The sequence below is a fragment of the Ranitomeya variabilis genome, chromosome 4 (genome assembly GCF_051348905.1).
Source record: "Ranitomeya variabilis isolate aRanVar5 chromosome 4, aRanVar5.hap1, whole genome shotgun sequence".
Lineage (NCBI taxonomy): Eukaryota > Metazoa > Chordata > Amphibia > Anura > Dendrobatidae > Ranitomeya > Ranitomeya variabilis.
Window position 1 is genome coordinate 74,273,970 of NC_135235.1, and position 72,089 is coordinate 74,346,058.

General features: G+C 44.4%; 2 protein-coding genes across 2 annotated transcripts; both read right to left on the reverse strand.

Moving 5' to 3' along the window:
• Positions 1 to 3,336: 3,336 nt before the first annotated feature.
• On the reverse strand, positions 3,337 to 22,745 carry LOC143769829 (glutathione S-transferase kappa 1-like). The gene is made up of 8 exons (XM_077258760.1): positions 22,589 to 22,745; positions 21,022 to 21,103; positions 16,104 to 16,232; positions 15,173 to 15,273; positions 13,836 to 13,871; positions 12,314 to 12,430; positions 7,290 to 7,383; positions 3,337 to 3,555 (listed from the first exon to the last, which is right to left on the reverse strand). Exons 1-8 carry the CDS (start codon positions 22,655 to 22,657, stop codon positions 3,512 to 3,514), a joined length of 672 nt encoding a protein of 223 aa, XP_077114875.1. The 5' UTR covers positions 22,658 to 22,745; the 3' UTR covers positions 3,337 to 3,511.
• Positions 22,746 to 25,392: 2,647 nt separating this feature from the next.
• Positions 25,393 to 55,347, reverse strand: LOC143769830 (glutathione S-transferase kappa 1-like). The gene is made up of 9 exons (XM_077258761.1): positions 55,192 to 55,347; positions 53,719 to 53,800; positions 44,278 to 44,406; positions 35,595 to 35,695; positions 33,603 to 33,638; positions 33,097 to 33,213; positions 32,744 to 32,837; positions 28,074 to 28,162; positions 25,393 to 25,555 (listed from the first exon to the last, which is right to left on the reverse strand). The coding sequence occupies exons 1-8, from the start codon at positions 55,258 to 55,260 to the stop codon at positions 28,119 to 28,121; spliced, it is 672 nt and encodes a 223-aa protein (XP_077114876.1). The 5' UTR covers positions 55,261 to 55,347; the 3' UTR covers positions 25,393 to 25,555; positions 28,074 to 28,118.
• Between the last annotated feature and the right edge of the window lie 16,742 nt (positions 55,348 to 72,089).

Here is a 72,089-nt window from a genome sequence, read left to right on the forward strand (position 1 = left end):
CCACCAACGGAAAACTACGCCAAATCTGGGGGAAGACAACGCCCATGCGACCTGACCAGCCTGATTGACAGGCGAAAACGGAGACTTTGCAAAGTTATTTCGGCAACTTAGGTGGGTAATAAACGCATAACACACACACTAATGTAACGCCCACCTCTGCCCCTATTTAACGCTATTTTTATCCCATCTTCCAAAAACGTGGTGACAGGTTCCCTTTAAACATTTCTTGTTTTTTTAATTGGTTTTACTTTCTTGTGTGTGTTGCTTTTCAATAAAATGCATTCTTATTGGTGATCCCTATTTGTCAGTGAGTAAGTAGCATCTTACTCATGTTATTTGCAAACATGCTTTAGGCCAGTTTCATACGTCAGTTCCTCCGGTACATGTAGTGACAGCTTTCTCACGTACCGGAGACACTGACACACGTTCAAATCAGCGGGTTTTCACCGACCGTGTGTCCGTGTGCAAAACCCGGAGACATGTCCGTTTTTTATGGGCAGCACGTACCTTAATACGTCCCGCATACGGAGAACAGTGTACTCTCCTCCGTGCGCTGTTCCCCTGCTTGTGGTGCTGAAGCCGGCTGTCATCCATTCTCCCCTGCTCGGCCGAAAGCAGCGCAAGCAGGGAAAAAGGGATCAAAGAAAACCCAACGTGCGGTCCCCCCCTATATTTTCCAACCAACCCAGCAAAACACACTGGTGTGGGCCGCTATTCTCAGGCTGGTAAGGGGCCATGGCTATGGGGCCCCCCCCCTCCAGCTTTAAAACAGCAGCCCGCAGCTGCACAGAAAAGGCGCATTTATTAGATGCGCCAATTCTGGAGCTTTGCCCGATTCTTCTCACTGCCCTGTGCCATTGGCATATGGGGTAATAAGGGGTTAATGTCACCTTGCTATTGTAAGGTGACATTAAGCCTGCTTAGTAATGGACAGGTATCAATAAGACACCTATCCATTACTAATCCCACAGTTGTGAAAGAGTTAATAAAACACATACACACTTAGAAAAAAGTACTTTATTGAAATAAAGAAACACAAGTTTTATTACCTTTATTGTACCCTCAGTCCAACCGAACCCCTCGTTCTCCTGTAATAATAATATTAAAAAAAAGTAACAATATCCCATACTTGTCTGCTGTAAAGTCATGTCCCATGCTGTAAATCCATCTCAAGGGGTTAAATCCATTTACAACCAGGAGCGCTGCTAATGCGAGCGCTCACGGCTGTAAAAGACTGGGGAATGAATGAAATGCAGGGGGCGGAGCTTCGGTGACTGTGTAGCGTGGGAAAGTTTCTGAATACTTTCCCACGCTACAGAGTTCATATGAGTACATGCCGCCAGGGGGCGCAGCTTCGATGACAGCACTGCAAGTCCCCGAAGCTACGTTACCTGCATTTCAGTCATTCCCCAGTCTTTTACAGCCGGGAGCGCTCGCATTACCAGCGCTCCTGGTTGTAAATGGATTAAAGCCTTTGAGATGGATTTACAGCGTGGGAGTTGACTGTACGGTGGACAGGTATGGGATATTGTTGTTTTTTGGGGGGGAATTTATTACAGGAGAACGAGGGCTTCGGTTGGATTGAGCTTACAATAAAGGTAATAAAACATGTGTTTCTTGTGTTTTATTAACTCTTTCATAACTGTGGAATTAGTAATGGATTATTAAGACGGCTTAATGTCACCTTACAATAGCAATGTGACATTAACCCCTTATTACCCCATATGCCAATGCCACAGGGCAGTGGAAAGAACGGGGCAAAGCTCCCGAATTGGCGCATCTAATAGATGCGCCTTTTCTGGGGAGCTGCGGGCTGCTGTTTTAAGACTGGGGGGCCCATAGCCATGGCCCCTTACCAGCCTGAGAATGGCAGCCCGCACTTGTGAGTTTTGCCTGGTTGGTTGGAAAATATAGGGGGAAACTGCACGTCGGGTTTTCTTTGATCCCCTCCCCTGCTCGCGCTGCTTTCGGCAGAGCAGGGGAGAATAGATGACAGCCGGCTTCAGCACCACAAGCAGGGGAACAGCGCTTACTGTAGCGCTGTTTCTCCCGCAGCTGTCCGTGTCGTCCTGATGCTTCCCAGCGGCGGTACATGTGGTCCTGATGCGGCACACGGCTGCCGCACGTGTGCCACACGGATGTACTACGTGAGCACACGGACTCGGATATCTCCGGTACCGATTTTTACGGTACAGGAAATATCTGTATGTGTGAAACCGCCCTTAGATGATTCCACTTTCTTATTATTGGGTGGTGCCCTCTTTTCTAAATATGTCCTTTCAGTCAAATAACAGCATGAGCCTGCAGCTGTGATCGTAGGTAAGAATTTTACCTCCGGTCACTGGCTTTGAGCTGTTGGAGCTACAGCTCCCATCATCCTACGCCTGCTACCGATAATAACAGCGAGAGCAGGCGGCTGCTGATGGGAGTATAGGATTAGTAATGGATAGGTGTCTTATAGACGCCCCTCCACCAGACAATAAAAAGGTGACATCAACCCCACAAATATAAACCCCACTTGCCACCGCTACAGGGCAAGTGGGAAGAGCTGGGTAAAACACCAGAATTGGTGCATCTAATAGATGCGCCTCTTGTGGGCGGCTGGGGGGGCAATATTCATGGCCCCTTCCTAGCCTGAGAATACCAGCCTCCAGCTGTCTGCTTTAGCTTGGCTGGTTGTCAAAAAATGGGGGAGACCCTACACCATTTTTTTTACATTATTTATTTAAATAACTTAAAAAAAATTGCATGGGGCCCCTCTATTCTTGGCAACCAATCCTGCTAATTCTGACAGCTGAGCGTTGTAGCTCCCAGCTTTGAGTTTTGCCTGGCTGGTTATCAAACATACAGGGGAACCCACGCCATTTTTTTAAATTACTTATTTAGAGCACAGGCGCTGGCTAATGAATACTCCCATCAGCCACCACCTACTCTCGCTGTTATTAGCGGCAGCAGGCATAGACTGATGGAGCAGTAGTCCCATCAGCTGACGCCAGTGACCGCAGGCAAACTTTTTACCTCCGATCACAGCTGTGGGCTCACGCTGTCTGACCGGCGGTAATGATTTTACTGCCGATAAGGAGCAGTGTTTGCCGTGCTGTCATGCAATAAACACTCGGTGTTCGTGGGGCCGAACCCGAACAGTTACACGGACTTCCTGGTGAAGTCCATGTTCGGTGTCTGTGCCAGAACAGTAGGTGTTCGGTACGAATGTTTAACTTTAATGTTCGTGCTCACCCATCTCTAATTAGAATCACTTGTTTTATGAAAAAAAAAAACTAAAACGATGGCAGCAAAACCTCAGCACAATGCAAAGTGTGACCTTAGAGTGTTAACTACAATTATTTAGACAGAATTTATTAAATAAGGCAGAAACGGTGAAAATTATCAGTTCTTCGCCCAAAATGGCCCAGAACTGTCATCACATCTAAGAGACTCCAACTTAAATATAGTTTAAATAAGAGATTGCTTAGTGGCTCCTGCTACAGTATTCTGTTTCTGACAAAGGTTGTCAAAGCCTTGATTTTTGTGGCACAGGTCCCAGCCATTTTTCACCTGAAAGACAGGACAGAAGACAAGAAAAGTGTTTTCAGTATTGGGGAGTGTTCACACTGCATCTTTTCCCACCATTTTCTTGCGGAAAGTAAGAGCCACAAAAAAGGCTAAACTTTAAAAGAAGAAATGTACATTCTTCAGGGGTCTTCTGTCAAGAAGACACTTAAATTTTTACAGCTGAAGTCAATAGAACAGCTAAAAAATGGCCGGAAAGTTTTTTCTTTTACAGTTTTTTTTTTTTTTGCCGCAAAGAAGCTAGCACTTTCTTTCTTGTTTAATTGAACGCCAAAAAAGAGCATCCAGTAAAATTCTGAAAGAAAAAAGCTGAAAAAAAGCTAGAGTAAAAAATGCTGGAAAAAAACAACACTTAGGAAACATCCAAATAAACGGTAGCAAAAGACACTTCAAGATTACAAAACCATCAGAAAAAAAGATTTTCCTGAAGCGTCCTCTGCTAGGAAAAGGGACATTTTTGACCACTGGAAAAAGTAGTTGGAACAGACACTTCTAATCTGCCATCATAATAAATCATACATTAATGCTTAAAGGGAACCCCCAAAATCAATGAGGAGGTAAGCTCACCGTCATCGTCCCGCAAAAAATAAGCCCTCACATGGCCAAATTGACGGAAAAATAAAAAAGTTATGGCTCTGGGAAGGAGGGGAGCGAAAAACGAACACGGAAAAACAGAAAATCCCAAGGTCATGAAGGGATTAAGAAGATAGAAACTTTGATGGTAGGAGAGCTTCTTTAAAGGGAACCTGTCACCCCCAAAATCGATGATGAGGTAAGCTCACCGTCATCAGGGGCTTATCTACAGCATTCTGGAATGCTGTAGATAAGCCCCCGATGTTACCTGAAAGAGGAGAAAAAGATGTTAGATTATACTCACCCAGGGGCGGTCCCGCTGCAGTCTGGGTGCGATGGGTGTCTCAGGTTCGGTACAGCGCCTCCCATCTTCATTCCATGACGTCCTCTTCTGATCTTCACGCCGCGGCTGCGGTGCAGGTGTACTTTATCTGCCCTGTTGAGGTCAGAGCAAAGTACTTCAGTGCGCAGGCGCCGGGACAGGTCAGAGAGGTCCGGCGCCTGCGCACTGCAGTACTCTGCTCTGCCCTCAACAGGGCAAAGTACGCCTGCACCGCAGCCGCGGCGTAAAGACCAGAAGAGGACGTCATGGAATGAAGATGGGAGGCGCTGTACCGGACCTGAGACACCCATCGGACCCAGACTGCAGCGGGACCACCCCTGGGTGAGTATAATCTAACGTCTTTTTCTCCTTTCAGGAAACATCGGGGGCTTATCTACAGCATTACAGAATGCTGTAGATAAGCCCCTGATGACGGTGAGCTTACCTCATCATCGATTTTGGGGGTGACAGGTTCCCTATAAAGAAGCTCTCCTACCATCAAAGTTTCTATCTTCTTAACCCCTTCATGACCTTGGGATTTTCTGTTTTTCCGTGTTCGTTTTTCGCTCCCCTCCTTCCCAGAGCCATAACTTTATTTTTCCGTCAATTTGGCCATGTGAGGGCTTATTTTTTGCGGGACGAGTTCTACTTTTGAACTTGTGAAAACGGGAAAAAAATTCCAAGTGCGGTGAAATTGCAAAAAAAAGTGCAGTCCCACACTTGTTTTTTGTTTGGCTTTTTTGCTAGGTTCACTAAATGCTAAAACTGACCTGCCATTATGATTCTCCAGGTCAGTCCGAGTTCATAGACACCTAACATGACTAGGTTATTTTTTATCTAAGTGGTGAAAAAAAATTCCAAACTTTGCTAAAGAAAAAAAAAATTGCGCCATTTTCCGATACTCGTAGCGTCACCATTTTTCATGATCTGGGGTCGGTTGAGGGCTTATTTTTTGCGTGCCGAGCTGGCATTTTTAATGCATTTCGGTGCACATACGTTCTTTTGATCACCCATTATTGCATTTTAATGCAATGTCGCGGCGACCAAAAAAACTTAATTCTGGCGTTTCAAATTTTTTTCTCGCTACGCCGTTTAGCGATGAGGTTAATGCTTTTTTTCTTATTGATAGATCGGGCGATTCTGAACGTGGCGATACCAAATATGTGTAGGTTTGATTTTTTTTTTATTGAATTATTTTCATTGGGGCGAAAGGGGGGCGATTTAAACTTTTATATTTTTTTTAACATTTTTTTTCCCCCTTTTTTTTTTTTTTTTTTTTACTTTTGCCATGCTTCTATAGCCTCCATGGGAGGCTAGAAGCAGGCACAACGCGATCGCCTCTGCTACATAGCGATCTGATGTTTGCTGCTATGTAGCAGAAATGCAGGTGTGCTGTGAGCGCCGACCACAGGGTGGCGCTCACAGCTATCCGGGATCAGTAACCATAGAGATCTCAAGGACCTCTATGGTTACAGTGTAGAAGCATCGCTGACCCCCGATCATGTGACGGGGTCGGCGATGCGCTCATTTCCGGCTGCCCGGCCGGAAGCGCCGGTTAAATGCCGCTGTCTGTGTTTGACAGCGGCATTTAACTAGTTAATAGGCGCGGACAGATCGCTGTTCAAAACAGCTGACATGTCCCGGCTTTGATGCGGGCAAACCGCCGGAGCCCTGTATCAAAGTGGGGCTTCTGACCTCGGACGTACTATCCCGTCCGAGGTCAGAAAGGGGTTAATATATTGCAGCCATCATATTATGTAGCACTGTGTACTTACAACGGTTTTCCTTTCTACACAGCTTATTCTTCTATTTTCCATTAGGTCTATGACATCAAGTGATTAAAAACTGACCAGCTGAATCCTCCTAAGCTCTATGTAGAAACAGGAAACCTCTTTTCCCTGCATGAGTTGTCATTAGAACTACAAAGCTACATCACTGCAAAGTCTCTGGCAGCTCAGTTTCCTCCCTTCTTCAAATCCTGACCCAGCTGTTCTGCTCCCTCCCTGCCAAGGACTTTGCAGTAACGTAGGATTGTAGTTCTAATGATTACTCGTACAGGGAAATGATGCTTCCTGTTTCATTATACAGCCAGTTTTTAATCATGTGATGTCATTGACCTAATGGAAAAGAGAACAATTAACAGGGTAGAAGGTGCAAAATCAGCAATTGTGAGTAGATAGTGCTATATAATATCACGCGGCCGGCCAGTGGGCTTGGTCTCACTCCATACAAGTGTATGGAGCGAGGCCGCACCCACCGACTGGGGGTAATTATTAAGTATACATACCCTCCAGTCCCAGCTTACAAACCGAAGAATCCTTGCAGTGCACAGTGTGTGCTCTGGGGGAATTCATAAGTATGCAGTCACACCGAATAAAATTTTGATGGGAGTGCTTCTTTAAGGCCGGGGTGACACTTGCGAGTGCATGCGAGAATCTCGCATCAATACCCGGCACTGCCGCTGGCACTCGGGACCGGAGTGTGCGGCTGCATGTATTTCTATGCAGCTTTGAAGCGAGAGACTCACGCGAGTTTCTCATATTGCACTCGCAAGTGTCACCCCGGCCTAAGAGAGGTGCTGGATAACCCTTTTAAGCTCTTATGCAAACTGTGAATCAAGAGCGTTTTTGAATATTATTTACAATGAAAGAACTTGTGCATACTTTGTATTTTTATATGTGTAATCATTAAAAACTAAGTAAAAGTGCAATAATCAGACATGCAAGAGACCAGTCAGCTATTGCCCCACATAACTGTACAGTATATTATATTTAATTAAATTACACATTCACTACAAAATGTTATCTGTACTGATTATACTGACCCAGCAGATGAGCTAAAAGTTCAAACCGATCAGATCCAAAAAACAGCTCCGGCTTTCCATCTATATGAGCCACTATGGAGGGCATTCCGAAAACCTGCACAGCAACGGAAAAAAGAATTAAGTAAATCAACAAGGATAGAGAGTGATGGAATGTCTTCCCTTCATTACCACCAAGGCAAGAAAAGCTCAAAATCCCCATGGAAGGGGAGTTGCTTTTTTTTTCTGAGATGTTCTTGCAAGTTTTTTAGAGATTACCGGTAACCCTTTCACCCTCCAAGGCTGTTTTAGGGTATGTGCACACATTGCGGATTTGCCTGCGGATCCGCAGCGGATTGGCCGCTGTGGATTCGCAGCAGTTTTCCATCAGTACAATGTAAACCTATGGAAAACCAAATCCGCAGTGCCCATGCTGCGGAAAATTCCACGCGGAAACGCTGCGGTTCATTTTCCGCAGCATGTCAAATCTTTGTGCGGATTCCACAGCGTTTTACACCTGCTCCTCAATAGGAATCCGCAGGTGTAAAATCGCAGGTGAAATCCGCACAAAAAATGCTGCTAATCCACGGGTAATCCGCAGGTAAAACGCACTGCAGATTTTTCAAAAACTGAGCAGAAAAATCCGCACAGAAATCCGCAACGTGGGCACATAGCCTAAATCTTCCTGACCAGGCCAAATTATACAGTTCTGACCACTGTCACTTTATGTGGTAATAACTCTGGAACGCTTCAATGGATCCCACCGATTCCGAGACAGCTTGTTTTTTTTCATGACACATTGTACTTCATGATAGTGGTAAAATCTGTTCAACATGACTTGCGTTTATTTCTGAAAATTTTTATGCCGTAAACCAGAGAGTTATGTAACACAAAATAGTTAATAAATAACATTCACCACATGACTACTTTCCATCAGCACAATTTTCCAACTTTTTTTTTTAGTACGTCAGAAGGGTTAAAAGTTCATCAGCAATTTCTCATTTTTCCAACAAAAATTACTAAATCATTTTTTTTGTGAACACATCGCATTTTAAGTGACTTTGAGAATCTGATATGACAGAAAATTCCAGAAGTGACAATTCTAAAAACTGCACCCATCAAAGGTACTCAAAAGCACATAAAAAAAAATAAATAAAAATGTATTAACCCTTCAAAGGCTGGAACTCAAGCAACGTGGTGGAAGGAAAAAAATTAACATTTTACTTTTTTTCCACAAATATTTTACTTTTGCTGAAAATTTAGCATTTTCACAAGGATAAAAGGAGATACCCCATATGTGTTGGAAAACTACAATCTGGGTGCACGGCAGGGCTCAAAAGGGAAGAAGAGTCATTTGAATTTTGGAGTGCAAAATTGTCTGGCGTCATTGGTGGACACCAGTTCGCGTTTGGAGAGCCTTTGATGTGCATAAACATTGGAAGCCCCCCAGAAGTCACCCCATTTTGGAAAATAGACCCCTCAAGGAATTTGTCTGGATGTCTGGTGAACACTTTGAATCCTCAGGTGCTTAACATGGAGCAGTGAAAATAAAATAAAATAAAAATTCCCACAAAAATGTTCATTTAGATTCAATTTTTTTTTATTTTCACAAGGGTTCCAGGAGAAAATGGCCCATACAAATTGTTGTGCAATTTCTCCTGAGTATGCGGATTCCCCATATGTGGACAAAACCTACTGTTTGGGCGCACAGCTGGGCTTGAACACGAAGGAGTGTAATTTGACTTTTGAAGCTCAAAATTGTCTGGAATCATTAGCGGATGCCATGTCGTGTTTATAGCGCACCTAATGTGCCTAAATAATGGAAACTCCCAAGAAAGTGACCCTATTTTAGAAACTAGAGCCCTCAAGAAATTTATCTAGACTTGTGGTGAGCACCTTGAACCCCCAGGTGCTTCTTAGAATTTTATGTTGAACTGTGAAAATAAAAAAAAAAATATTGGTTTTTTTTTTCATTTTCACAAAGATTTGGACCCCAAATCTGTTGTGCAATTTCTCCTAAGTACACAGATACCCCAAATATGGTCAAAAACTACTTTTCAAGCGCAGTGCAAAGGGAAGGAGCGCCATATTATAGTGCAGATTTTACTGTTATGGTTGGTGGGTACCATGACCCATTGGGAGAACCCCTGAGGTGCCAGAACAGCAGAACCCTCCATAAGTGACCCCATTTTACAAACTACACTTCTCAATTAATTCATCTAGGGGTGCAGTAATCATATTGACAGCACATGTGTGTCACAGACTGTTATGCCATTTGACATTGCAGAAACGATAAATACATTTTTACAACAAAAATGCCCCAGATTTTACATTTTCACATGGTGGAAAAGGGTAAAAATGGTACCAAAATTTGTCACACAATTTCTGCTGAATGTGGAAATACTTCATATGTGGCTGTAGAGTATTGCTTAGCCGTATGGCGAGACTCGGGAGGGACCGAGTGTTATTTGACTCTTGGAGAACAGATTTTCCTACACTAGTTTGTGGACTCCATATAGAGAACCCCTACATGCTAGAAGAGCAGAATCCCACCCTCAAGTGACCCAATTTTGGAAATTATACCACTTTGGGAATTTATCTACGGTACGTGAGTAGTGACGATTTTGACTCCATGGGTGTTTTCCAGAAACAAGCAGCAGTGGATGTTTTTGAGTGAAAATTTAAAATTTGCCATTGTAGTGACCAATACGCTGTAGTGACCATTACGCTGTAGTGACCAGTACGTTATGCTCAGCTCGTGCTTCTGGAGACATGGACCCATAAATTAGGCAAGCTCTGGAAGCTAATGAAATGTCAAGCATGTGGGTGCTAAATGTGGTTTAGGCACACTGGGGCTCAGAAGGGAGGGGGGCATTTGGATTTGTGAGCGCAGAATTTCTTTTTGGAAGCGAGGAGCCATTTTACTTGCCCAGATCCTTTGCGCTACATAACATGGATGCCCCCTATATTTCCATTAAAAGATGATGGACCTTTGTGGGCTTTCCTTTTTTATAGATTGAATTGGAGCTTTTGGTGGGAACATTTTACATTTGGGATCACATTTATCCGGCGCTGTATGCTAAGCACTTACTTTAGGATTTCCTATGTAAATCTCTGAGTGACTTGTTTCAGATGAAACCCCGAGGGATCCATTTACTGTAATGAGGCAGCAGAGTTATTCTGGACTCCATCTGGCCTTTGTTCAGCAGTGTCCTTCTTTTCAGAGATGTACAAAACTGTGGTCAACCGTGTTTTTATGCACGCCTAAAAAGATGAACACTGGCGGATCATAAGCCAGATGGCGTCTACAGTGCCTCCAGCTGCCTCATTTTAGGGAATCTTCCTTCGGGGATTCTGTCTGAATTACGTATTTTACACTTTTACACGAAAACCCCGGTGTAAGCGCTCAGTGTAGAGCGCAGGATAAATCTGTGCCGAGCTTTACTGCGATCTTTGGGAGGCAGAATGAACAAATCAAAACAGGTGAAGAATTGGTTTATTCTTTACGACTTTCTTTGTGAGGTATTAGTGATCGGTCGACTTTATTCTTCGGGTCGGTGCGATAACAGCTATAGCAGATTTATATAGGTTTTTTTCTTTTTAGCTGCACTAAAAGACACTTTTTATTGCAAAAACAAGTTTTTGCATCACCATATTTTGAGAGGATTCTATATTTCTGCCGACAGTCATATGAGGGCTTGCTTTTTGCTCGACTATTTGACGTTTTTATTGGTACCACTTTTTCGGTCACATACAAAAAAAACAGCAATTCAGGATTTTTTTCATGCTGTTCCATGTGTTGTAAAATTGATAAGGATAAGGTAGCTTTATTTCTTGGGACAGTACGATTATAGCGATGCCATAGTTCATAAAAAAATTTTATGTTTTGGCGCTTTTACACAAGAAAAATAATTATTTTTACATCGCATTATTCTGAGAGCTATAACTTTTTTATTTTTCTACTGATGGAGCTGTATGGCGGCTTGTTTTTTGTGGAACAAGAAGACGTTTTCAGAGATACCATTGCTATTTATATTTGTCTTTTTGATCGTCTTTGATTCCAACTTTTTGTTCGGTGGTATGATGAAAAATCTTTTTTTGTCCCCCCCCCCCCCCCCTTTTTTTTTTTTCCAGTGTTCATTGAGGAGGTTAACTAGTTTGACAGTTTTATAGGGAGGTTTGTTCCGAAATACCAAATGTATATTATATATATATATATATATATATATATATATATATATATATATATATATATATATATATATATATATATATATATATATAAAAGTTCTATTACATAAAAATACCTATTTGTGGGCACAATTTATGTATGTATGTGTATAAAAAAATTATATTATATTTATAGTGATTTAAAAAAAAAAAGTGTTCATTTTTTTACTTTATAACTCAGTCCCTCTATGGGACTTTCACTTTTAGCAGTCTGATTACTGGTATACAGCATTGCTATCCACTAGCATTGCAATGCTTTCTAATCTGTCAGTCTGCTCTCACACAATCTTCTTACACCATGCTTTGATGATGATCTAACAAGCTTGCTAGAGCCTGGTTACCCCGATGTTGTCATGAGAACTTTGGTTCACCATGGCAATTATTTGGCCCTCGCGATATATTTGCCGCAGCGCCGATCGTAGAGGGAGCTCCCTTCCTCTCCATGTCTTCTAAATACTGCGTTTGTTAACCATCGCAGCATTTAGGGGGTTAAATTGTCGGGAGTGGTGTGGGCACCGCTCCTGGCAGTCAGAGCCGGGTGTCAGCTACGATGTTAGCTGAATACTCGGCGGCAATTGCGCATGCACAGCTTCTGTGCGCGCAAAATCACCATGACGTATCCATACGTCATAGGTCTGGAAGTCCTTCCCTTCCATGACAAATGGATACGTCTAAGGTCATGAATGTGTTAAAGGGCTTGTCATATCTGGGAATTTATGGTATATCAATTTATCTGAGAATGCAGCGAGAGACACGAATGTGGTTCCCAGAGGGAAAAGGGAGAGAACACCACTGATGACTCTTATTATTCTACTTACCCCATATGCCAAAGCTTTTTCAGTTGTTTCCTTGAGCTTGTTCTTGACTTCCGGTGAAGTGATTGTGGCCAGTAATTTTTTAGCTAGGTCTTCGGGCATCCCAGCTTTCTTAGCAGCCTACACAAGGTTAGAAACAAAAATTATGAATATTCTTATTATGAAAGAGTCTATACTGTAGTTTGGGTAGTCAAAGGGTCCGATATGACTGACCAAAAACCAGACTAGATGGTCACTTAAAGGTATGAATATGAAATACATCAGCCATGTAGATGTGAAAAGGGGTTATTAAGTTAAAGATGACCTTTCACAGCTTTGCTCTACCATGTGTCATCACTCTGCAGAGAGGAGAGCAGACAGATTGTCACTGCTTTTGTGGAAGTATACTCTTCTCTCCACTGCTTATGATTGGTCAGCATCAAAAAGAGGAAAAAGTACACGCCCCCAGTGAAATCTCTCTGGTAACGCCCACTTAAAAAAGTAACAGTTTTGGTGCCAAATACTTTGATCACTAATATCTCCGCAATGCAGATGCCAAATGAAAACAAACCAAAAATGTTCTATTCTGCTCTGCAGCGTTTATTACAATGTGCATCCAGTTCAACAAGAAATATTCGGTGCAAGGTCTTCTATACTATTGATGGCCAATTAAGCGTTCGTGTACATGACCATATGAATCAGAAGAGTGCTATCCATAGTTTTGACAGATAGTACTCGTCCCCATGTTATTCTATGGGGCTGTGAACATGTCCGATTGGAATCGCAGTGTGCACAATTTGCCTGAGAATCACCAAAAAAAAAAAAAAAAAAAAAAAGGAGCATGAACCGCACCTCCAAAAATCATACATTGATCTAATGCCGCGAGGCAAAAATATATACAGTATGTAACTGAACATATGAGGTTCTTGGTTTAACATTCTAATCAGACGGTATGAAGCCCACTGCCACTTCGAGGTGAACCTCTTAGTGGGTCCCTATCACCCTAATGGAGTGGAGCTGTGTGCCGACCATTGCCACAGCGACAATGCACAGCCTGATGCATCACAGCGCCCATGCTGCAAGATACTAAGAAAGATATTCAATTAAACAACTAGATTTCAACTTCAGTCCTAACATGTATGCCACTGTATGCCATAAAAATCTTCAAACATATTTGCGGGCGCTCAGTGCACCTCTACATGTCAGAAAGCCTTCAGGATACGTTTTTTTTTAAAGCAATTATCCCATAAACATTTATCACCTGTCCACGGGAAAGGAGATGCAACAAATGTAAAACTACGACTGATCCCAATAACAAAGGACAGGAACACTCCTATTTGAATGGAGAAATAGGGCGCACTGTGGGACCCACTGCTCCTTTCACTTCCCACCAGAGATGGTGGATGAGCATGCTCACTAATGTTTTATTCACAGAGGACTTTGGGACCCCCACTCTCATGACTGCTGGGTTTCTCAGTGGTGAGACTCTCAGCAATATTGCAAGTATGGCTGATTTTTCTCTTTCAGTGAGGTTTCTTTTTTTTACCTGAAGTATGCTCTCTGGTTCTGTAATGTCTTTGTCCTGGAAGATGAAATCACAGATGAAAAAGAGAGATCAAACAATTCATAAGAGACCAGAATATTAAAATGGTCGTCCGACCTTAATCTTCAATTTCTGCAGACTTGTGAATCCTCACATCGTGTGTACTGCGCCCTATTAGGATTCTCCAGTGTCAGCGCCAGGAACAGTAGTCATGTGACTCCAAGTATGCGCTATGCCATCTTCCGGCCACATTCTGACTAAATGTGGAAGCTTCGCTCAGTACACTTGCATTGAACAAGGCGGAAACAGTCTAGTCACAATATGTGCATATCGCTTATCTTGGGGGGGGAACATGACCGCTGTTCCTGGAGATGACACCGGAGAATTCCCAGTGTGCAGTGCACGCGATGTGAGGATTCGTGAGCCTGCTGTCAAAGAGTGGCTGCAATCTTGTAGTTTTAGAATGGACAACCCCTTTAAGAAAACTGAATGCATGCAAATGGATTACAGACAGATGCTTTCTTTTCAGACAATTCAAAGATTTAAAAATTCTAAAAAAAAAAAAATGTTTTTAACAAGGCAGAAAATCATAATGCATTGCAAAATTTGACTCATTAAAAGCTTGTTTCCAGTTTCAATAGACTCTTCAACAATGAAACTGCACTCTAAGAAGGTAAAGGAGTTGGATTCTGGAAATCACAGGATTGATATGCAAATGATGAAAAAAAATGAAAACAAATTTTTCAAAACATCTCGATTAATGCAATATGGAGTATCAGTGCCATGTGCAGAAATCCCAGCCCTTACAAGCCTTGGCTGCCATCAATTAGGTTATTATTGGTTGTCTAAGGATTGTTCTGTCACTTGGGCAAATCATCAAGATCCGCTGCTGGCAGGTCCCTGTGTAATTGTTGACCAATGACATTCCAGATGTGCTCAATGGGACACAAGTCCAGAGACACTGCCAGACATGGTAGCATGTTTAGATCAACAATTACAATTTTTCATAATTTGCATATCAGGGACATGTCTATCGATCCTGTGATTTCATTAGTTCCTTCTTGGTGTTGCAATTTTAATATTGAGGCGTGTAGTTGATACAGATGAATCACTATCTAACCTAAATCAACTACACTACAATGTAGAAAAATATCCTGATGCAGAAACTGTAAATGTACTTTACCCCACAGTAGAAGAATAAATAACTCGATTTGTGTTCTTATCCTTTAATAAGTAATATAATGGAACAAAAAGTAAAGTAATCAGCAACTAATTTTATATATATTATTAATATTTTTATATATTATTAATATTATAGCACAAAAAGTAATAACACCAACCTCAGACCAGATGCGCAGCCACAAATTCCTGGAGACCTCCTCGAGGAACTCTGGACGTGACATCTGAACAGTAGTCACAAACCGCATGGCTGAAAGGCTCCCTGTAAAGTCCAAAGAATTCAAAGACCTGAGCTGTGCAAAAACGGATTAATATTTATTCTTTTGCTCTTTGCCAGGTTCCCCAAAGCATTCATGAGCAGAGTGGTAAAGGCAATAAACACACACAAGAAAACAATAACCCTTAGCAGGCCCAAAAACAAAAAAAAGACCCACCTACTATACACTTAAGCTTTATTGAACCAATAATTAAAAAAGGCTTTTATAATGACCCAAAAACAGGGGGGAGCTAACAATGTGAGTAATTACTGGCCTTTATTGCGGCCTAGTGGTTGCCCTACCTTGCCACGGAGGTTGGCACCCAAAAAGGTGAAGTGGCGCCCAAGCTCAAACACTGCTTACTCTCATTGCCCCTAATAAACCCTGTAAAGAAAAGAAGTGGTGGCGTTTTCTTCTTCTAGGATAATCACTAGGCCATAATTAGGGCCAGAACCCCTACTTCTAACATCGTTAACTGCTTCTAAAAGCCCCTCCTTTGTAATTATTGGTTCAATAAAGCTTACGTATATAGTAGGTGGGTCTTTGTTTTGTGTTTTACTGGTAAAAGCATTATCCTGCTGAAAGAGGCCACTGCTATTAGGGACGATCGCTGCCAAGAAGGGGGCCTTGATCTGCAAAAATGCTTAGGTGTGTATAGGGTTCACATGCTCCTGCCCACCAAACTTATAACATTCCTCACCCAGGAAAGGTGAGGGTTACATGATACATAGGGTATAAGTACGGTATATGTATAAATGGTGGATTTGAAGTCCATATTTTGCACCACACGGCCATCGAACCTTCCTATTACTTCTCTGGCAGAGCAAATACTAACCTTTATTAAACATAACGTCAAAGACATCACTTGGTCTTCGTAAAGGAACCTGATAAAACTCATTCAGCCTTCTCAGGTCCCTTCCCATGTAGGCGCCTCTCTTTGGAACCATGGCAGGGGGCGAGTTACCTATGGATAATAAATCAGGGTCATTTCTGATACTGTAACATTATTGGATCTGTTATATTGTGAAATTGACACATTTTGGAGTGTATTTCAATTCCAAGATAAATCTGAACTATGCAGCAACTCGGCACCAGTATGCGCATGTAATCACCTTACAGAAATTATCGTAATTTTCTGACTGTAAGACAACCGGACCAGAAGACGCAGCTAGGTTTTAGAGGAGAAAATAAGAAAAAAAATTGAAGCAAAAAATGTGTTCAGTTCTGTACTAATATTATCCCCTATTCTGGTATATATGGTCCGTCCCCTCATCCCGATTCTGGTTTGCACAGCCTCCTCATCCCTACCCTGGTATGCATAGCCTCCCCATCCCAATTTTTGTATGCATGAGCCCCTCATCCCTATATTGGTATGCATGTCTCCCTTATCCTTAGCATGGTGGGCATACTCTTCATCCCTATCCTTGTAGGCATAGCCTCCTTATCCCTATCCTGGTATGCATGGTCGCCTCATCCCTATCCTGGACTGCATAGTCTCCTCATCCCTATCCTGGTATGCATGTCTCCCTTAGCCTGGTAGGCATGATCCCCCTCATCCCTATCTTGGTAGGCATGGCCCCCTTATCCTTAGCCTGGTAGGCATGATCCCCCTCATCCCTATCCTGGTATGCATGGCCACCTCATCCCTATCCTGGTATGCATGGCCGCTTCATCCCTAGCCAGGTATGCATGGCCCCCATCTCCGTCCTGGTATGATTGGCTCCCATCCGAAAAACATAAAAAAACCCAAACCATTATACTTGCCGTCCTGAACTCCCTCGCAATGTCTTGTTCCGATGCCAGAAGTTGCTTTATGCTTGTAAGCAGCCCATGGCAGTGAAGTCATGTGCTGCTTACAAGCCGAGGACAGCTATCGGAATACTCACTGCTCTCCACGTCGGGACTGTGCGTGTGGAATATTCATTGCAGCTTCCTGTAGCTCCGGGTGTGAATGGATATTCACTGCATTCCACGCTTATCGGAGTGGAGAGCAGTAAATATTCATTGCGTTAAGTAGCAGGCACAAGCGAGCGACCGGCAACTACAGGAAGTCGGTGGCTGCAGCGAACAACGTGTCTGCTATTAAAAAGAAATGAATATTCACTGCTTTCCACTCCCATGGGCATGGAATGCGGTGATTAATTATTTCTCTTTAGCAGCGGGCACAGGAGTTAGCAGCAGCAGCCGCCATCTCCTGCCTCCTGTGACTCGCTGCTCTGCCGCTGCCACTCCGCCACCTCCAAATCCACAGCGACAGCAGGTATATCCAGACAATAAGATGCACCCCCCCATTTTCCTCCACATTTTTGGAGTAAAAAAGTGAGTCTTATAGTAATACGGTAATGATATGACTGTTACAAAGGAACTTATGGGTACATTTTGCTTAGAGGGAATCTGTCATAGGTTTTTTGACAGCAGCATAATATAGGGGCAGAGACCCGGATTCCAGCAATGTATCACTTACCGAGCTCCTTGCAATCATTTTGATAATAGCATTGTTTTTCTGAGCTCTGTATAACCCCACCCACACCACCAATTGTCAGCTGTGTACACTGTGCATAGGCAGAAATCTGCCAATCAAGTGTTGGTGCCGGGGTTATGCAGAGCTCATGAATATGGAGGACTACTTGGCAGCAGATTTACTAGCCCTCTAGTGGTAAAATCACTGCTTTATCAGCAGGAGATCTCAACACTACACTACGTAGCCCAGTAAGTGACACATCGCTGGAATCAGGGTCTCTGTCTTTATGTTATGCTGTTCTCCGATTAGGTAGAAAAAAAAAATCTGGTGACACATTCCCTTTAATGAGACCACTGAGCTGGCGTAGGGTGACTTATAAACCAGGCAATGCTCCCTGGGAAATAAAATATGCAAAGAGTCTCTTCATAGAGGAAGCACAAATGGCCTCTTACTCATGCAAGTAGCAATCCCATAAGTCAATACTGACCTAAGGTATAGTTACTGATTATAAATTGCACAGGCTCTATTATGGCTACAACATTATTGAGCAATTATGAACTAATATTTTAATGTTACACCGAGTTCAGGAGATAAGTAAAATGTAACTTGAGGAGTATTTTTACTTTTAGCATTTCTTTTGACCAGTTGTTGAGACTCCTACATCCCCTTCATATGTCTCATGAGAAGTCCTGCTGTAGGGTAACCTGTACTCTAAGTTGTGCTCGCATGTTCTTTTTTATTTTTTCCGTTTTGGAGAACATTAGGATTCGTTGCATGTCTTAAGTCATTTGTTAAGGCTCTTACAAGGGTTGACGGTGACTTATAGATTTGCGGCCTCCAATAGGAAGAACTACAGACCCTGTTCTCTTCCGCTGTTTGCACAAGACTATTAAGAGACACCTGTAATGTAATTTACCCATTTATTCCCTTCCATCTTGCCGACCTTGGGCTTACAGATGTGAACTGTCAGATCAGGTGGCAGATAATCATTCGCAGGACCCTCGCCCAGTGGATACGTCAGTGGTCCGAGGCCGCCGGACAGAAGCCGTGCGACTCGCCTCCTAAATGCTGACCCCCAGTGACTCCTCAGACTTGTAGGCACAGCACAACAATATCGCTATGGTGTGACATCTACTGATTAGAAGAGATGCCGTGGATTCCAGCAGTTAAGAGGCCGATCTCAGGGCTGCAGTCCGGCAGCCATAGAATACTGATGTGACTGCCGGACCCAGATCCTGCACATTTTTTTTGTTTTTTTTAGAGATGAGCAAATCAAACAAAACATGTCTGTTGTACTACAGATCTGCTGATCATGAAAAAGAAAAATTTACTAAACACGTCTATAGATAAAGCATACCTCCCAACCGTCCCGATTTCAGCGTGACAGTCCCGCTTTGGCACCGGGGTCCCGCTGTCCCGCTTCGGGCATTTAAAATCCCGAATTTGCGGCCGCCGGTGAAGCCCCGCCCACTTCCGGGACGTAGAGAGAGCCCGATTAGTACCCGCTGTTCGTTCCGTTCCCTGGGACTGCGTTGTAGCCACGCCCCCTTGAGTTGCCTCACCGCCCGCCTCCGGCTTCCTCCTCAACTATAGACGTGGGCGGACTCTGAGGACAGAGCGGCAGCACCCGGACTGGTTTCTGGCACGGGGGCAGAGTTGTGAGACACTCCGTGTCTGTGTGACCGCGGGAGCAGCGAGCGGATCTCCAGACTGTAAGTGAATGTATGTGTCTCTCCCCCTCTCCATGCAGCGCTGCCCTGCTGCGGTTACAGCAGAGACTCTGACAGCATAGGAGGACTGACAAACTAAACTTTGTCTCCCCATGGTGCGCGCACCCCGCTCCCACTCTCCCCCTGGTACCCATCCATCGGATTCTCCACCAACCTGGTGCAGCACCCCTTACATTCTATGGGGGCTGCCACCTGCCTGCGTTACATTCTATGGGGGCTGCCACCTGCCTGCGTTACATTCTATGGGGGCTGCCACCTGCCTGCGTTACATTCTATGGGGGCTGTGCAGCATTATATTCTATGGGGCTGTGCTGTATTACATTCTATGGGGACTGAGCTGTAATGCTGGATACAGCAGTCAGCGGCGCAGCTGGATGACACCATTCAGCGCCGTGGGAGTGGAAGCTGCCGGCTGCTGCGAGGGAGCGCGGTGAAAGGTGTTTGTGTGTACTGATGGAGAAGGCAATGATGGGGGTGGGGTAACCATGTGTGGCCATTATACTGCACCCAGCATTGTGTGGGGCCATTATACTGCACCCAGCATTGTGTGGCCATTATACTATACCCAGCATCGTGTGGGGCCATTATACTGTACAAAGCATCATGTGGCGCCATTATACTGTATGGACCATCACGTGGGGCAAGTATACTGTACGCAGCATCATGTGGGGCCATTATACAGTATGGAGCATAATGTGGCCAATGGCCATTGTACAGTATGGAGCGTCGTGTGTGGCCATATTTTTTTGTTCATAATTATTGTTAACGAAACATTGTGATCAGAAGTGCTAAATGGGTGTGGTTGGGGCGTGGCTAGTTGTGAAATGGGTGTGGCCTAAAATTTGCCGCGGCACGCGTAGCGCGCCGCTGACTTTGTCCCTCTTTCCCTTACCCTAAAGTTGGGAGGTATGGATAAAGGGATAGTCCTAAAACTACTACTTGGGTATCTGATTGCTGGTGACCACCACTGATCAAGTTGTCTGTTTGAATTAAAGAGGGATTCCAATAGCAAAGATCCTATACTAATATGTAGTAGATGTAATAATAATAATATTAGCAAACACCTCCAATTAGAAGTGTAGTACAGTTTTTCTGATTTGCTATTTCTCTTACCTCATGTGCAGGCATTGCAGGACCTTGGGTATCCATGGTTACGACCACTAGCAACTAGCTGTCACTATATGAGTGGTCGTAACCATGGATTCCTAAGGTCCTGCAATTCCCTGTACATGGGAAAAGAGACATAGCAAATCAGAAAAACTATTCTACATTTCTATTTGGAGGCATTTTTTAATATTATTATTATACAGACTACATACTGGGATAGGAAGATGGAGATGGAAATACCCATTTAAGCAGAAGTTGCGCATCAGCTGTGGCACGCCATCCAAAGTCTATGACACTTGTGGAGAAAGCCTGGAACATTGATGGCCAATCCTTAGGACCTTCGGGCCCACCATACATTGCAGGTACGGATCAGCTTGATACTTACAGGTCTTCCCAGTCATTTATGTTAGTAGGAACAAGCTGCCGTTCTTGCTGCACTTTCTAGTGTTACGTACCAGTTGTATTCATTACGCCTGCAAGGTACCCAGGGCATAAATGAATGTCTACGTTCCATATGTTCTTATATCGTAAAAGTATCTGAAACGTAAAAATAAAAAAACAGAATTTAGAACAGAAGTGTTAACTCCTAGTCCTGGAGCGGCCACGTCATGTATCATAGGCCAGATATGATGGTGAACGTCATATACCAATAATGAAAGGTAAAAACGGATCTTACCAGTGGGATCTGTGTATACAGTGGATATAAAACGTTTACACACCTGTCAAAATGCCAGATTTTTGCTATACAAAACAAATCATACCAAGAAGAATATTTACAGAACTTTTTCCACCTTTAATGTCTCCCATAATCTATACAAATCCATTGAAAAAAAAAAAAAAAGAAAAAACAATAAACCCCCCCCCCCCCCCAACAATCTTTTAAAGTGGAAAAAGACAAATAAAGTAGTAAAATAATGTGGTTGCATTCTTTTGTTGGTTTTGAGGTCACATAGGGTCTTGGTCGTTCTGAAAGGTCAAATTCCATTTCAGACGACGGGATTGCGCCAAAACATGTTGCGAGGCCTGGCACCACATCGGCAGGAGATAATGTTTAACTCATTCAGATTTCACTTTTTTTCTTAATTAAAAGGGGATGTCTGGGACTTTAGCATTGATCCTTAGAAAAGGTCGTCAATGTCTGACTGGTGGAGGTGCGAGATTCGGCGCCTCTGCTGATCAGATGTTCCCGCAGTCGTTGGCGTTCGGAACAGCCACAGCTGCGGAGCTGAACAGCAAACCTCTGACAACAGAAAAGTGGCCGTGGACGGGGACTGCACATCCGGCCCCTATTAATCTGAATCAGGGAGGATGTGCGGTACCTGGCCGCGACCATTATACAGTCGACTGAGCTAAGCAGCTCCGCAAATGTGGCTGCTCCGGCTGACGACACTGGGCACAGCTGATCAGCAGAGGTGCCGGATCTCGCACCTCCACCAATCAGATATTGACAACCTATCCTAAGGATCAGCCATCAATGTTAAAGTCCCCAACAACCCCTTTAAGTGTATTGGCTGTACTGAATTCCCTTGGGTTTTCTGGCAGTGTCATTACAGATTGGCACAATGTCTTAATGATTTAGAACTCGCATTTATTTTGATTTATCTTACATACCGTATTGTTCCAGATATAATGCTATGTCCACTCCGATACTCTGACACATATTTATTAACTTTATTGTTATCAGGTCATGTGAGTGTTGTATTTTCCTCCTGCCACTTTCTTGTCCTGTGGTGCCCCCTGCTGGTCTTCAGTTTTGTAATCGGCTTTTACAAAGTTTTTTTGCTATTTTCTATAGCTTTACCTTTTACTAATTTTGGGTTCTTTGCGCATATTTTTTTGTAGGCTCCTAGGGAAGTCGACGGGTACAATATGCACAAAATCAATAGTGCACATAAATATCACCGCACTATAAAGCGATATTATTAGAAAGGTTAATCGTCAGATTATAAGCGACAAAGCCTAACATAACACTGGGACGGTCACGCACCTGTGCAATGTACAGAATAGTACAAAACCTCTCACCTCGAAGCCCAGCCAGGAATAGGGGGAGACCACATCGTAGAACAGCTCCAGCACCTTCCTCTGAGACATGTCTGCTGCTTACACTGCAAGGAGCATTGTGGGAAGAAATCAGATTCCTCCCTCTTGTATTTGGCTGACCTTCTGAAACCTGCAAATAGTAAAGGCTCTTGCTGCCATCTGCTGGCAACTTTCATAATTGCATTTTTTATCATCAAAAAGCAAGAATACATTTATTATTATTATTTATTTTTAAAGTTGCAGTGATTCTGTGGTGCTATACCAAAAGAAGAAAAAGCATAAAATCACACACATTGTGCAATATTTTTTTTTCCTCGGGAAATCATGGCCATGTCGAAACGCATCGGAATAACGCTGCCACTCCATGAACAGAGGAGAATGATGAGCGTTATATTAAAGTCTGAACGATGACAGCAGGTGGTGGCTTTTGGGACTCTTACCCCCATAATCCGACACCTGCTGCCGCTAAGAACAGTGTCGATGATAACAAAATAAATAAATGAAAAACCCAATGTGGGTTCCCCTGTATTTTCTTGAACCAACCAGGCAAAACTCACAGCTGGGTGCTGCAACCTTCCGCTGTCAGCTTCTGCAAGGTTGGTTATCAAGAATAGAGGGGTCCCCACGCTGTTTTTTTAATTATTTAAATAATTTAAAAAAACGGTGTGGGGTCCCCCCCCATAATGACAACCAGCCTTTCTACAGCTCACATCTGGGTACTTCTATTCTCAGGCTGGTAAGGGGCCGTTGATATAGGCCCCCAGTCTAAAAACAGCAGCCCGCAGCAGCCCAGAAAAGGCGCATCTATTAGATGCACCTATTCTGGCGCTTTGCCCGACTCTTCCCACTTGCACTGTAGCTATGGCAAGTGAGGTTAATATTTGTGGGGTTGATGTCACCTTTGTATTGTCAGGTGACATCAAGCCTACATCTTAATAATGGAGGTGTCTATAAGACACCTATCCATTACTAATCGGTATGTACTGTGTATTTTCACAGCTGTGTCTCTTGGACAGATGGACTTTCAGGCACGGGATAAAACGTGGCTGACTAAATTGGACCAGGTTTTTTTGTGATGATGCATCTCCAACTTTTAATCCAGACTCCAAGGGCACTAATGATCTCATTGCTAGGCTTAGGGATCTTTTGAACAGACGCAAAAGGTGGTGGTGTAGGTTTAAATAATCCTATAGTTGTACGTTAAATAAACACACCGCCAGAATAAAATCCTTTAATTGAAAAAATTACACAGACTCTTTTATTAATCTCAATTAAACCATACTTACTATAACGCCTAATTCCACCGAAGCCCTCGATCTCCTGTAATAAAAGTAAAACAAAAAAACAACAATATACCATACCTGTCCGTCGTTCTGTCCCACGCTGTAATTCATGTCTGGGGGCTAAACAGTTTTCAACCTGGACGGTGCCAAGATGCGACTGTCCCAGCTGAAAACCACTGGTGAATGAGCTGCTGAGAGCGTAGCTTCATTCACCAGCGGTGACATCATCACTGGCTTATTCCCACAATCCTGAGGTCACCGCAATTAAGCCCGGGCTCAACTTTTTAAAATTTGGATGCGAAAAAATATTGAGGGTTTTTTCCGATAAAATGATGTTTTTTGCCCCAAAATTGTCATTTTCACAATGGATAATAGGAAAAAACAGCAAAGGCAAGGGAACAGCACTTACAAGTTTTTTCCAATAGAACTTGTAAAGCACAGCTGCTTCTTGCCACAGCATCAGGGTGTGCACAGTTTGGGCAAGCATGCAGTCTAGCTAAATTGTCAATCAAACAGGAGAGTAACGACCCCCCCCCCAACAGTAAATTGTGAGGGTGGAGAGCGATGAGATTTAAGGGTGTGTTCACGTAGATTTGCTGCCTATACCTGATGTATGTGCACACTTCCTAACAGGTATGTGTACAGTAGATATGACATCATTAGTGCTGCTTACCTCCAAGTTCATAATTACCAGAGTGGTGTGTGGAGTGTGACAAAGAAAATTTATGCCACGGGAATGTTGCACTTTATTTTTGGGATCAGTGAAAAGCTATATTGTATATGGGCTGGTGGAGTCTGAGACAGGGCTGTTTTTTAAGTCCCAGTCCAGCCTTGGATTAGACCCTTGTGAAGAATAAAGTCCATAATTAATTCTGCACAATTACAGTGTAGAAAACATTTTTCAGCTACACTGAGATACAATTTGTTGATATCATCAAGAGAATGCCAAGAGTGTGCAAAGCAGTCATCAAAGCAAAAGGTGGCTACTTGGAAGAACCTAGAATATAAGACGTATTTTCCGTTGTTTCACACTTTTTTTGTTAAGTATATAATTCCACTCGTGTTAATTCATAGTTTTGATGCCTTCAGTGTGAATGTACAATTTTCATAGTCATGAAAATACAGAAAAATATTTAAATGAGAAGGTGTGTCCAAACTTTTGGTCTGTACTGTGTGTCACCGGCACCACATTGTGCTGTGGATTTTTCTCATTCAAATCCCCAGTAAGAGTGTACAGCTAACAGAAGGTGTGAACGCACCACCAGAGTTATGGCGCAGGGAAAATAATTTGTATAAGCAACGATCATTTGAAGAAACATATCAAGGACATTGTAGTTCTGCTCTTATGGAAAGACGCCGTACAAAGCCCATGTTACATGCGGTATCACAAACACCGCTTTCTAGCAGTTATAAAAGCATTTCTTTTTCATGCGAGAACAACATTTTCAATCTGCAGCACAAAGGAAAGTACAATATTACAAAAGTCATTAAGAAGCCAATAAATTACAAATATATAGACTGAATTTATTAATTAAGGCAGAAATAGCGAACTATTGATTTTTAACCCATTATGGTCCAATATCATGATAACATCAGGGAGCTTTGGTAATCAATGACTTCATGTAACTTTAGGAGCACATTATATGTTTGGAAACCAGGAATACATTAAGGGTCCCTTTCCACTTGCGAGGAAAACGGACGCGTGCAATCCGATAAAAAATCGGATTGCACTCGGACCAATGTTAGTTAATAGGTGTCTTTTGATTTGCGATTTTTTTCTCAGCCGAAATCGGACTGAGAAAAATCTGGATCGGCTGAGAAAAAAATCGCAGCATGCTGCGTATTGCTGCGATTCTCGGACGAGACTCGCCAATGCAAGTCAATGGGTGCGAGAAAAAAATCGCACAGCACTCGCACCATGCGAGTTCTGTCCTATTTTTACGCACCGGTGTCCTTTGAAAAGCCGGTAATTCAGCGCGGTGTACAGTAAAATCACACTGACAGGTTAGAATAGAGTAGATATATACACATAGAATAGGTATATATACATATATATATGTCAGTGAGACACCTATATATGTATATTTATATTTAATGCAGCACTAGATAGCATTAAAGCCGCTAATTCAATTGCCGGCTTCTCATTTCTCCTGCACAAACCCGACAGGATATGAGACATGGTTTACATACAGTAAACCATCTCATATCCCCTTTTTTTTTGCATATTCCACATTACTAATGTTAGTAGTGTGTATGTGCAAAATTTCAGCGCTGTAGCTGCTGAAATAAAGGGTTAAATGGCGGAAAAAATTGGCGTGGGCTCCCGCGCAATTTTCTCCGCCAGAGCGGTAAAGCCAGTGACTGAGGGCAGATATTAATAGCCAGGAGAGGGTCCATGGTTATTGGCCCCCCCGTGGCTAAAAACATCTGCCCCCAGCCACCCCAGAAAAGGCACATCTGGAAGATGCGCCTATTCTGGCACTTGGCCACTCTCTTCCCACTCCCTGTAGCGGTGGGATATGGGGTAATGAAGGGTTAATGCCACCTTGCTATTGTAAGGTGACATTAAGCCAGATTAATAATGGAGAGGCGTCAATTATGACACCTATCCATTATTAATCCAATTGTAGGAAAGGGTTAAAAAACACACACACACATGATTTAAAAGTAGTTTAATGAAATAAACACAGCGGTTGTTGTAATAATTTATTGTTCTCTCAATCCATCAGGAAACCCTCGCTTGGCAAAATAATAACCGCACAAGATACATACCTTCTGATGTCCGATCATGTCCCACGAGGTAATCCATCTGAAGGGGTTAACTAATATTACAGGCACGAGCTGCGATAAACCACTCACTGGTGCCTGTAATCCCCCGGGTGCTGAAAGGAAAGCAGGATCTGTACTTACATTGAGTCGCGGTGAGGCGCCCTCTGGTGGATGTTCTCATAAACTGCAGCCTGGGAACTTTTTCCCACGCTCCAGGTCATATGAGGACATCCACCAGGGGGCGCATCACCGCGACTGAGGGAAATGTAGGTCAATGACCTACATTTCATTCATTCGCAGGGGAATTACAAGCACGGAGCACAGCTGCATTAGCAGGGCTCCTGCCTGTAATATTAGTTAACCCCTTCAGATGGATTACATCGTGGGACGTGATCTGACATCTGAGGGTATGTATCTTGTGCGTTTATTATGTTGCCAAGCGAGGGTGTTCCTGATGGATTGAGAGAGCAATAAATTATTACAACAACCGCTGTGTTTATTTCATTAAACTACTTTGTAATCATGTGTGTGTGTGTTTTTTAACCCTTTCCTACAATTGGATTAATAATGGATAGGTGTCATAATTAACGCCTCTCCATTATTAATCTGGCTTAATGTCACCTTCCAATAGCAAGGTGGCATTAACCCTTCATTACCCCATATCCCACCGCTACAGGGAGTGGGAAGAGAGTGGCCAAGTGCCAGAATAGGCGCATCTTCCAGATGTGCCTTTTCTGGGGTGGCTGGGGGCAGATGTTTTTAGCCACGGGGGGGCCAATAACCATGGACCCTCTCCTGGCTATTAATATCTGCCCTCAGTCACTGGCTTTACCGCTCTGGCGGAGAAAATTGCGCGGGAGCCCACGCCATTTTTTTCCGCGAGTTAACCCTTAAATTTAATAGCTACAGCGCTGAAATTTTGCACATACACACTACTAACATTAGTAGTGTGGAATATGCAAAAAAAAGGGGGATATGACATGGTTTACTGTATGTAAACCATGTCTCATATCCTGTCGGGTTTGGGAAGGAGAAATTAAAAGCCGGCAATTGAATTAGCGGCTTTTATGCTATCTTGCGCTGCATTAAATATAAATATACATATATAGGTGTCTCACTGACATATATATATGTATATATACCTATTCTATGTGTATATATCTAGTCTATTCTAACCTGTCAGTGTGATTTTACTGTACACTGCGCTGAATTGCCGACTTTTCAAAGGACACCGGTGCGTACAAATCGGACAGTAATACGGATGTCATACGGATGATGCGATTATAAAAAACGGATGATGCGATTAAAAATCGCATTGTACTCGCATGACACTCGCATGAAAATCGCATACGTTCCATCCGTTTTTTCGGTCCAGATTACGGACCGTTTTTTATCTCGCAAGTGGAAAGGGACCCTAATAGTAGCTCTCCCTTTACTACTTCCATCTTCGGATGAACTGGTCACAGCCTGGATTTCTGTGGCACAGGTCCCAGCCATTTCTCACCTGCAAGAAATCATAGAGAAGACATGAAGAGTGGGCTCCGTATTACCACTTTATCATTGAGGTTACGCTACGTTCACATTTGCGTTGTGCGCCGCAGCGTCGGCGACGCAACGCACAACGCAGGAACAACGCAGGCACAACGCTGCGTTTTGCGACGCATGCGTTCTCTTTTTGAACGCAAAAAAAATGCATCATGCTGCATTCTCTGCGCCATGCCGCTTGCCCCAAAAAGGACGCATGCGTCCCAAAACGCAACGCAACGCATGTCCATGTGCCCCCATGTTAAATATAGGGGCACATGACGCATGCGGCGACGCTGCAGCGCACAACGCAAATGTGAACGTAGCATTACATGTCAGGTCAACATGTGATCACTAGAGCATAAAAAAAACAAAAAAACCTAAAGCCACCGATTCATCAAGACTGGCAATTTTCTCTTGGCTGGGGTGGGGGTGGCATAGTGGAGTCAAACGCTTCTGATTCCTGAAGAAGTACATGCCTTTTCATGAATCTGGAGCATCTGACAAGCACCATGCATAATGTTTCTTATTAGTAAAAATGTTTTTCAACTGTGGATTTGCAAAAACATTTTTTTTTTACTGAAGTGCATGTATTTTGTGCTATACTTTTTTGGAATTGGGTTCCATTAAAAATTTTGCTTGCGTTTGCTTGCTATAGCCTATGTGTTGACACCAGCAACTGCTGACTGCAAATGAGTTAACTAAGTACTAGACAAGCTTGTTCTGACAGGAAGCGTGTAACTCTTAGGCTGGGGTCACACATGGCGTAAGACAATACGCCACGTATTATACGTCCGTACTACGGCCGTAATATGGAGAAATGTTCCCAAAATATTGATCCGTAGTCAGGGTGTGTCAGCGTATTTTGCGCATGGCATCCTCCGTATGTAATCCATATGGCATCCGTACTGCGAGATTTTCGCGCAGGCTTGCAAAACCGACATCTAATGGATTTATGTGCTCAAATGTTCATTAAAACATATATACAGTATATATATATATATATATATATATATATATATATATGTCATTGAGACACATATATATATATATTCTGTATTTAGATTTCATTCAGCGCGATATCTGTGAAAAGCCGGTAATTCAATTGCCGGCTTTGCATTTCTCCTGCACAAACCCGACAGGATATGAGACATGATTACATACAGTAAACCATCTCATATCCCCTTTTTTTTGGCATATTCCACACTACTAATGTTAGTAGTGTGTATGTGCAAAATTTCAGCGCTGTAGCTGCTGAAATAAAGGGTTAAATGGCGGAAAAAATTGGCGTGGGCTCCCGCGCAATTTTCTCCGCCAGAATGGTAAAGCCAGTGACTGAGGGCAGATATTAATAGCCAGGAGAGGGTCCATGGTTATTGGCCCCCCCGTGGCTAAAAACATCTGCCCCCAGCCACCCCAGAAAAGGCACATCTGGAAGATGCGCCTATTCTGGCACTTGGCCACTCTCTTCCCACTCCCTGTAGCGGTGGGATATGGGGTAATGAAGGGTTAATGCCACCTTGCTATTGTAAGGTGACATTAAGCCAGATTAATAATGGAGAGGCGTCAATTATGACACCTATCCATTATTAATCCAATTGTAGGAAAGGGTTAAAAAACACACACACACATGATTAAAAAGGATTTTAATGAAATAAACACAGCGGTTGTTGTAATAATTTATTGTTCTCGCAATCCATTTGCAAACCCTCGCTTGGCAAAATAATAAACGCACAAGATACATACCTTCTGATGTCAGATCATGTCCCACGAAGTAATCCATATGAAGGGGTTAACTAATATTACAGGCAGAGCTGCGATAAACCACTCGCTCGTGCCTGTAATCCCCCGGGTGCTGAAAGGAAAGCAGAGTGATCTATACTTTCAGTCGCGGTGAGGCGCCCTCTGGTGGATGTTCTCATGAACTGCAGCCTGGGAACTTTTTCCCACGCTCCAGGTCATATGAGGACATCCACCAGGGGGCGCATCACCGCGACTGAAGGAAATGTAGGTCAATGACCTACATTTCATTCATTCGCTGGGGATTACAGGCACGGAGCACAGCTGCATTAGCAGGGCTCCTGCCTGTAATATTAGTTAACCCCTTCAGATGGATTACATCGTTGGACGTGATCTGACATCAGAAGGTATGTATTTTGTGCGTTTATTGTTTTGCCAAGCGAGGGTGTTGCTGATGGATTGCGAGAACAATAAATTATTACAACAACCGCTGTGTTTATTTCATTAAAATCCTTTTTAATCATGTGTGTGTGTTTTTTTTAACCCTTTCCTACAATTGGATTAATAATGGATAGGTGTCATAATTGACGCCTCTCCATTATTAATCTGGCTTAATGTCACCTTCCAATAGCAAGGTGGCATTAACCCTTCATTACCCCATATCCCACCGCTACAGGGAGTGGGAAGAGAGTGGCCAAGTGCCAGAATAGGCGCATCTTCCAGATGTGCCTTTTCTGGGGTGGCCGGGGGCAGATGTTTTTAGCCACGGGGGGGCCAATAACCATGGACCCTCTCCTGGCTATTAATATCTGCCCTCAGTCACTGGCTTTACCACTCTGGCGGAGAAAATTGCGCGGGAGCCCACGCCAATTTTTTCCGCCATTTAACCCTTTATTTTAGCAGCTACAGCGCTGAAATTTTGCACATACACACTACTAACATTAGTAGTGTGGAATATGCAAAAAAAAGGGGGATATGAGATGGTTTACTGTATGTAATCATGTCTCATATCCTGTCGGGTTTGTGCAGGAGAAGGAAAAAGCCGGCAATTGAATTACCGACTTTTCACTAACACCGCTGCGTATTTCTCGCAAGTCACACTGCTGGTCCGTGTGGAATCCGTATTTTTCTCGCCCCCATAGACTTTCATTGGCGTATTATTTGCGCAGTACGCTGACAAACGCAGCATGCTGCGATTTGGTACGGCCGTAGAAAGCCGTATAATACTGAACCGTAATATACGGCTAATAGGAGCAGCCCCATTGAGAAGCATTGTGCCGTATGTAATGCGAGTTTTACGGACGTAGTTTATGCGCTCTTACGTACGTAAAACACGCATGTGTGACCCCAGCCTTATTGTTTTTTTTTTTATGGAGATCCTCTCAGCTGATTTATGATCCCCAGCAACTTAAGGTCATTCGATTTTCATGTATAAGTCCCATTTGTGTTTTTCACACATAGCACTTGTACCTGTGAAAGTTTATGAGGGCCATTTACACATCTGATTTTTTTTTTTCCTTGGACAGAGTAGTCCGCGGAAAATATTGGAGACAAGTCCGATTGTGATCCAAGAGACAGATCAAAATCAGCAATGCAAGTCAATGGGTCCATTAAAAAAAGAAAAATCGGACTGCAATCAGATGATATCGGGGTGAAGTCCCATTTTCTTGGACTGTCAGAATGGAGAAGGTGGAGACTTTTTTTAAATTTCTCCATGTACGGGAAAATTGGATGACCCTCATACCACATTCTGATCAGAATAATCTCGTATGTAGAAAAATTGGATGTCTGAATGAGACCTAAATGTGGTTTATAATCATAGTACATTGGCAGAGTTCAGCAATTAGAGCAGGGGTGGGAAACCTCAGGCCCCAGGGCCATTTTCGGCCCTCGATGACCTTTTATCAGGCCCCTGAGCAGATTCTCAGAGACCGCACTGTTGGGCAGGGAGGTCTATTTTGATTACAATCATCTCAGTAATTTCTTCTTGCTCTGCTAGCACACACACACACATTGTTCACTACTGAACACTGAAGGGCATGCAATGAAAGATTACATCGTGACACCAGTGCCAGAGTCAGGATGTACTTTGTGGGCAGAGTTAGTACGGCCCCTGAAGGATGGTATAAATATCCAAATGGCCTTTGGCAGAAAAAAAAGATTCCCCACCCCTGAATTAGAGACTGGAGTTACAAACTCCACATCAGAACGAACTCACTGACTGATTTTTTTGCCAACTCATTTTGCAGCCAGCAATGAGCAGGGAAACCAAAGAGCTTGTAAAAATTAAATGGTGCAAACATATTTAATGAAAATCAATTGCAAATATTATTTTTAATTAAAATTACATGCTTTTAATTTAAAAAAGAAAATTTCCCCGACGGTGTCCATATCCTTTGTGTTTACTTTCATTATACATTTTGTAAAAAGCTGTTTTTCAAGAATGGAACAGACTCGTCACTAGATCTGGACCAAAGCTGCTGGTGACAAGTAACAACATATAAATGTACAGAATCTATTAGTCTATTCTCAGATTAACCGCAGCATACAAAGTAAAAATCAAGAAATGCAGGCCCCTATTCATCAAGGCAGGTCTTGATGAGGGATTATGGTGGAGTCAGATGCTGCAGATCCATGAAGCAGTGCGTGCCTCTTCTTAAATCCGAAGTGGCTGACGACTGGCGTGCGCCACACCAAAAACCTTACTCCAGTCCATTTTGGTGGAGCTTGGTGGAACTGGAGTGAAAACTCAAAAAGTGACAGAATTTTTGGTAAAATTGCTTTGATGTATTGTGGCCTTAATCTTTGCCTAAATACTAACCCAACAGATGAGCTAGAAGCTCAAACCGGTCAGATCCAAAAAACAACTCCGGCTTTCCATCTATATGAGCCACTATGGAGGGCATTCCGAAAACCTGCACAGCAATACAAAATAAAGACAGTAAATCAATGAGAAGCAATAGTAAATCAACAGCTAGTAAATCTGATTGAAGTGCACATATGGTCTGTTTGCAGGGGCCGACCTGGAACACTAAGCCACCGATGATCAGCTGCTTGTTTATTGATCGGCGGACGTTTAGAAGCCTCTTTATACAAGCAGACCCCAATTGAAATACACATTAAATGGTCTGCAATAGAAAAGAGGAAAAAAAGGTATATAATGCTCATTATTACCCCATATTCCAAGGCTTTATCTGTTGTTTCCTTGAGCTTGTTCTTTATTTCAGGTGTTGTGATTGTAGTCAGTAATTTTTTCGCCAGGTCTTCAGCCATCCCAGCTTTCTTAGCAGCCTAAACAAAGTTAGGAAAAAAATGGTCTATGAAAAAGAACCTACAAGGTAGTCATCAAGGGAACTCATAATTGACCCATAAAGAGACTAGGTGTTTGCTTTGAAGGTGTAAAACATGTCACCCGGTAAGGTCCTAGAAAAAAAAAATGATAGCATACAGGAATCTGGTCCATTTTACAGACCAGAGCAGTGCATACAATAGAAGGCAGCCATTGAATCCTGGCCTAAATCGCTTTTTTGCTTTACTTTGAACTCGCGTTAAGACAAAAGGAATGGTACGGAGGACACATCTGAATTTCCGTATTATGGCATCTGATAGTGTATAGTACCATCATGAAAGCTGGCAGTCGCACGCTGCGGTAAAACATCGATAATAAAGCCTTTTCTCACCTGCACTATACTCTCCGGAGTTGTAATGTCTTTATCCTGTAAGAAAGAAACCAGACTGAAGAAACAATGTATAGGATGCCATAATAACACATTCAGCTCTGGCAAAAATTAAGAGACCACCACATCAAACCCCTGTCATGGGCAGCCCAATCTCCAGACCTGAACCCCAATGAAAACCTCTGGAATGTAATCAAGTGTATGATGGATAGTCACAAGCCAACAAACAAAGAAGAAATGCTTACATTTTTGTACCAGGAGCAGTGTGACAGACTGGTGGAGAGCATGCCAAGACGCATGAAAGCTGGGATTAAAAATCATGGTTATTCCACAAAATATTGATTTCTGATCTCTTCCTGAGTTAAAACATTAGTATTGTTGCTTCTAAATGATTATGAACTTGTTTTCTTTCCATTATTTGAGGTCTGAAAGCACAGGGTTTTTTTTTAATTATTTTAACCATTTCTCCTTTTCAGAAAAAAAATACTAAATTTTTTGTTTGGAAATTCAAAGGCATGTTGACAGTAGTTTATAGAATAAAAGAGCAATTTACATTTTACTCAAAAATATACCTATAAAGAGAAAAATCAGACAAACTGAACATTTTGCAGTGCTCTTAATTTTTGCCAGAGCTGTATAATACCACATGCTGTGCAGGAAACAAAAAAATGCAATCACATGGATTGAAAATAGATTATTCTATTTTCAATGCATTCAATATGGTTAAAGATTTTGAAAAAAAAAAACTTTGTTTTTCTACCAGGCAGAACAGCATAGTGTACAACAATATTTTGCTTCTACAAAAAAAAAAAATATATATAGTTTCCTGACCATACAGCTGGTGATAATCGATAAGTTGATGTTATCTGATTAACCCCTTCATGACCTTGGGATTTTTCGTTTTTCAGTGTTCGTTTTTCACTCCCCTCCTTCCCAGAGCCATAACTTTTTTATTTTTCCGTCAATTTGCCCACGTGAGGGCTTATTTTTTGCGGGACGAGTTGTACTTTTGAACAACATCATTGGTTTTAGCATGTTGTGTACTAGAAAACGGGAAAAAAATTCCAAGTGCAGTGAAATTGCAAAAAAAGTGCAGTCCTGCACTTGTTTTTTGGTTGGCTTTTTTGCTAGGTTCACTAAATGCTAAAACTGACCTGCCATTATGATTCTCCAGGTCAGTACGAGTTCATAGACACCTAACATGACATCACAGTGATCAAAATGTACAGGGAACGAATCTGCCGGCCGGCAGATTCGGCGGGCGCACTGCGCATGCGCCCACCATTTTCCAAGATGCCGGCGCCCATGCGAGAAGACCGAGGACACCGGGAGGGACACCGGGACTAGGTAAGTATGGGGGGATGCGATCGGACAGCGGGGGGGGGGGGCGGAGGGGAGGACGGGGGAGGGTCGGAGGGGAGAGGAAGGCGCTTAGGACAGGACGGAGGGGTAGGGAACACTGACGGCGGCTACAGATCGCTGCCGTCAGTCGGTGGGGGGGCCAGATCGGGGTCTCCAGCCATGGCAGAGGCTATTGCAGCATCGGTCATGGCTGGATTGTAATATTTCACCAATTTTCATAGGTGAAATATTACAGATTGCTCTGATTGGCTTTTCACTTTCAACAGCCAATCAGAGCGATCGTAGCCACGGGGGGGGCGAAGCCACCCCCCCCTGGGCTGAAGTACCACTCCCCCTGTTCCTGTAGGTCGGGTGAAATTGGAGTTAACCCTTTCACCCGGCCTGCAGGAACGCGATCATTCTGTGACACAGCATATGCGTCACAGGTCAGATTGGCACCGACTTTCATGACGCATACGCTGTGTCACAGGTCGGGAAGGGGTTAAAGACCATGAAATGTTAATGGAAACATTCCTGTTCCTTTCCTTTTGTAATAAAAACGATCTGAAATAAAAAGTATCATAAACGAAGCATAAAAGTAAAGTAAACAGTGACCAATGAACAGAATATTCTTACACGTAATGTAATACAGACCTCAGACCAGATTCGCAGCCACAACTGCCGGGAGACCTCCTCGAGGAACTGTGGATGCGACATCTGAACAGCTGTCAGAAACCGCATGGCTGTAATGCTCCCTGTAAAACAGACAAATATTTCAAAGAGCTGAACTGTGCAAGAAAGGAAATAACAGTCTATGAAATGGAATAGAAGCCGAATGTTGTAAAAGCTTAATACTGAAAGGTAGGAAGGGGCAGAGCTGATAGAGCAGATTATGTCAGTGTCTGAAGCAGCAGACGTACGTGTTAGGGCTGTCCCACATGTCCAGATAATTCCGGTACCGGAATAAATCGGTACCGGAGTTATCCGTGTCCGTGTGCCTGGGAACTCACGTAGGCCATACGTGCGGCACACGTGTGCCGCCCGTATGGCGAGTGGGTACCACACGGAGCGTGTGGTACCCACGCGTGTGGTCCCCTGCATCTGGTGCTGAAGCCGCGATTCATATGTTCCCTGCAGCAGCGTTTGCTGCAGAGAAAATATGAAGAATAGTGTTTAAAATAAAGATCTATGTGTCCGCCGCCCCCCCACCCCCTGTGCGCCCCCCCGCTGTTCAGAAAATACTTACCTGCCTCCCTCGCTGCTTCCTGGTCTGGCCGCGGCTTCTAGTGTATGCGGTCACGTGGGCCCGATCATTTACAGTCATGAATATGTGGCTCCACCTCCCATAGGGGCGGAGCCGACTATTCATGATTGTAAATGATCGGCCCCACGTGACCGCATACAGTGGAAGCCGCGGCCAGACCAGGAAGGAGCAACAGCCAACGAGGGAGCGGGTAAGTATTTTCTGAACAGCGGGGGGGCGCACAGGGGGTGGGGTGGCAGCGGACACTTAGATCTTTATTTTAAACACTATTATTCATATTTTCTCTGCAGCAAACGCTGCTGCAGGGAACATATGAATCGCGGCTTCAGCACCAGTGGGGGGGACAGCGCTTACTGTAGTGCTGTCTCCTGCACGCACACGGACCCCAGACGGAGAATGTCCGTGTGAGGTCCGTGTTTTACACGGACCCATTGACTCTATTGGGTCCGTGTAATCCGTGCGCTCCCACGAACACTGACATGTCTCCGTGTTTGGCACACGGAGACACGGTCCGCAAAAATCAATGACATCTGAACAGATGCATTGATTTGTATGGGTCTACGTGTGTCAGTGTCTCCGGTACGTGAGGAAACTGTCACCTCACGTACCGGAGCCACTGACGTGTGAAACCGGCCTTAGGTGAAGGAGTTACACAGACTTTACAGCAACAAAATAATAAGAATTTTGTAATAAATTATTTAGGAAGTTGCTTAATTTTGTAAAAAAAAAAAAAAAGCTAGAACCTAGATCAAGAGATCCTCAGAATATCAGACCTCTAGTGCATGCTCTATTCATTGTCTAAGGCACTGAGGGAGATAGCTTGGTAAAATGGTTACGTTTTTCAGGCAGTCTCACAGGCCATGAGCACACGATGAGCATTTAGTGATTTTTTTACCTCAGTATTTACAAGCCAAAACCAGGAGTGGGTGAAAAATGCAGAAGTGGTGACGTCCAATTTGTTGTTCTTCTTTAGGGTATGTGCACACATTCAAGATTTTTCGCTTTTTTTCCGTGTTTTTTCGCGATAAAAACGCATTAAAAAACGCATACATATGCATCCTATCATTTAGAATGCATTCCGCAATATTTGTGCACGATGCGTTTTTTCCACGAAAAAAATGCATTGCGGTAAAAAAAAGCAGCATGTTCATTAATTTTGCGGATTTTTAGCGTTTTTCCCGCTATTTAATGCATTGGGAAAGCTCCAGAAAAAAAAGGCGAAAAAACCGCGTAAATACCGCGCAAAAAACGCATGCGGATTTCTGGCAAAAATGTCCATTTTTTGTCAGGAAATTTCTGCAAGAAATCCTGAACGTGTGCACATAGCCTTAATTAGATTTCGGTGCACAAGGATATACAATGGATCTTCTCCTCGCTATCTGTGATTCCCCGCCCCCTCCACGTGCCTCTGGTCTATGAATAAGTGCTCACTGCTGAAACAGGAGAGGTCGGTCATTCAATGTCCGGAGGCAGTCGGAGGGGCCCGGGAATCACAGATAGGGAGGAGAAGACCCAGTGTACAGTCCAGACCCTGTGTACCAAAATCTAATTAGCAGAACATGTCAAATGGTGATTAACGTCTTCAGGCCCAAACTGGTTTTCCCCTACCTGACTCGGCCAAATTTTACAACTCTGGCCAGTGTGACTTTAGATGCTAAGAACTCTGAAAGACTTCAACATATCCAACGGAATCTGAGAATGTTTTTTCAAGGCATATTGTACTTTATGTTACTGGTAAATTTAGGCAAATTTTTGCATTTATTTGTGAAACTATAGGAATTTGGGCAAAAATTTAGAAATTTTTGCAATTTTCAAACTTTCAATTTTTATATCCTTAAATCATTTACTCATGCTGTACAAAATAATAAATAACATTTCCCACATGTCTACTTTACATCGGCATTATTTTTGAACTGCAATTTGTTTTGTTAGGAAGTTAGAAGGGTTAAAGTTTATCATCAATTTGTCATTTTTTTTCCAACAAAATTTACAAAACTTTTTTTTAGGGACCGCATCATGTTTCAAGTGACATTGACTAGGCTATGTGTGACAGAAAATACCCAAAACTGACATCATTTTAAAAACTGCACTCCTCAAAGTGCTGAAAAACATCTAATATATAATTGCCTAAAATACTACTTCCTGCAATTTGTGCCAACTTCCGTGGCTTTGTCCGGAGCTAATGTCCGGAGCTAATGTCCGGAGCTAATGTCCGGAGCTAATGTCCGGAGATAAGTGACGTCACCAGTGTCCTACACCCAGGCAGAGCACAGGGGCCCCAGGCAGCATATGGGGCCCCAGGCAGAGCACAGTGGCCCCAGGCAGAGCACAGGGGCCCCAGGCAGCATATGGGGCCCCAGGCAGAGCACAGTGGTCCCAGGCAGAGCACAGGGGCCCCAGGCAGCCTATGGGGCCCCAGGCAGAGCACAGTGGCCCCAGGCAGAGCACAGGGGCCCCAGGCAGCATATGGGGCCCCAGGCAGAGCACAGGGGCCCCAGGCAGCATATGGGGCCCCAGGCAGAGCACAGTGGCCCCAGGCAGAGCACAGGGGCCCCAGGCAGAACATGGGGCCCCAGGCAGAGCACAGGGGCCCCAGGCATAGCACAGGGGCCCCAGGCAGCATATGGGGCCCCAGGCAGAGCACAGGGGCCCCAGGCAGAGCACAGGGGCCCCAGGCAGCATATGGGGCCCCAGGCAGAGCACAGGGGCCCCAGGCAGAGCACAGTGGCCCCAGGCAGAGCACAGGGGCCCCAGGCAGAACATGGGGCCCCAGGCAGAGCACAGGGGCCCCAGGTAGAGCACAGGGGCCCCAGGCAGCATATGGGGCCCCAGGCAGAGCACAGGGGCCCCAGGCAGCATATGGGGCCCCAGGCAGAGCACAGTGGCCCCAGGCAGCATATGGGGCCCCAGGCAGAGCACAGTGTTCCCAGGCAGAGCACAGGGGCCCCAGGCAGAGCACAGTGGCCCCAGGCAGAACATGGGGCCCCAGGCAGAGCACAGTGGCCCCAGGCAGAGCACAGGGGCCCCAGGCAGCATATGGGGCCCCAGGCAGAGCACAGGGGCCCCAGGCAGCATATGGGGCCCCAGGCAGAGCACAGGGGCCCCAGGCAGCTTATAGGGCCCCAGGCAGAGCACAGTGGCCCCAGGCAGAACATGGGGCCCCAGGCAGAGCACAGGGGCCCCAGGCAGAGCACACACCAAATCGGAGGCCGAGGGGCCCCGCCAACCAAATCGGAGGCCGAGGGGCCCCGCCCACCAAAGCGGAGGCCGAGGGGCCCCGCCCACCACATCGGAGGCCGAGGGGCCCCGACCACCACATCGGAGGCCGAGGGGCCCCGACCACCACATCGGAGGCCGAGGGGCCCCGACCACCACATCGGAGGCCGAGGGGCCCCGACCACCACATCGGAGGCCGAGGGGCCCGACCACCACATCGGAGGCCGAGGGGCCCCGCCCACCAAATTGGAGGCCGAGGGTCCCCGCCCACCAAATCGGAGGCCGAGGGGCCCCGCCTACCAAATCGGAGGCCGGGAGTCCCCGCCCTCCAAATCGGAGGCCGAAGGGCCCCGCCCACCACATCGGAGGCCGAGGGGCCCCGCCCACCAAATCGAAAGCCGAGGGTCCCCGCCCACCAAATCGGAGGCCGAGGGGCCCCGCCCACCAAATCGAAGGCCGAGGGTCCCCGCCCACCAAATCGGAGGATAAGGGGCCCCGCCTACCAAATCAGAGGCCGAGGGGCCCCACCAACCAAATCGGAGGCCGAGGAGCCCCGCCCACCAAATCGAAGGCCGAGCGGCCCCGCCCACCAAAGCGGAGGCAGAGGGACCCCGCCCACCAAATCGGAGGCCGTGGGGCTCCGCCAACCAAATCGGAGGCCGAGGGTCCCCGCCCACCAAATTATTCTTACATTTGAATAAATAAAGTGTATATGGATTCTAGACTCCCGATTCTTTAGAATCGGGCTGCCATCTAGTATTCAATGAGTTTATTAACCCTTTAAGCAGTTGATAGCTTTAGTTCCTATGTGCAAGGAAAAAATGAACATATTAATTTTCCCACCAAAATGTTCAATGTTCACTTAACCCTAAATTTTGCATTTTTACAAGGGTAACAGGAAAAAATGTTAAACTTTATCTAAAGGTTTGGTGAGCACCTTGAACCCATAGGTGCTTCACATAAATTTATAACATTGAGCCATGAAAATTAAAAATTATATTTTTCCCACAAAAATGTTGCTTTAGTCCCTACATTTTTCGTTTTCAAAAGGGTAACATGAGAAAATTGACCGTAGGAGGGAAGAGAAGGAGCACCAGTTGACTTTTGGAGCGTAAAATTGGCTGGATTAAATAGTGGATGTCAAGTAACATTTGCAGAGCCCCTGATGTGCCTAAATAATGTAAACCCCCCAAAAGTTATCCAATTTTGCAAACTACACAATACATTTATCTAGAGGTGTGCTAAGCACCTTGAATCCACAAGTGCTTCACAAAATTTATTAAAGTTGAGCTGTGAAAATAAAATAAAAAATCACATTGTTCCAACTAAAATGTTGCTTTAGCATCAAATTGTTCATTTTCACAAGGCTATATGTGGTCAGAAACTACTTTTCAGGCACAGTGAAAATCTCAGAAGGGAAGGAGCGCCATATTGCAGTACAGATTTGGCTGGAATGGTTTGAGGGTGCCATGTCACAATGGCAGAGCCCCTGAGGTGCCAGCACAGCAGAAATCCCCATAAATGAACCCATTTTACAAATTATACCCTTCAATTAATTAATCTAGGTGTGCAGTGAGCATACTGACACTGACACCACAGGTGTGTCACAACATTTTATACTATTGGGCGGTGTAGAAAAAATAATTACATATTTAACAGTAAACTGCTGTTTTAGCAACAAGTTTTTATTTTTCAAAAAGGGAAACAGAAGAAAATTAACCACTTAATTTGTTATGCAGTTTCTCTGGAGTTCGCCAATAATTCATATGTTGTCAGAAACTACATTCCAGGCGCACTGCAAAGCTCAGAAGAGAAGAAGTGCTATATTGAAATCCAGATTTTGCTGGAATGGTTCGCAGGAGCCATGTCACATTGGCAGAGCCTCTGAGGTGCCAAAACAGTAGAACCCTCCATGAGTGACCCCATTTTACAAACTGCACCCCTCTGTAAATACATGTAGTGGTGCAGTGAGAATATTGACATCACGAGTGTGTCACAGAATTTTATGCCATTAGGTGGTGAAAAACTAATAATTACATTTTTATTGCTAAAAAAACTGTATTTTTCCCACCCACATTTTTTTCATTTTCACAAGGAAAAATGGGTGAAAAAAGGTCCCAAAATTTGTTACACAATTTCTCTTGGCAATACTCCATAAGGCTGTACAGTACTGTGTGGCACTAAGGTAAGGCTTGGGAGGGAAGGAGCGCTATGTGTCTTTTGCGGCACAGATTTTTCTGGAATAGTTTGTGCACTACATTTGCAGGGCCCCTGATGTGCCTAAACAGTGGAAACACCATTTTTGATGAAAAAGCATAGTTTTTTGCTACATTTTTTATGGTGTTCACTGAAGGGGTTAACTAGTGTGACAGTTTTATAGATCATGTAGTTCAGGGTGCGGCGATAGTAAATATGAAGACTCTTTGTTTTTACATAATTATTGGTATATTTAATTTTTACTTTATTTTGGGATTTTTTTTTTTATATTTTTTAATTTTTTTTTGTTTACATTTTATTCCCTTTTTCTTAGTCCCTCTAAGAGACTTTAAATTCTATTACTCTAAATGCTGGCATAAAGAATTGTAAAGCATTATACCTGTCAGTTTACACTGACAGAAGCCTCTTAGACCATGCTGCGGGCACAGTTTAACAGGCACCCATAGCTGACAGTTCAGAATGTAGTCATGTGACCTCCTGCTGTAATGGCAACCATCAGGCCCCCGAGATGACTTCACGATCGGGCAGATTGGTTGGAGAGGGAGCCCCCTCCCTCGCCCAGCCTTTAGATTATTAAATAGCCAGGTATCATCTATCACTTAAGCGCACAGCTTCTATGCCCGCACGATCAATAGGGATGAGGGCCATGTATACCAGGATAGGGATGAGAGGGCCATGCAACCAGGATAGGGATAAGGGGGCCATGCAAACCAGGATGTTAATGAGGGGGCCAAGTATGCCTGGATTTTGCACATATACAGTGCTTTGCGAAAGTATTCGGCCCCCTGGAACTTTTCAACCTTTTCCCACATATCATGCTTCAAACATAAAGATACCAAATCTAAATTTTTGGTGAAGAATCAACAACAAGTGGAACACAATTGTGAAGTTGAACGAAATTTATTGGTTATTTTAAATTTTTGAGGAAATTCAGAAACTGTAATATTATTTGGCTCCTTTAACTTAATACTTTGTTGCGCCACCTTTTCCTGTGATTACAGCTGCAAGTCGCTTGGGGTATGCCTCTATCAATTTTGTACATCGAGCGACTGAAATTCTTGCCCATTCTTCCTTGGCAAACAGCTCAAGCTCAGTGAGGTTTGAAGGAGATCGTTTGTGAACAGCAGTTTTTAGCTCTTTCCACAGATTCTCGATTGAATTGAGGTCTGGACTTTGACTTGGCCATTCTAACACCTGGATACGTTTATCTGTGAACCATTCCATTGTAGATTTTGCTTTATGTTTGGGATCATTGTCTTGTTGGAAGACAAATCACTGTCCCAATCTCAGGTCTTTTGCAGACTCCAACAGGTTTTCTTCAAGAATGGTCCTGTATTTGGCTCCATCCATCTTCCCATCAATTTTAGCCATCTTCCCTGTCCCTGCTGAAGAAAATCAGGCACAAACCATGATGCTGCCACCACCATGTTTGACAGTGGGGATGGTGTGTTCAGGGTGATGAGCTGTGTTGCCTTTACACCAAACATATCGATAGGCATTGTTGCCAAAAAGTTTGATTTTGGTTTCATCTGACCAGAGCACCTTCTTCCACATGTTTGGTGTGTCTCCCAGGTGGCTTGTTGCAAACTTTAAACAACACTTTTTATGGTTATCTTTGAGAAATGGCTTTCTTCTTGCCACTCTTCCATAAAGGCTAGATTTGTGCAGTGTACTACTGACTGTTGTCCTATGGACAGACATTCCCACCTCAGCTGTAGATCTCTGCAGTTCATCCAGAGTGATCATGGGCCTCTTGGCTGCATCTCTGATCAGTCTTTTCCTTGTTTGAGATGAAAGTTTAGAGGGACAGCCGGGTCTTGGTAGATTTGCAGTGGTATGATACTCCTTCCATTTCAATATGATCGCTTGCACAGTGCTCCTTGGGATGTTTAAAGTTTTGGAAATCATTTTGTATCCAAATCCAGCTTTAAACTTCTCCACAACAATATCACAGACCTGCCTGTTGTGTTCCTTGGTCTTCATGATGTTCTCTGTGCTTCAAACAGAACCCTGAGACTATCACAGAGCAGGTGCATTTATACGGAGACTTGATTACACACAGGTGGATTATATTTATCATCATTAGGCATGTAGGACAACATTGGATCATTCAGAGATCCACAATGAACTTCTGGAGTGAGTTTGCTGCACTGAAAGTAAAGGGGCCAAATAATATTGCACGCCCCACTTTTTCGTTTTTGAATTTCCACAAAAATTTAAAATAACCAATAAATTTCATTCAACTTCACAATTGTGTTCCACTTGTTGTTGATTCTTCACCAAAAATTTACATTTTGTATCTTTATGGTTGAAGCATGATATGTGAGAAAAGGTTGAAAAGTTCCAGGGGGCCGAATACTTTCGCAAGGCAATGTATATACCAAGATGGGAAATATTAGTTAAGAATTGACCACATTTTTGCTTAAATTTTTTTCTATTTTCCTCCTCTAAAACCTAGGTCATCTTATGGTCCAGTGTGTCTTATAGTCTGAAAAATATTGCATTTATATTAGATAATGTAAGTTCTAACAGAATACAAAAATGTGATGTATAAATGTATCCAAAAGCTGTGTGATACTGCCTCATTTTGCATTACATAATTTATTCCCCATACTTCTTACGAATAAAGCAAATACTAACCTTTCTTAATGACAACTTCAAAGAAATCACTTGGGTGTCTTAAAGGAACCTGATAAAACTGAGTCAGCCGTTCCACATCCTTTGTCATGTAGGCGCCTCTCTTTGGAACCATGGCAGGCGGTGAGTTACCTATAGATAAATGAGAGTCATTTCTGATCTTTCAGGAATATGTCACCTACGGTATATTGTATTTTTTTTTAATTTAATTTTCTTCATATGGACAGTAGACAGCAATAGACTGACTCTTACTCATTGACTTCCATGGGACAGTTTTGTAAGCATTCTTTGAATTTTTACTGAGGCCTTTGTGCAGGGAGTGGGGAAGAATAGCCGTGACCATCACATCACCTATTGTGAATGGTGGATCCTGCGTTAAGGTCTCTATACACATTAGATTAAAATCTACAGAATCTGCTTATATTGGCAGGGACAACCAGCAAAATAATGTGTATTCTGCAGGTGAAGATAAGGCAGTTTGAACTCAAGCTCCAGATCCTTTTTCAGTTTTCCCACCAAAAATATTAGAACGGAAGTTGGGATAGTTTTGGATGAGAGTTTGGCCAACACCTTGGCCGGTGTTACGGTATATGTCATTGTAATCCTGCCTATCATGATAATGACATGACCACTTAGAAGTGACCTATACAAAACAGCAAGTGTCAGCCTGATATGAGGCTCACTAGAAACTAGACCGAGCAAATTGAAATCCTCCAAAGGATAATATAAATCAGGTTAATCTTATTAAGAAATCACATTGAAACCATGTCAGACAAAAAGTATACAATGACAATTTAGAGAACTGTGGAGGAGACATGAAGGTAGGCAAAGGAGGGAATAGGAGTCAAAATGTGACTTAAGGGGGCAGGGCAAAAAAGATCACTGCAGAGTAAATACAGGCAGCACCAAGTTGGTGGGCAATGCAACTAGATGGAGTGTATAGCCTATCTACCAGTAATGCATGATGCCATAAAAACTATACCCCTTTGAAAAAGCAGGTATGCGAAACACGCGTCAGGTGCCACAAGGAGGGCATCAGTGGTATTGACTCAATAATGCCTACCACTATGTCTTTTACAAGTAAAATGCCTCTTTTCGTCCCTCTAGATGGTAAAATTGAGTCCTTGAAAATATTAATGCCCTACGCAAGTGCCCACATTTCGGCCCTTAGAAAGTAACAATGCCCTGAGTAGGCCAATTTTACAGACACAATATCCTGAGTGGCCCTATAACAAATGCTTCTTAAGTGCTAACTTAAAAGGGGTTGTCCACTACTATAACAATTTCTTCTTCATCTAAATGTTTGGCCCCCCATAAAATAATTAAGCTTATACTCACCTCCCGTGCATTCGCCATTCCAGCAATGTCAGCACTCGTGGTCCCGGGGCTCTCGTGCGGTTGTTGAGACACATGACGCCAGCGTCCAATCAGCACTGGCGTTTCTGTTCCAGTCTTCAGACAAATTGAACATGAAGAGGAAGTCTGGGCTACAGCTGTGTTGTGAATTCCGTCTGGGCTCCCTCTGGTGGCCTTTAGCGATACTGCGGGTCTGGAGCTGGGCTCAGCTGCCTCATTTCCTGCTATGCTGGTTCCTATTTAACTCCACCTGGACCTTTACTTGTTGCCTGCTGTCGTTGTATTCAGTACTGGTTCTGACCTCTCCTGGATTTCCCTGGTGACCTGTCTCTTTCTGAGAAGCTAAGTCTTGCTAGTTCTTTTTGCTCATTGTTTCCTTGAAAATGTTTCTCAGTATATGATTTGTTTAGTCCAGCTTGCTTGTGTGTGATTTTTCGCTTGCTGGTGGCTCTGGGGTGCAGAGTGCGCCCCTCGCATCGTGGGTCGGTGTGGGGGTTCTTGTACTTTCTGCGTGGATAGTTTTTGGTGGTTTTTGTACCGACCGCACAGATTCCTTGCTGTTTTCTGTCTGTTTGGTGTTAGCGGGCCTCATTTGCTTAAACCTGTTTTTCATTCCTACGTTTGTGTTTTCCCCTTTACTCACCGTTATTGTTTGTGGGGGGCTGTCTAAGCTTTCGGGGTTATTTCTCTGGGGCAGGTGAGGCTTGCTTTCTCTCTGGGGGTGGCCGGTTTCTTGGGCTGTGGAGAGGCGTCTAGGTTTTTAGGTAACGCTCCACGGCTGCCTTTGGTGTGTGTGGATGGGATCAGGATTGCGGTCGGTATAGTTCCCACATCCCCGGAGCTTGTCCAACTATTCAGGTTTACCTATCAGGTCAGTTTGGTGATCCTACCACCGGATCATAACAGTACAGCAGGCCAGTAAAGAGTTAATGCATTGCAAAAGAGGGATAAGAGAAATCCTGAGCTCATTTTTTTTTTTTTCCTCTGCAGTGTGTCTAGCCTCTCTCCTCCCCTTAATCTCTGGGTGGTTCAGAATTCAGCTGCAGCTATGGACCTTCAGAGTCTGTCTTCTAGTGTGGATCATCTCACTGCTAGAGTACAAGACATTCAGGATTATGTAGTTCACAGTCCTATGTCAGAGCCTAAGATACCTATTCCTGAGCTGTTCTCCGGAGACAGATCTAGGTTTTTGAACTTTAAAAATAATTGCAAATTATTCCTTTCTCTGAGACCTCTTTCCTCTGGTGATCCGGTTCAGCAAGTTAAAATTATTATTTCTTTGTTGCGTGGTGACCCTCAAGATTGGGCATTCTCTCTGGCGCCAGGAGATCCTGCATTGCAAAATGTGGATGCGTTTTTTCTGGCGCTTGGAGTGCTTTATGAGGAACCTAATCTGGTAGACCAAGCAGAAAATGTTTTGCTGGCTCTCTCCCAGGGTCAGGATGAAGCAGAGGTTTACTGTCAGAAGTTTAGGAAATGGTCTGTGCTCACTCAATGGAATGAGTGTGCCCTGGCAGCGATTTTCAGAAAGGGTCTTTCTGAAGCCATTAAGGATGTTATGGCGGGGTTTCCCACACCTACGGGTCTGAATGAGTCAATGTCTTTGGCCATTCAGATTGATCGGCGTTTGCGGGAGCGCAAACCAGTGCACCATCTGGCGGTATTTTCTGAGCAGAAGCCTGAGTCTATGCAATGTGACAGGATTCTGACCAGAATTGAACGGCAAAATCACAGACGTCAGAATGGGTTGTGCTTTTACTGTGGTGATTCTGCTCATGTTATCTCAGATTGTTCTAAGCGCACAAAAAACTTCGCTAAGTCTGTCACCATTGGTACTGTGCAACCTAAATTCATTTTGTCTGTTACTTTAATTTGCTCTCTGTCATCCTACTCAGTTATGGCTTTTGTGGATTCAGATGCCGCCCTGAATTTGATGGATTTGTCCTTTGCCAGGCGCTGTGGTTTTATCTTGAAGCCTTTGCAATTCCCTATTCCACTAAAGGGAATTGATGCCACGCCATTGGCCAAGAATAAACCTCAGTACTGGGCTCAAATGACCATGTGCATGACTCCTGCACATCAGGAGGTCATTCGCTTTCTTGTGTTACATAATTTGCATGATGTTGTCGTGTTAGGTCTGCCATGGCTGCTGGCTCATAATCCAGTCCTGGATTGGAAAGCAATGTCTGTGTCAAGTTGGGGTTGCCAGGGGATTCATGGCGATGCTCCTTTGGTGTCAATTGCTTCTTCTACTCCTTCTGAAGTCCCTGAATTTTTGTCGGACTACCAGGATGCATTTGATGAGCCCAAGTCCAGTGCCCTACCTCCTCATAGGGATTGTGATTGCGCCATAAATTTGATTCCTGGCAGTAAGTTCCCTAAGGGACGACTTTTTAATTTGTCTGCACCAGAACATGCCGCTATGCGGAGTTATATCAAGGAGTCTTTGGAGAAGGGGCATATTCGCCTGTCCTCGTCCTCTTTGGGTGCGGGGTTCTTTTTTGTGGCCAAGAAGGATGGTTCTCTGAGACCCTGTATAGATTATCGCCTTCTAAATAACATCACGGTCAAATTTCAGTATCCTTTGCCACTGTTGTCCGATCTGTTTGCTCGGATTAGGGGGGCCAGTTGGTTCACCAAGATAGATCTTCGTGGAGCGTATAATCTTGTGCGTATAAAGCAGGGCGATGAATGGAAAACAGCATTTAATACGCCCGAAGGCCATTTTGAGTACTTGGTGATGCCTTTTGGGCTTTCTAATGCCCCTTCTGTGTTCCAGTCCTTCATGCACGACATCTTCCGAGAGTATCTGGATAGGTTTATGATTGTGTACCTGGATGATATTTTGGTCTTTTCTGATGATTGGGAATCTCATGTGAAGCAGGTCAGGATGGTATTTCAGGTCCTGCGAGCCAATGCCTTGTTTGTGAAGGGCTCTAAATGTCTCTACGGAGTCCAGAAGGTTTCCTTTTTGGGCTTTATTTTTTCTCCTTCTACCATTGAGATGGATCCAGTCAAGGTCCAGGCTATTCATGACTGGACTCAACCTACATCGGTAAAAAGTCTTCAGAAGTTCTTGGGTTTTGCTATTTTTACCATCGCTTCATCACTAATTTTTCCAGTGTGGTTAAGCCTTTGACGGATTTGACCAAGAAGGGTTCTGATGTGACGAATTGGTCTCCTGCGGCCGTGGAGGCCTTTCAGGAGCTCAAACATCGGTTCTCTTCGGCTCCTGTCTTGCGTCAGCCGGATGTCTCTCTGCCCTTCCAGGTCGAGGTTGATGCTTCTGAGATTGGAGCAGGGGCTGTCTTGTCACAGAGAAGCTCTGATGGCTCTGTGATGAGGCCATGTGCTTTCTTTTCAAGAAAGTTTTCGCCTGCCGAGCGGAATTATGATGTTGGTAATCAGGAGTTGTTGGCAATGAAGTGGGCATTTGAGGAGTGGCAACATTGGCTTGAGGGAGCCAAACATCGTGTGGTGGTCTTGACGGATCACAAGAATTTGACTTATCTCGAGTTTGCTAAACGGCTAAATCCTAGACCGGCTCAATGGTCGCTGTTTTTCTCCCGTTTCGATTTCGTGGTTTCATACCTTCCGGGTTCGAAGAACGTGAAGGCTGATGCTCTTTCTAGGAGCTTTGTGCCTGACTCTCCAGGAGTTTCTGAACCGGCTGGTGTCCTCAGAGAAGGGGTGATTTTGTCTGCCATCTCCCCTGATTTACGACGGGTACTGCAGGAATTTCAGGCCAATAGACCTGATCGTTGTCCACCGGAGAGACTGTTTGTCCCGGATAGATGGACCAGTAGAGTCATTTCCGAGGTTCATTCTTCGGTGTTGGCGGGTCACCCTGGGATTTTTGGTACCAGGGATTTGGTGGCTAGGTCCTTTTGGTGGCCTTCCTTGTCGCGGGATGTGCGTTCCTTTGTGCAGTCCTGTGGGATTTGTGCTCGGGCCAAGCCTTGCTGTTCTCGTGCCAGTGGTTTGCTTTTGCCTTTGCCTGTCCCGAAGAGGCCCTGGACGCATATTTCCATGGATTTTATTTCGGATCTTCCAGTCTCTCAGAAGATGTCTGTTATCTGGGTGGTTTGTGATCGTTTTTCTAAAATGGTCCATTTGGTGCCCTTGCCTAAGCTGCCTTCCTCCTCCGATTTGGTTCCACTGTTTTTTCAGAATGTGGTTCGTTTGCATGGTATTCCTGAGAATATTGTGTCTGACAGAGGATCCCAGTTTGTGTCCAGATTTTGGCGGTCCTTTTGTGCTAAGATGGGCATTGAATTATCTTTTTCATCGGCCTTCCATCCTCAGACGAATGGCCAAACCGAACGTACTAATCAGACCTTGGAGACTTATCTGAGATGTTTTGTTTCTGCTGATCAGGATGATTGGGTGACTTTTTTGCCATTGGCTGAGTTCGCCCTCAATAATCGGGCTAGTTCTGCTACTTTGGTTTCACCTTTTTTTTGCAATTCTGGTTTTCATCCTCGTTTTTCCTCAGGTCAGGTTGAGCCTTCTGACTGTCCTGGGGTGGATTCTGTGGTGGATAGGTTGCAGCAGATTTGGAACCACGTGGTGGACAATTTGACGTTGTCCCAAGAGAAGGCTCAGCGCTTTGCTAACCGCCGTCGCTGTTTGGGTCCCCGACTTCCTGTGGGGGATTTGGTAGGGTTGTCTTCTCGTTATGTTCCGATGAAGGTTTCCTCTCCTAAGTTCAAGCCTCGTTTCATCAGTCCTTATAAGATTTTGGAAATCCTCAACCCTGTGTCATTTCGTTTGGACCTCCCAGCATCATTTGCCATTCACAATGTGTTCCATAGGTCATTGTTGCGGAGATATGTGGTGCCTGTTGTTCCTTCTGTTGATCCTCCTGCTCCAGTCTTGGTCGAGGGAGAATTGGAGTATGTGGTGGAGAAGATCTTGGATTCTCGTGTTTCGAGACGAAGGCTTCAGTACTTAGTTAAAGGGAAGGGCTATGGTCAGGAGGATAATTCCTGGGTTGTCGCCTCTGATGTCCATGCGGCCGATTTGGTTCGTGCCTTTCATTCGGCTCGTCCTGATCGGCCTGGGGGCTCTGGTGAGGGTTCGGTGACCCCTCCTCAAGGGGGGGTACTGTTGTGAATTCCGTCTGGGCTCCCTCTGGTGGCCTTTAGCGATACTGCGGGTCTGGAGCTGGGCTCAGCTGCCTCATTTCCTGCTATGCTGGTTCCTATTTAACTCCACCTGGACCTTTACTTGTTGCCTGCTGTCGTTGTATTCAGTACTGGTTCTGACCTCTCCTGGATTTCCCTGGTGATCTGTCTCTTTCTGAGAAACTAAGTCTTGCTAGTTCTTTTTGCTCATTGTTTCCTTGAAAATGTTTCTCAGTATATGATTTGTTTAGTCCAGCTTGCTTGTGTGTGATTTTTCGCTTGCTGGTGGCTCTGGGGTGCAGAGTGCGCCCCTCGCATCGTGGGTCGGTGTGGGGGTTCTTGTACTTTCTGTGTGGATAGTTTTTGGTGGTTTTTGTACCGACCGCACAGATTCCTTGCTGTTTTCTGTCTGTTTGGTGTTAGCGGGCCTCATTTGCTTAAACCTGTTTTTCATTCCTACGTTTGTGTTTTCCCCTTGACTCACCGTTATTGTTTGTGGGGGGCTGTCTAAGCTTTGGGGGTTATTTCTCTGGGGCAGGTGAGGCTTGCTTTCTCTCTGGGGGTGGCCGGTTTCTCGGGCTGTGGAGAGGCGTCTAGGTTTTTAGGTAACGCTCCACGGCTGCCTTTGGTGTGTGTGGATGGGATCAGGATTGCGGTCGGTATAGTTCCCACATCCCTGGAGCTTGTCCAACTATTCAGGTTTACCTATCAGGTCAGTTTGGTGATCCTACCACCGGATCATAACACAGCTGATCTCGGACTTGCTCTTCATGCTCAATTCGACAGGAGGCGGGGACAGTGATGCCAGTGCTGATAGGGTGCCGACGCCACAATAGCACGAGAGCAACGGAGAGCGAGTGCCAACACTGTGGGGAGTATAAGCTTTATTATTTTATGGGGGCCTAGCGAGGAGTATGAGAAGTTCTCCAAGTACTGAACAATTTTTTTTAACATTTAATAATGTCCTCTGAATCCTTCCATATATAGTTCCCTTCTACACAGCATGATGCCCCCACATGCACAGCATGATGGATCCACAGCTTCTCAATCACAGCAGGATGGCCTTCAGTAGTCCACCCCACAATGTATGATGTCCCTCAATAGCCCCCTCCCACACAGTTAAATAGCCCCCAGTAGTCTCCCCCACACTGTACGATGGCCCCTAGTAGTCTCCCCCACACGGTACAATGGCCCATAGTAGTCTCCCCCACTGCATGGTGGCCCCCAGTATTATCCCCCACACACACTGTATGGTGGCCCCCAGTATTATCCCCCACACACACTGTATGGTAGCCCCCAGAATTTCCTCCCCTCATACTGTATGGTGGCCCAAAGTATTACTCCTCACACACTGTATGGTGGCCCCCAATATTCCCCCTTTCATCACACTGTATGGTGGCCACCAGTATTTCTCCCCCCATTGTATGGTGGCCTTCAGTATTACATTCCTCCCATGCAATGTATGGTGGCCCCCAGTATTTCCCCCCCACAACGCATGGTTATGCCAGTTTTCCCCCTACACACATGCTATATGGTGGCCCCTAGTATTCCCAAACACACTGTCAGGTAGCCCTCGGTATTACCCCTACAAATACTATTAAAAAAGAATAAAATGGAAAAAAAAAAGCCTTATACCCACCAAATCATGGATCCTGGGTGTCTGCCAGCAGACAGAACCAAGGCGTGGGTGGACAAACGTGGTGAAGTCATTGCGCTGGGTCACGCAGAGTCCCGACGTGATGATGTCACCCCGCTGCTCCGTCCCCTCCTGACTCGTGCATGTTCCTGCCATCCTATATAATGCAAGCCTAAATCAGCAGAACTGAGAGAGGTAGTGAAAGGAAATCATGTCTCCATGCTCCCCCATAGATTTTAACTGGGAGAGCACTTTCTGGAGGGTAAAAAAAAAAAATACGTCTGCGTGTCCGCCTCCTGTCAGCATACACTCCCGAAAAAAGTGCACAGCAGAGTTCACGTTCGCTCTGACGTCACCATTAAAGTCTATCGGCCCCAATGACGCACGGATCACATTTTGCAGGGGATTTCAGACGTATGCCTCGACGGGGACACAGAACGAAATGTGAGCGCATATATATATATTCTGTGGGAACATAAACTAAGGTGGCCATACTTTATTTCTTACTTCCTTTATCTAAACAAGCTGGAAATTTAAAAAAAAAATATTAATACAATTTCTGGGGTGGAGAAACCCTTAAACAGAATGGTCCTGACAACCGGCTGACTGACATGAGATCAAGTTTTTTCTTATCCCCTTCAATAATGTTATCACCAGATGAATCTTCATTTTCCATTACAGCAACCGATGCATCACAAAGTATCGTAACACGTTATGGTCATCCAGATGAATGATTCTCCATGTAAGCAAGAGCTGCTCTTACATAACAGCGCTTGCACTTTGAGCCCCGCTGCTGAGAGGTACGAATTTTACTCACCCAGCAGTGTTTGGTCACAGTGATGGCTCCAACATGCGTTCAGTCTCTGCTCTATGTATAGAGACCAGAGGCTGTAACCGCGGCCCTGGCAATGACTGACAGTAGGATCAGCATTACAACCTACAGTCCATTAATGCTGAGGGCACGGATACAGTCGCTGCTCTCCATAAACAGAGAAGTGACAGGTTCCCACTAAGAGCTCGTGCACACACCGTATTATGGCGTCATGCATGAGCGTCATGTTTAGCACCGGAGCATTACTGATCTCACATGACAAAATCCAATTTCTGCGATGGTTCTACATGTGAATATCGTACACGGAAGTCATGTGAATGAGCTACAGACTCACTTTTTTTTAATACATTAAAAGTGGTCCTCTAGGACATTGATGGCCAATCCATAGGACCTTCAGGTCCACAACACATTGAAGTACTGGTTGAGCTTGGTATTGCTGGTCAACCCATTCACTGGAGGAACCATATTACCAGGCATCTTCTAGCATTACATACCAGTTGCATTCATTATTGCTCCAAGGAACGCAGGGCGTAAATGGATGTCTATGTTCCATATGTTCTTATATCGTAATAGTATCTGTTATGAGTAAAAAAATAAAAAGACAGATTGGAGATCCATTTTTTTTCTATACTAAAATAACAAATCTTATTCATAAACTTTGGAAATTTTCAGTGAAAGTTTTGTGCTGTGGTAAGAATTTTTAAATTTGTATTATGACCATTTGTTTTGAATTTTCACCATTACCAATCACATCCTCTGAAAAGATCATAAATAGAGTTATTATTTGCAATTTTACACGCTGTTAAAAAGAAAAAAGAAAAAGAAAAAAAATCAACTGAAGACTAAGAGTTGTGATATTTTCTTACATAGCATGGCGCCATCTGGTGTACAAGTGTATTGCAATGTACAGGTTCACCAGGGGAGCTGAGTGCTGGACACACAAGCTCAGTCATCACAACAACCAGTCTGTCAGCTCGTTAGTTATTAGTTTGACCAATTTGTTCACATACACTTTTCACACCAGGTTGCGTCACACTATTTATATTTTTAAAAAATATTTATTTAAAATGTTTATTTTTGGCTGGTGGTCTCCCTCATTGAACTGTTCGACATCTGTTCCTGGCCCACCCAAGCCATCGGTAACACATGGTCTCCAAGGCCAATAGCCAGGGCTATGGAGTCGGTAAGCCAACCTCCAAATCCTCAATTTCCCAGACACCCGACCCCAAGGCACTGGTCATGGTCACTACTGAGTATGTGCATAAAGTGCAGCACAGATTCATCTCCACTAAAAGCCCAGATCCTTAGATCAGGAACAGAACACACATTTATAGGACATTTCTGAACTTTCCCAAATTCTTATGAAAACATTTACAGCACTTCCTGTACTGTACCCAATGTATTATACATTTTCGTATTCGGTCTATTTTATACAGACTCCTCAGCGATGCCCATAGCACAAGTCCACACACCCAGCCAGGACCCCCACCTTCATGTAACATGTCGGGGCATAAGAAACGAGTACCTCGCCCAAGGCTACCATGCCGCGTTAAACAGTACAATATGCACAAAATCAACAATGCATATAAATAATACCGCACTCCGCAGCTGCGACCAGGGGCAGACACACTATAGGTGCAACCTGTGCAGCTGCACAGGGCCCCAAGAAGTGAAGGGACCACTGCACCCTCCATAGCATGTGGAATTGTGTGTTATGAGGAGCTTTTAGTCTGCAAAAGGCCAATAAATTGTTCTTACACAGGGGCCCTTTGTCTGGGTCCACCAATAGCAGCGACACTACTATCAAAGTGTTTAACGGGGCACCTGAAACAAGTATCAGGCAGAGAGCCTTATTCCAGTCACATACATGCGGATATAGACACAGGAATAGCACCCGAAGCAATTCCCTAATATGTTTAAGAAAGAGAACTGCTGCAAATTACAATTCTCCAACTAAAACCTCTCACCTCAAAGCCCAGCCAGGAATAGGGGGAGACCACATCGTAGAACAGCTCCAGCACCTTCCTCTTAGACATGTCTGCTGCAGGCTGCTTACACTGCAAGGAGCATTGTGGGAACGGGAAGAGAGCAAAGTTTACTGCAACCTGTTATACCACATTTGTCTGACCTTGTGTTGGAGCAGATAGTGAAGGCTCTCACTGCCACCTACTGTGAACTTCCATGTAGGCACCCAACTAGCTGAAAGCACAAATAACACAGACAATCTGGTGCAGTTCTGTTTGTAAGTTGAGGCCACGTTCCCACGATGAGCGTTTTATGAGTTTTTGATGTTGCAGATTTATTATCTCAGTGATAAACATTTAGTAGATGCCCAGGACTGCAGGGCGCAGACCCAAATCCGGGACTGTCCTGCAGTATTCGGGACCTATGGGTTTATTTTTTTTGTTCATTCATTGATAGTGTAGCAGCCATAATATTCATATTTACGTAAGCTTCACTATATGACATCTTGATTTTTTTGTGCCTATAAGGCCGTGTTCACATATTGCATAAATAATGTTTTGTTTTAATTTTCTGCAGGTGTCTAATCTAAACTAATCAAGTCCAATCTAAGCAATAATGATCTTCTCTGGTTATTTCATTTTTTGCTGCATTTTTTTATGCATTTTCTCCCTTATTTGATGCACTTTTGGTGCAGATGTAAGGGTATGTGCACACGTTGCGGATTTGCTGCGGATCCGCAGCGTTTTTTGCGGTGCAGAAATGCTGCAGATCCGCAATTGATTTACAGCACAATGTAAATCAATGAGAAAGAAAAACGCTGTGCAGATGGTGCGGAAAATTCGGTGCGGAAACGCTGCGGATTAAAAGAAGTAGCATGTCACTTCTTTTTTGCGGATCTGCAGCGTTTTTGTACCCTTTCCATTACTGAAATCCACAGTGGTAAAAAGACGCTGAAAATCCGCAAAAAAATCAGCAGCAAAACCGCACCAAAAACGCTGCGGATCCGCACAAAAAACGTGACAAATCCGCAGCTGTGTTTTCTGCCAAGAGATGCAGAATCCGCACCAGAAATTCCTGAGGCTAATCCGCAACATGTGCACATAGCCTAAAGCAGTGTTGTTAATGTGTCCAGAAAAGCTTTGATTCTGCAGTTTAAAAATCAAGTGCATGTTTTACATGCATTTTTTCCACGCTCCCCATTGAAGCCTATAGGGAAAAAGGCACCAAAACCCCACGGTTCAGCAGCATCATTAGACACTCAGTTGGGGCAGTTTTTGTGAAATCACATCCACTTTGTGTGGACAGTTAGGGTATGTTTCCACGGTCAGGATGGCCGGCGGTATCGCCGCAGCAGCGAAGCCGCTCGGCGCTAAGCCCCGCCCCCTTTCTGGGACGCGATCATGCCGGATGTGTTAACTCTTCACATCCGGGATGATCGCTCTCTCCCATAGCGCCCTGTGATATGCCTTGCGGGGACGCTGCGTCCCCGCAAGGTGTACGGACATGCTGCGATCTGAAAAGACGCACAGCATGTCCGGAGTCGCAGGGCCGCCGCGTGCGGGTTTCCACGCATAGTGGAGACGGGATTTCATAAAATCCCCTCCACTATGCTGGAACATCTGGACGCTGCTTGTTTGACGCTGCAGCCCTGCGCAGCGTCAAACAAGCAGCGTTTCCTGACCGTGGAAACATACCCTTAGGGTATGTGTCCACGTTCAGGATTGCATCAGGATTTGCTCAGGATTTTTCATCAGTATTTGTAGCCAAAACCAGGAGTGGAACAATTAGAGGAAAAGTATAATAGAAACATATGCACCACTTCTGCATTTATCACCCACTCCTGGTTTTGGCTTACAAATACTGATGGAAAATCCTTACCAAATCCTGATGCAATCCTGAACGTGGACACATACCCTGACATGTTGCAAAGTTTGTGCACCAACAAAGCAGCACAAAATTGCAGCAATTATTCTGCATGTGAACATGGACTAAACATTAAAGCAAAATGGATGTGATTTCATGAAAACGCTGCCCTTTGTGCATCTAAAGACGCTGTTGAACTGTGCGGATTTGTTGCTTTTTTTCTCTTTAAGCTTCTATGGACAGACTGAAAAAGCTGTGGCTGGGGAAGCATGTATCAGATTTTCTTTAATTGCTTTTGTTGTTCTTTCTGCTCCAAAAATGCAATAAACAGTGAACAAGAAAATCATAATGTACCATAACATTGTACTACAGAAAACAGCCTTGTTTTGCAAATATTTAATAGTCAAACATGTGGCTGAAATAATTCAGCCATAGTCTGATGTGTGCTGTCAGTGGATCAGCTGTCAGGTTCCCTTTAAATGGCATTTATTATTTACAATAATTAATATGTAAACTTTATTCTGCAGGCCAATAAAATGACAGCAATAATACATTTAGATTTAGGGTTTTTTTTTAACCTTTTTCTTACTTTTGTACAAAATGTAATTTAAAACACCCTTTTTTTGCAGCCATATGCTATGTGCATACGTTGTAGATTTGACTGTGGAATTTTCTGTGCAGATTCTGCATTTCTTGGCAGAAAACGCAGGTCAGAATCTGCGCCTTTTTTTGGTATGTGCACACGTTGCAGATTTTTGTGCTGATTTCTTCCTTTTTTTACCCCTGCAGATTTCTATTATGGAATGGGTGTGGAAACACAGCAGATCTGCACAAAGAATTGACATGGTCCTTTTTTGAATCTGCTGCGTTTTCCGTGCAGATTTTTCCGCACCATTAGCACAGCATTTGTTTTTTTTCCATTGATTTACATTGTACTGTAAATCACTTGCAGATATGCAGCATTTCTGCGCCGAAAAAAAAGCTGCAGATCTGCAGGAAATCTGCAACGTGTGCACATACCCTTAAGGGAACCTGTCACCAGAAAAAAACGCTATTAACCTGCAGATATGGGGTTAATCTGCAGGTTATAGCATTATTAACCTGCCTGGCGCTAGCACTTACCAAACGTTGTGGGGAGAAAATGAACTATTTTCCACCAGGAAGTGTTTCAGTTACAGTCATGGGAGTAGTACCGGCGTGATTGCAGACCCAGGGACAGTCAGTGCCGAGGGTGCGGTTACAGCCGTCGCTCTGTCTGAACACTTGCCGGTGCGACTCCCGTGATCGACACTGGAACGCTGCTGGGGAGAATAAAATTAATTTTCTCCCCACAGTGCTGGGCAGGCTAGTAACGCTATTAACCTGCAGATTAGCCCTATATCTGAAAGTTAATAGTGTTTTTTCTGGTGACAGGTTCTCTTCAATTCCAAGAGACCCTTTACTGCTTTGTCTTCCCCTTAGATGAAGCTTTGTGAGGGATTGTTTTTTTGTAGTGCAAGCTGTAGTTTTAGTGCCATCTTGGGGTACATGCATCTTTTTGATCACTTCTTGCTTCATTTTTTGGTAGGTTTTTTATTGTTAAAATGGTAAATTATTATTATTATTATTATTATTGTTATTATTATTTTTTTACAATTAAAACATTTTTTTCCTTACAAAATTTATTAGTCCCACCAGGAGGTTTGAGCCTGCAATCAAGTTGAGTAAAACATGTTCTGGTTAAATCCTGACTTATTTGTGTCTGATATAGCACCATCCTTGAGTGGGGTCCCATATTTGGGGTGGTTTAAGAGCATTCACAAAAAAAACTGACCCACTTGCGCTTTTTATGTGTATGAGGAGTATATATGGGTCCTCTCAAGCACCAGAGCCCAGGTTAAACTGAAGCAGCTACAGTTCCTCTGCACATCCTAAAATTACACCACCAGAAGAAATGCCTGAGTCTACCTTTCGTGGTGTGTTAAATTATGCTGTTATCATTGTGCACCACAGGCCATATAATTAAAATAGTTTTCTCAACAAACCCTTCTGCAAAAGGAAGTTGGTGTTGATCATAAAACACCTACTAGCTATCAGCTGGCACTTCTATGAGAAGATGTGGTGAGAATCCATATTCCCTGTAGTTTCCACTGCAGGAGAAATGTAGTGTTATGTGACAAACATTCAAATCAAGTGCAAGTGTTACGTTAGTAAATGTAGATATACGTTGTCCAGCTTGGACATCCCCTTTCATTATTCAAATAAAGTGCTTGGGTATCAACCAAATTGTTTTTAGTAAGAAGTAATGGGCTCCTAGTTGGCTTCAAATTGGGCCCAGAATTTCCCTTTTAATAGGCACATCATGTTTTCATTGATATGTATGCAAACAAAAAAAATGCCCCAAACTCTCTCACCACGGCGCAAAACACAAAGCAAAGATTTGCAAGGTAACCATATTGGCATCTTCTTGTGCCACTAATCCCCCTTGTCTAAGGCAAATTATTTGGGAAGCGGGGTCCAGTTGGTTGATTTGAATAGCGCGTAAGTTGTCGTGAAACTAAATGCAAAAAAATGGATTTGTTACCCAAGTCGGAGCTTATGTGTGAGTACAAGCTCCTGTGATTTGTTTCTTTTCTAGCACTCGGTTACTGGAATTTTGCTTATCTATTGAAAGGATTATTACTTTACATATTGTGTTAAAGGAGTTCACGAGCTGATAAAAGCAAAGTTTTCTTGAGTCAAGGACACCAAACTCCTGGTCTTTCAAAGTCTTTCATATCTCCCATTAGTACTATTTGAAAAATAAACAGGATCCTTTTAATGTCTGTGCGCAGACACATGTGAGTCGCCCACCAGGGTTTGGGGTACTCGTACCGGGTCAGGTCGCTCTTAAAGGGCATGTCACTGTGGCTGCGACCCGGTCCGTGGCCCTGGGACTCAATTAAAGGGGAAAGGTCTTTTAAGGGAAAACAAAAGAAAAAAAGTGGTCAGCACTCACCAAACCCGATGCTGTAAAATGTCTTTATTTGGACATGGACATGGACAGGGAGAACCTGGTGTCTAAGGATGACAGCTGTTTCGCGCTACATGCGCTTCCACAGATCCCGATGGATGTTTAAGGGAAAAATGATTATAAGTCTGTCGTGACGCCACCTGTGGTGTTCGGTCAATAGTGGGACCAACGCTGCGTTAAAGGGGTCCTCTAGGGGGATGTTGTTGCAGCACTGATGGTACACTTCCAACAGGTGAAGCGAGGTCCCCAGGAGTCCTAAGGTGTATTGTGGTGATGACGGTTGCCGGTAAATGAGTAAAGGACACAAGTTGTAAGTGGATCGCCCCCAAGGGCTAGGGGAACTCGGTACCGGGTCCTTCGATTCTCGGGGGGATGTCACGGTGGCTGACCCGTTCCGTGTATAAAGGGGGAAAGGTCTTTAAAGGGGAAATGCTCGTGAAGCCACCTGTGGTATTCGGTCAGGGTGACCGACACTGCTTAGGGGTCCACTGGGGTGATGTTATGGCAGCTAGATGGTATACCTTCCCACAGGTGAAGTATGTCCCCAGGGCTTCCCAGTGTGTAGATGGTGGATGGTGAGAGGCGCAGAGAAGAATGAGGACACAAGGTTGCAGTCTCTTTACCTTTTTACTGAAGGCTTCAGCATCCACAGTCTAGAGCACAGACCACAGGGCAGGTAGAGTCCGGCCGGTTTGGAGGCAAATCCAGAGTTCCCTTATCCAGGTAGAAATCAGTAGCCTTCCTCTAGCGCCTTGGTGTTGTAGTACCTTACTGCTAAGCCTCTCATAAGGTCCTCACAGATGTTGTAGATGTTATCGATGTTATGTCTCTCTCTGTCCCCCAGATGGATAGGACAAACCCGTATGACCGGTGGCTTGAGGCGTTTTACAGGGACTCTATCATGCCCCAGCCTCTAAGCGGTGCCACCTTGCCTCCTGGGTCTAGGGGCGGATCAGTAACTTGCAATTAGCTGTCCTGCCGGTCTCTGGAGAGAGGCATAAAGGACTGTTGCTCCCTCGGTGTTCCGGCTACCGGGATCCTACGCCTCAGAAGGAGGCAGCCTGTGTAGGGCAGAACTCCTCCTGGTATCCACTCCTTTGCTATGACTTCATCACCCTCTCTACAATACAGTTCTCTTTGATGTCCGTTCTTAGGAACTGCCGCACTTAGGGCTGGCGCAGCTCCGTGACCCTCTGTCTAGGCCTCTGACAGGCTCCCACCCGTCAGGGACCAACTACCTGAGCAAAGCTCAGCCAGCAACTGCCTAACTTCCTCTCCAGGCCACCAGTTTTACCTAAGTGTGAAGAGTGCCCTAATAAATATAATAAATAGGATCATAGCTCCCCCTGGTGGACTGGAGTATGAAATGTGTTGTATGTTTGTGATACCTAGTAAAGAGATCTCCTTCATTGCCTCCAAACGTAACATCACTACCCCCTAGAGGAAAATGACATTACTGCAATGACCAGGACCCTGGGGCGCTACATAAGTCTTTACCTGGTTTACTGTAGTTGGCAGGCCACATTCCAGGGCACCGGCAACAGGTACATAGGAGTCCAGGCAGCCCGGAAACAAGCGGAATCCCCTTGGCAAGTCAGGTTAGGAGCCTTCCACTCTGCGCTTGCTAAAGTCCCTTGCTGCCTGAAGTGTTCCAAACAAGGTCCTAATTCTTTCAGTTCTTTCTCCAGTCCTGGGACAGGTACCTGTATGGCAGGCAGCTTGAGCCGTACTTTATGGGGTCTCTACACGGTGACTCCAGGCTCCAGGATGCTGCTGTGCCACAGGTGTAATTTGGGCAATGTCTGTATGATCTTATGCCCTCCGGTTCTGCTGAGTGTCCTGTAGTTCCACTCTAGCCTCTGGCTCCGGTACCCGGCCTCTGTGCACTGACTGCTCGGAGGCCTATTCTCAGCCTCCTTGAGCCCTGAATCTCTCCTCTGTTCCTTTCCTGTCTATCCTCGCTCACAGACTGTCTGTAAAAACTGAACTGACTCCTCCTCCAAACCAGGATCTTTATCCAGGGAAGCTGCCCTAAAACAGGGTTTTGAGCTCCCCCTCCTGGCCTGGATTTGGAAGGTGTTGTGTGTGTGATAACCTGCCAAAGGAATCTCACTTGTCTCCAGGCATAGCACTACCCTCCCCGAGAGGAAGGCCGCAGTACTGTGGTACCCGAACTCCTGGGGTTCCACATTCCCCCTCCGTTAAATCCAGTACTCCTGGACTGGGAAAGGAAACATAAACAACAGGTTAGAAAGACATTTTTGCAAAACATTCGAAATACATCAAAACAGGTTGACAACTTTTCATCCCTTATGGGAGGCACGGTTTTTGAACGTTGCAATAGACATTTTATAAATGTACATCTTGCCTTATACCAGGGTGTCCTTGTTCATAAGTTTAATAGTAAGGATGCGAGAGACCTGTCATGAACCCCGAACTTAGATCTTGGGCAGACTACAAGGCATATGGTGTTCGCCACACCAGACAGTTGTAGCTTCGGGTCTGCAGAAACAAAGAAGGCTCTACCCATGCCAGCAAGTGGGCAGAACCAGGGTGCAACTTGAGGGTGCCAAACTATTTACTAAAACAGTTTTTTGGGTAATCCACTGTCCATTACCTCAATGTCCATTATAAATGTAACGCTCGCGCCGAGACTGGTTGGCGCGGGCGCCTGGGGGTGTGGCCCCACTGGACCACAGACCGAACTTCCCTGGAAGGGGCGTAACTAAGTAGCTTCCTAGGTGTTCACTGGAGCCTCTGATGGTGAGGACAGACTTGTGCAATAGGAAGCTACCAGGTACCACTCCAGGGTGGAGTCGGACTGTGGATGCTGATCCCACCGGGGACAAGACACAGGCAGGCAGGCACGGTTGTGGCACAGGCTGACAGACAGGTTTGGCAGAGGCCCAGACGGGCGGACTGGCTTGACGGAGATACAGGCAGGCAGATGGGCGCGGCTGGCACTCAGGTAGACAGGCGGGCACGGCTGGCACTGGCAGACAGGACTGATACTTTGGTAGGAACTGGTATTCAGATGGTTGTATGGAAACAGGTAAGAACCTGTTCAGACTGGAGAGCATAAAGAAACAGGTAGAGACCCGTACGGCAAGTTGCAGAATAAAGATAGAGCAAGAGTGGAAGCAAAGCAGAATCACAGGAGGCGGAGTAAGAGCAGGAGGTGGAGCTAAGAGTAGAGAAGGAGAAGGCAGAGCAAAGAGTAGAGAAGGAGAAGGCAGAGCAGAGAGTAGAGAAGGAGAAGGCAGAGCAAAGTGTAGAGAAGGAGAAGGCAGAGCAGAGAGTAGAGAAGGAGAAGGCAGAGCCAAGGACGGAGATGCTGGAGGCGGAGCCAAGAGCAGAGAGGCTGGAGGCGGAGCCAAGAGCGGAGACGCTGGATGCGGAGTTAAGAGCGGAGATGCTGGAGGCGGAGCCAAGAGCAAAAACGATGGAGGCGGAGCCAAGAGCGGAGCCGCTGGAGGCGGAGCCAAGAGCCAGAACCACAGGAGGTAACGCCAAGAGCGAAAGAGTGCAGAACCACAGGTTGTGGCGAGGAAAGCTGAGAAGTACAGAACCACAGGTTGTGGCAGAACAGAGCAGAGAGATGCAGAACCACTGATAGTGGCAAGCAGAGCAGAGAGATAAGGCGGAGGTACACACAGCAGAGTGGGAAATGACAAATGACAAAGAGGGAACAGGAACGGACATAGACCAGAGTTCAGACAGGAACGGACACGGATACACAAACAGAACACAGATGAAGGTCTGCAGTATTGCAGCCCTCTGAGACAGGAAACAGACACGACCTGGCAGCTCAGTAGCAAATGCTAACTGAGGGGAATAGTTTGCTCAGGCATCCTCCAATGGGTGAGGATGCCTTAAGTATCAGAGGCCTCAAGGCTATTGGCCAGGAACCCCCCAGGGAGGTGCACACAGTCTCAATAAGAATCCAGAGTGGCTGGCGCTGCCCCCCTATGCACACAGCCAGGAAGTGTACACAGAGCAAGCTGCCATGAAGCACATGGCATGGAACCGGCAGCAGACAGATCTCACAGCATGGCACTGGGTGAGTGAGTTGATGTAACAGGCAGGTGGGGAATGGAAGGCCATGCTGTGATGCCGGCAGGATTGTTACAATAAACATGTAACAAAATACATGCAAACATTTCAAACAAGTAACACCAATTATTGACAGTCCCTGCAATGGGTTGGGATTTGACCCTTGGTGCTACGAGTAGACCTACGTAATTCCTGGTCTAACATGTTTGCTGTTGTGTACCCACTAGTGCATGTACTATTTCTAGGCCTGCATTGTGTAGGTAAACTGGGTAATTGTCTGCAACTTCTCAGATTCAGCATAGATCTGACAGTTTCACTAATAGCAGAGGGTGGGTTCTCTGGTTCCACTGCTGGGGTGACATTTGCTGTTGAACCTGCTGCCGTAAAGTCTCTTCTGGTTCAGGATGGTCTGGAATCACATTTTGTTCTGGTATTTCCAGCTGGGGAAAAGTCAAGACAGGTATCACTATGGCCTTATGTATTTGAGTCCAAAACTGGGAAAAATCTCCAAGAACGGTGTGAATTCTCTTTTCTTCTTCTACCACAGGTTGAGTAATTCCTGGATTTTCTATTTTGTTTCTTAGTTTGTCAGGGCACACTTTGAGATGATATCTGGATGCTGCAGTTGAAGTTTCTCCTCCATCTTTACTTATAACGCATACTTTCGCATTGTCGAACTTTGAGGGTAGGATAGTATACGGTTCTGCTTCCCACTGGTCATCAAGTTTGTGCATTCTCCTTTTACGTTTTAACAGTTGTTCACCTGGTGACAAGGGAATTGCAGGGGCACGTTGGTTATAGTCTCTCTCTTGTTTTTGTCTTGCCTGTGATAGACTTCTTTCGACGCACTCTTGTAATTGGCGTTACTTTTGCTGTCTCTCAGTATCCCAATCTGCATCAGGTGAGGTATTTTATGGGGTTAGGACTCCCATATCTAGATCAACTGGTAGTTTACAAGATCTTCCTCTCATCAGTTATGCTGGAGTGCAGTTGGTGGAATTCACTGGAATGTGGTTATACAAATCTACCAAGTCTGGTAACTTTTCTGGCCATAAGTTTCTTTCATGTAAAGGCAAGGTCTTCAGTAAGTCAATCACTGCTTGGTTCATCTTTTCACACATTCCATTGGTTTGCGGGTGGTACAACGTGGTTCTGATCTTTTTGCATCCGCACAGGTTGCAGAATTCTTGAAACACTTCCACTTCAAAGGCTGGTCCTTGGTCAATAAGTACCTTCTCAGGATATCCATGTGGTCTACAGAAGTGCTGTTGGAAGGCTTTGGCTGCCGTCTTTGCTGTCTGGTCCTTGACATGTACAACTACCAGGAATCTGGAGTAATGGTCCACAATAGTCAAAGCGTAGACATAGCCTGACCGGCTTGGAGTTAGCTTCACATGGTCTAAGGCCACCAGTTCAAGTGGCTGTTTGGTGACTATGGGCTGTAGGGGAGCCCTCCGGTGTCACAGTCCTTTCTGCACAGGTTACATGGGCCACACTCTCGGCACCACTTTTCGATGGCTTTTCTCATGCCAATCCAGTAAAACCTTCCATGTAACAGGATCTCTAACTTCTTCAATCCCAAGTGTCCTGCTCCATCGTGGTACGCTTCCAGAACCATGGGTGCATTCTGTCTTGGGACCACTATCTGCCAGACTAACTCATGAGTGCATGGTTCGATGTTTCTCCGGCACCGCTTACCATCGTAGATAAATAATGTGCCTTTTTCGTTCCACAGTTGTTGCGTCTCTTGTGGATCATCTGTCCAGGGTGTGAATCTGCTTGTGTCAGCAGCTCTTTCACCAGACAGACCGCGGGGCGGAAGACAGATTGAAGGTTGTCAAGGAGAGAGTTAGATGAGAGGTGGGAGGAAAGTTGAGCATGGACATGCTGCTCAAGGAGATTTCAAGCAAACGGGAGCAGTAATATGGGGCGATAGCTGGGCATAGCAGTTTGGTCAAGGTTTGTTTTTTTGAGGCTGGGTGTGATGGTGGCATGTTTGAAGTCAGAGGGGAAGAGATGGGTTAGGGCTGGAATGAGCATGTTAGTAAGGTTGGGTAGCAGGTGGGAAGGGATGGGGTCAAGTGCATAGGTGGTGAGGTGTGATTTGGAAAACAGGTGAGCAAGCTCTCCTTCAGTGTTGTTGGAGAGGGAGGTTATTAGGGAAAGACAGAGGCCTGGTATATGGAGTGGTTGGGGTGGTGGAACAGTAAAGGTTTGCCTTGTTTGGTCGATCTTGTTTTTTAAGCAGGTGGCAAAGTCCTTGGAAGAGTTGAGGGGAGTTGGGGGTGGCAGTGGTGGATGGAGGAGAGAGTAAAATGTGCTGAACAGTTGTTTTGGGTTGTAGGATAATGAAGATACAAGGTTTGTGAAATAGGTCTGTTTAGCAGAGGTGAGGGCTAATTTGAAGGCAAGTGTAGCTGGATACTTGTCGAAATATTTTGGTGAGATTGTTGTGCCAGGGTTGCCTATTGATTTGTCGCACTTTGCCAAGCATTAGAGGGGCAACTGAGTCTATGGCTGATGTGAGGGTGGCATTTTAGAAAGCGGTGGCGCTGTCCTTGTCATGGAGTGAAGATATGGAAGACAGGGGTAGAAGAGAGTCTGAGAGTCTGTGAGTGTCTAGGTGTGTGAGGTTTCTGCGAGGATGTGGTAGTGGCTGGACATGGGGGCACGGTGAGGAGGACAAGGATGAGAAGGTGAGTAGATGGTGGTCAGATAGGGGGAAGAGAGAGGTTGTGAGATTAGATAAGGAACAGAGGCGGGTGAAGATGAGGTCTAATGTATGTCCGTCTGTGTGGGTGACTGTGGAGGACCACTGAGTAAGTCCAAAGGATGAAGTAAGGGCCAGGAGTTTGGAGGCTGCTGGCTGGCGGTTGTCAGTAGGGATATTAAAGTCACCCATGATGATGATGGGGATGTCAGCAGAGAGAAAATGAAGAAGCCAGGTGGAGAATTGATCAATGAAGGCAGTGGCTGAGCTGGGGGGTCGATATATGACAGCCATTTGGAGATTAAAGGGAGAGTAGATACGGAAAGAGTGAACCTCGAAAGAATGGAGGATAAGGGAGGGTGGGGGTTGGAAAGGGTTGAAGGAGCAGAAAGAAGTAGAAAGGAAACCCACTCCTCCACCATGTCTGTTGCCAGAGCGAGGAGTGTGGGTAAAATGGAGGCCACCATAACTCAGTGCAGCAGGGGAGGCCATGTCAGGGAGGTTGCGGGAAGTAAAGAGATCATGGATCACGTGGAGCGGGCAATCCAAAGTGCCCCAGAGAGAGGAAGCAGGGGGGTGGGGGTCAGTGGCACAGATTTGGGATATGTCGCCAGCAGTGAGGAGGAGAGAAAGGGAAAGCAGGTGGGTGAAGGAGAGTGATTCGCTTATATTATATTTTAGTAGGAGAGGTCTGAGGTTAAGGAGCAGGTCTGCAGATAAAGTGAGATAGGGGGTAAGAGAGAGGGGGAGATAGTTATGTGGTTTGAGGGTGCAGGGGTTTGGGGATAACAAAGGAGAGTGAGGATTAGTGGCGCAAAAACGGTGAGGGCAAATGCATGGTTAAAGAGCAGGGGAAGAAAAGAAAGGCAAGTAAAATTAGAAGACTGATCATTCTTACCTTCTAACCAATTTCTGGGCTATTTCTGGTATATTTCTGATGTTACACTTAAAAGATGTCACACTTCAAATGATGTCGCATCTGACCAAGGTCATATCTGACCTGCTCCATTCAAATTATACCATTCAAGTGTCCATGAAATGAAGCCAGGTGAGGGAGGGGAGGAGGAAGAAGGACAGTTCACAGTAGGGAGCAATTAGCAGATTGCAGTTAATAGAACATTTGACTAGTATCAAGGCTGAACAAAGAGAAACAATGAGATGGAAGGATAGGGCTAGGCGTGAGGAGCATGGATATATCAATATGCATTCAGTAAATTTGAAGTATGATACATGGAATTAAAGTCAAAGAAAAAGCAGCAGCGTACCAGTTAGAACAGAGGAAGAGGAATACATGGGATTTTGGGGTGCAGTGGGTATTCTGGTTTAAGAAATAGTTCAGGCGTACCTGTGGATGAAAGCAGATGGATCAGGGCATGACAGCATGAAGGAGAATATACCATGAGTTACCATTCTGGTATATTTCTGATGATACACTTAAAAGATGTTACACTTCAAATGATGTCATATCTGACCAAGTACATATCTGACCTGCTCCATTCAACTTATACCATTCAAAATCCATAGCAATCTATGGATCAGTGGCATCAATGTGGGTGGCAGACCTAATTTTCAACCCTTTTACACAAAAGCTGATTAGACTGCTGTTGTACAAGAGCAATGTATTATGGCCCTGTCACCACTGAGGTAGGTACTGGGTCTTAAACTGGGATGAGACTAATTATGAGTCATCAATGGGATGATCAAGGGGAGATGAACTATGACACATATGACTTTAAATGCAGTTTATTTTGTGTGTATTCTGTACAGATACTGGAAAATCTAAAAAGAAAGAAAATCACTACTCTATGAAAACCATCACATGAGTCTTGAAATGATTACTTCGGTACTTAAACATATGACATTCATAGTATTACATGTACATGATATATATGTAAAGCATGTAGCCGCATAGAGCTAAGATGAGGCAACATTCATTTAACTATTGGTTGCCCCATTCCCAGACTGGATACCAAGCAGCTTTCTTACAGCATTACTCAATTTTCTGTTTCCTGTTATTAAAATGATTGAATTTAGTGCTGGAAAGCTGGAAATTACAATGAAACATAGGGAAAATATCCATGTGCCTATCTCTGTAGTCACAATGAATATTGCATTAAGAGCCCCGTAAAAAGTTAGGTACAGCATCAGAAGTAGGGTGACAGTTTTAGCTGCTGACAAATGGTAACTGAGTTTTGTAGAACCAAAACTTTCACTGTTTTGTTTCATTTTTTTCATATGCTTATACAGAGAATAAATGATGGTTCCAGCCGTGTTAAAGATGACTGTAAAAGCAACAGTAGAAACCATCATATATATTGGAAACAAGCAATTACACTTGCTCTTGATATTCAGATTAATAGAAATGATCCATGTTTCATTCCCTGAAGAATTGTGAAAGATAAAAGAAGGATTGCTATAAATGTCCCAATAGGCAGGCAGTCCAACGGTCCAAGATACAGCTATAGAGAAGACAAGTAGCCAAGGTACCATTATTGGGAGCGCTGACTTCATCTTATAGAAACATGTTCCACCGAGATTGATGATCTTCACACAATAGAAGAAGCACAGACAGGTGGAGCACCACAGGCTGCAGAAGGCCAACGAAGACATGATGGCCACCAATGCATTAAGTACCCAGTCTTGAGCATAGAAGGCCAAAAACATGAAGAAGAAGATCTCATTGACTAAAACAGTTCCTTGAAGGGAGATATTGGATATCACAATGAAGTTGATAATAAGATCGCAAGGATTAAGTTCATGAGTCTTCAACCAGTCCAGAAAATGTACGATAAGGATAAAAATGTTTCCAAAGAAACCAAAGACAGATAAAGTTGAATGTATGATCACTCCGAGAACAGGGTTTAATTCCTCCATAATGATCAGTCTCCAATGGTGGGTGAATTACTAACCCTTAATAGTTATTACTCTGTCCATGCGTCATTCAATCATATTATAACATCAACCATCAGCATGGTATTTTAATCCAGCGGACAAAAAATAATCTTTTTCTTTTCCAAAAAAAATATAGGGCATTTTCCTTCCATGAAATGAGGCATCCTCTTTACAAATCAGGTGGTGTGTGTTTACGTGACTACAGTTCTTCCTAATTCTTCTCATGCTTGGTCGGTATTGCTCTTCCAAACAATAAACAACAATATGGAGACGCAAAAATATTTGCAAGTCAACCCAATCTGTGTTAGCATACTTCCCCTGTTTCTGTGTACTTATACAAACGACATGGAGCAGCATGTTAGGATTTCTGTTTGTTTTTCCCCCTTGTAGCGTTGCATCTATGGAAACATCCTCTTGCCATTGTATTGATATTTGTTTGGAGGGTAAAAAGCAAAGATCCCTAAACACATTGAATTAAAGTCAGTCAAACCCACTGAATTTGCAAAACTAGCAAAGCATCTAAAGTTTATGAGGTGGTGGGGGCCCTAATTACCACCAGATGATGTCAGGGGAGAGAAGGATCAAATAGTTTAAAATGATACTGTATTTAAATTCATTCTCCTTGGAGATTGGAGATAAGTACCTGGTATTGCTTTCTCTGCCCTCTCCCCATACAGAACACATATATGCTTCGGAATGCATTCATTTGTGGGGAGACCAGGAGAGATAAATCTTCGAAGAATAAGTATCCAACTAACAGTTATTTAACCCCTTAATGACCGCCGATATGCCTTTTAACGGCGGTAGTTAAAGGTACTTAAACCACAGCGCCGTTAATTAAAGGCGCTGTGGAAAAAGTGTATAGCACACCTCAGAGTCGGATTTTACCCCCGGCAGCCAAGACCCCAGAGAACATGATTAGGGTCGGTTTTTACCGACCCCAGTTTTGCGATCGCCGGTATTAACCGTTTACCGGCGACTGCAAATAACAAAAAAAAAGCCGATGTGCCATTTAATTTCTCTCTCCTCTGATGTGATCGCACATCAGAGGAGAGAGAAATAGGGTTCCCGATCTCCCCCATACTTATCAGTGTCTCCAGGTACTCCTCGGCCCTCCTGCTTCCTCCATTGGGCGCCACCATCTTGATCAGGGAAAAAAATGGCAGTGCGCCCGCTGAGATCTGCCGGCTGCACCCGGCAACAATAGGAAGAATTTTCCTATCGGTTCATTTTGGTCACTGTGATAAACCCTATCACTGTGATTAAAATAAAAAAATAGTAAATAAACCCCCCCTTTATCACCCTCTTAGTTAGGGTAAAATAATAAAATAAAGAAAATGTATTTATTTCCATTTTCCCATTAGGGTTAGAGTTGGGCTAAAGTTAGGGTTAGGGTTGAGGCTAAAATTAGGGTTCAGGTTGGGGCTAAAATTAGGGTTAGGATTAGGGTAAGGCTTCTTTTACACTTTCTGTGGTTTTGCGTCCCGTTTTTGCGGTCCCAATAGATTTCTATGGGGCCACAAAAATGGGCCACAATAATTCCACGGAGTGCCGTATGATGTATGGCCATGAGGGCTGTATTTACGGCTGTGAAAAAATATTGAACCTGCTCGATATTTGTCATGGCTTATGAACATGGCCCCCATTGTAATTCAATGGGGCTGCAAAAACAACAGACGGTGTGTTGGGGTTAGGGTTGTGATTAGGGTTAGGGTTGGGATTAGGATTAGGGTTTGGGGTCTGTTGGGGTTAGGGTTGTGATTAGCATTATGGTTAGGGTTGGGATTAGGGTTAGGGATGTGATTAGGATTATAGCTAGGGTTGGGATTAGGGTTAGGGGTGTGTTGGGGTTAGGGTTGGAGTTAGAATTGGGGTTTCCACTGTTTAGGTACATCAGGTGATCTCCAAACACGACATGGCCCCACCATTGATTCCAGCCAATTTTGCATTGAAAAAGTCAAATGGTGCTCCCTCATATGGGGCTTCAGTGGACTCAGGACAAATTGGACAACTTTTGGGGTCCAGTTTCTCCTGCTACCCTTGGGAAAATAAAAAAAAATTGGGGCTAAAAAAATCATTTTTGAGGAAAAAAATATTTTTTTATTTTAACGGCTCTACGTTATAAACTTCTGTGAAGCATTTGAGGGTTCAAAGTGCTCACCACACATCTAGATAAGTTCCTTAAGGGGTCTAGTATCCAAAATGGTGTCACTTGTGGGGAGTGTCCACTGGTTAGGCACATTAGGGGCTCACTTAACACAACATGGTGTCCGATCTCAATTCCAGCCAATTCTGCATTGAAAAAGTCAAACTGCCCTCCTTCTCTTCCCAGCTCTGCTGTGCACCCAAATAGTGGTTTACCCCCACATACGGAGTATCGGCATATTCAG

Coding starts and splice junctions, on each gene's coding strand:
- LOC143769829 (XM_077258760.1), bottom strand. CDS start 22,657: ATGTCTCAGAGGAAGGTGCTGGAGCTGTTCTACGATGTGGTCTCCCCC. Junction 15,274..16,103: donor TGACGTTATGTTTAATAAAG/GTTAGTATTTGC, acceptor TGGACTTTACAG/GGAGCCTTTCAGCCATGCGG. Junction 12,431..13,835: donor AACCAGAGAGCATACTTCAG/GTAAAAAAAAGA, acceptor AACCTTGTGTAG/GCTGCTAAGAAAGCTGGGAT.
- LOC143769830 (XM_077258761.1), bottom strand. CDS start 55,260: ATGTCTAAGAGGAAGGTGCTGGAGCTGTTCTACGATGTGGTCTCCCCC. Junction 44,407..53,718: donor AGCAATAATGAATGCAACTG/GTATGTAATGCT, acceptor ATTTATCTATAG/GTAACTCACCGCCTGCCATG. Junction 33,639..35,594: donor GGCTGCGAATCTGGTCTGAG/GTCTGTATTACA, acceptor TCTTTCTTACAG/GATAAAGACATTACAACTCC.